Below are 72,089 nucleotides of genomic sequence, written 5' to 3'. Positions count from 1 at the left end.
AAGGGAACCTACAGGATTTATAGCAAGTTTTCTGAGGTTTGTTTGTTTAGTGGCAAAAAGAGCCATCTTTACCCACATTGCTTCCTCTCTACTAAGTCTCCATGGATTTCTTTGCATGAAAGCCTCTTTTCCCAGGCAATTTTAAATTTTCTTAATAGGCTAAGGTGATAAAAATTTTGAACAATTAAAATTTACCTGTCATAACTTTAAAACTCTTGAAATTCCTTTATCAGAATCGCGAATTCACCAATCCTAATACCACATTAACCATCAAAAAGTTAACATGTCATTTTCATGATTTAGTGTTCATGCAACTATTATTTTCCAGTGGCATTGTTATGTGTGTATATGACCATATAAGCTGATGCTGAGAAAAATGAACTCCAAGATATGTAAACAGATTTTTATTTGTGGTTTTTGTTTTTGATGTATTATATAATTGCTATTTTCTTTATGATTTCCCTATGGTTTCTCCCTGCTGTCTTTGGTTTTGGTACCCTGTGTATTGTGTATACATTTACCTTAACTAGGGAAGGGAAGAGGAACAACAAAATGGTGAGAGAAAACAGAAAGGCAAACCAATGCAATAGCAATACTCACAAGACAATATGTTGGAAATGGACATTACAACTTGTGAGGGGTGAAAGGGGGAAGGAAAACTGTGAGAAAAATGAGGGAGAGGTAACAACTTTGAAAAATTATGCATTCACTACCTTACAATTATTGTAACCACACTGTACATCACTTTGATAATAAAATTTTAAAAATAAGCTGCATAAAATATAATTTCACTGTATTAGTATAGTAAATATTATTCTTTATGTAGTACCTTTTTAAAAATCAAAACTATTTGCCATTTTATTTGAATTAATTACCTTTTCTTTATCCGAGGGTCATCAAATTGAATGTTTTCCATCTAGACAGTATTTTCACAATATACTTGCCAATATTTTGACAAAAGAATAAATTTAGTACTTTCTCATACTAAAACTGAAAAGAGATTAATTATATGGAAACCCTTAACTTTTAAAAGTTCTGGAAAGAACGCCACAATAAACTGAGCTGCATCATTTTTCCCCCCAGTGGTATTCTTGAGTTCAGAACACTTGCAAATATTATTTATATTTTACTTTTTAACTACCATAAATATTCAGGATGCTAAGATCGGAAAATTATGGTTCAAATCCAGCTCAGGCAGGAAGGTTTCTTAGATTCTTATCTCCAATAAACTTCTCAGAAAAAACCAGACACAAGTGGCACTGAGGTTGAAGAGGTAGGGCAGGAGCACTGAGCATAAATAGGCTTAGGAACAGTGTCCAGGCCCAGAGTTCAAGCTTTAGGACAAGCCAATAAAACAAAAACAGAAATGAAAGCAAACTCCAAACCTAGCATTTTTCTCAATGTATAAAGAGGCACGTAATTAAGGAAATGGCTTCCTGTGTTGCATATAGGAGGAAGAAAGAAGATATCACACAATTACTCTCTTCACAGCATATTACCACACCCTCAAAAAGGTGCTTTTTCCAAATTTATGAATTACTGTCATCCATTTGTTGGCAACTCTGTCTAGATTATTCACATTGTCATGTTATACATGAACTGTTGGTATTATTTATTCAGTAAGTTCTAATTATAGCTCTCTTGAAAGTATATTCTAGTAAAATAGAATGCCAGTATCATTTGTGAATTTGTCAATTAAACCTTCTACTTAAAAAAGACTTTTGTAGTAGCCTATAAAATATGAAATTACAAACAAAACCAAAATATTCATTTTAAATCTCAATTCTAGTTTAGCAAGGTCTACAAAGTTCTATGTTAGACATACTTTGCTATTTCTCTAGGCTTAAGCTTTTGTAATCCTTCATCAGTTCTTTGGAATCTAACAGAATGATACTTACTTATTTTCGCAATATTTGGGGAGGGAATCATGAGCCATTTTGCATCTAGGAATGTTCTGTAATGAAGAGAGCATTTAAAACAAGTGAGGATTATATATGTATTGCATTTCAATAGGAAACTTGACTTCTCAAAACATAGTGACAAAATTAGCCCGAAGTTCCAACTGTGTATTCCTTTCTTGTTCTTTGGATTGCTTCATTGAAACAAAAGTATACTGCCTGGTCTCCTGTCTTAGTCTCCAGGCTTGTACCACATTGCCCTGCCATAGTTTGTTGGTTTATTTAATTTAGATAAAGACTAGCAATTCTGAACTTCTCCTATGACCTTATCCACTAGACTGACTGCTCAGATTGTTTATGTACTATGTTCAAAGATGTTCTAACATTTGACACAGGATATGAACTTTTTCAGATGTACTTGAAGGGGTGTTTGTTGGTTTATTTAATTTAGATAAAGACTAGCAATTCTGAACTTCTCCTATGACCTTATCCACTAGACTGACTGCTCAGATTGTTTATGTACTATGTTCAAAGATGTTCTAACATTTGACACAGGATATGAACTTTTTCAGATGTACTTGAAGGGGTTTCTGATTCATTCATCCATGGATCCAATCCCATTAATAATGATTACTTGAATCTCTTACTGTCTCTGGTCCCTAGCTATGTAATATTCTCAACTTTTTAAAAGAAAGTTCACTTGAGGGCTTTCTAACACTAAAAATTATCACTTGATTGTAGTCTTACTCAAGACATATTTTCTATTGTTTTCTAACTTTTCTACATATTCTGAGAATTGTTTCATTTTGTATTTGTGTGTGCACATATAAGTGCCTCTCCGTGTATGTGTATGTTTGTATGTATTTATGCAAAAGCCTCAAGCTCTTATTCAGCAATCTTGCTCATGACTGGGATTCCAGGTTTGGCTGATTAATTATAGGTAGTGTCTCAAAGCCTGTTCTGCCAAGGCTGGATGCAAACTGAACTTCCCAGAATCCTTTACACCCTTAGGTTTTATTTTTCCAGGAGTATCAACTTTTAAGATACAAACATTTTTTGTGAGTGTAAAGCCTAACATGTAGCCCACATTTTTAACTCAAGAATTCATATAAAGTTAGATGAACATACATATTACATATCCTGAGTGTACACTGTTAGAAAGGTGATCGCAAGCCTAGTGGTGGTTGGATCTGAGGATTGGGATTCAAAGCCAGCCCAGGGAGGAAAGTACTGGAGACTCTTTTCTCCAATAATTACCAGAAAACTGGAAGTGGCACTGTGGCTCAAGTGGTAGAGCAGTAGCCTTGAGCTGAATAGCAGAGGGACAGCACACAGTGGCAGAAGTGAATTGCCACGACCAACAACAGCAAAAAAGAATATAACAAAATGAAAGAAATTTAATGTGATCTTATCCACCAGTTTCATTGCTAGTATAATCCCTGTTCTCTCAATATGGACTCTTTTTTTCCAGTTAAGTCCATGATCATATATCTGACTTGCATTAGAAACGGGATCATTCTTCCACACTACTTTTTACAAATTTACGTGATTAGCAAGCATGATTTAGAAAGGGAGTGGCCTCATGCTTCATGTTCCACTTAGGAGTAATGCTTTCTCTATATCACTCCCATAACTGTACATGCTGTACTTGACTTTATTGTTTCAATGTTGTCTTATTTGTAGAGTCTTCTCTATTGTATTGGACCCTTATACATAAACACAGAACTACTCTTTCTCCTTTTATTGCTATTGGGTCTCCTACTTTTAACCCATGTACACTTAAGAAATTAATGCACAGCACATACACTCACAAAAAATGATCTGAAAACCTTCTTCCCATTTAAAATTCGCCTTAATTTACAGAGCACTTAAGAAGTTTGGACTCAATATACTCATGGATAATGTATTTATAAGCAATTTAAATTTCACATTTTCTATTTACTAAGTCGTCTCTGAAACACGTGTTACCACATGTCCAAAGGTGTCCTTGTGCTATTTCAATGAAGCCAGAAAACATTAATTTTATCTGGAGCAGCACCATAGATTGTTACTGGAAGTAAGTGGAAGTAACTGTTACTGGAAATGTAAACTGATCCCAGGAGAGGAATTGAACACAGAGGAATGACAAAGTTCAAGTTAACTTTTGTTTTTCTTTTTATTATACAAGAAAAGAATCCAAGGCTTGAAAGAAACTCTGTACCTGACTTTTTTGAGTGTGTCCTTTACTCATATAAAACTTGTCTATAAAATTCTTGTTGAGAGTATTACAAAAGGAAACAATATACCATTTGAAGGCCAGCATAGAACAAAGGATATAACTTCGTTTTACAAGTGTTCTCCTGCAAAGGAACAAAGGCATGGAGGTTTTAATGTATCTTATGGATGGATGTTTCACTCCTGAGGTGATTCTCTTTTTGCAGGAGTCAGTTATCAATTCCTTTAGTCTGGTCCTGAGTTTTCCATAGCAATAAGGATTTCAAAAAAGCAGGATCCAATGAATAAGATCAGTAAAATGAGCCTCTTCTCAGACGAGTACTCTTATAAGGAGGGTCCCAAAGAAATACCTGGGGTTTCTTTTGTTTGCTTGTTTGTTTAGTTTGTGCTGGTTCTGGGGCTTGAAATCAGAGGTTGGAACCTGTCCTGTACAGTTGTCTTTCCTGCCCACCTGCCCCCAAAGCTAGTACTCTACTGACTGAACCAATACTCCGCTTTTGCCTTTTATGGTTTTTAATTAAAGATAAGATTTTGACAGACTCTGCTGTCTGGGTTGGTTTTGAACTGAGATAGTAATAAATGCAAGTGACATCAACTTATGGACTTCTCTTTTGATCCAAGACATATTAGATGAAGTTTACAATAAAGCTAATATTTGACAATTTTTAAAAGAAGAGAATATGTTCAGCAAAGAATCCATAACTTAAGTAACTCAGCAAAAGTAGGTGCACTGAATCATTTTGGAATTATTTTCTTTGCTTGGGAAGATTACTATTGACTTAGTCGTTCCTTTTGGGGAAACCTAGTCATTTTTGCACTTTTTCTGTTGGTCATGGGGCTTGAACTCTGATCCTGGGCACTGTCCCTCAGCTCTTCAGCTCAAGTCCAGTGCTCTACCACTTTAGCTACAGCACCACTTCCAGATTTCTGGTGGTTAATTGAAGACAAGTGTTTCATGGACTTCCCTGACCAGGCTGGCTTTGAACCACAACCCTCGGGCTCCTGAGTAGCTAGGATTACAGGTATGGGCCACCAGCACGTAGCTCCTATTTGTATTTAGTGCAATTAATGACACTAAGTATACAAGAACGGAAATCTGAATCAAAAGATGTGACATTGCAGTTTTTAGAATAATTGAGGTAGCAAAAATATGTCTTCCTTCGCCATTTTGTTACATTAATGACAAAGGAGCTATGAGACCCTTACATTAGCAGCCTCTTCCATCTTTGTAGGTATATTTATTATCAGGAAATATCCATAGAGAAATTGAGAAAGACATATTTTTAGAAAGCACAGTATTTTCACAATAAAAAATAATAAAAAAGAAAGCAAAGGAGATCAGGTATGAAAGAACAGCATAGAAAGAGATATATTTATCACACAGAGATTAAGAACTAGCCTAAGAGATTTAGAATGCTAAAGGCAATGAGGAATATGCCTAGTTGATAACTAGTTCTTCAATAACCAAAAATGGTTCCCTAGAATGGTTTGTGCTAAACCTTAGTTACTATCATTTATTCCTTCCATCTGGAGTCATTCCTTCTCTTCTGTCACAACTGTTAATTAGCCTCTGCCATTTTGGTGACCTGACTGACCAAAGAGGTTTCCAAATCTCACTTAGACTACCCTTCTCATTGTGATTAGCAGTGAACACTCAAAAGCCTCGAATCTTTGAATTTCCTGAATTAATCTTCACCTGGCATCTAAGCACATTCCTGGCATTAATTGCCGTGACCTTATGAACAAAACTTTTTTTTTTTCAACACAGTATCCTAATATAGATAAAGTGCATGATTTAGGGACTATTGTCAGGTATCAGTATGGAATGAGCAATTATATATTCCTAGTATGGATTCTTTATTTTCATTTACTAAATTGTTGTTGTTGTTGTTGTTTTGCCAGTCATGGGGCTTAAACTCAGGGATAGGGAATTATTCCTCAGCTTTTTTTTCCCCTCAAGGCTAACCCTCTACCACTTGAGGCACAGCACCATTTCCAGTGATTCTTTTTCTGTTTTTGTGGTACTGAGGAATTGAACTCAGGGTTTCGTGCATGCTAGGCAATCACCATACCATGAAGCCACTTTCCCAGAGCCCTAAATGTCTTTCTTAAGATGGCATTACATTTTCATTCTTTAACTATGTATCATAATTTTGGCCAGAATTTCTTTTTGCTAAAAAAGAACATTGAACGTAATACTGAGTCCAGTAAGGCTAGATGGACAATGAATAACCGTCTTGTTCTAGCCAGGCACAGAAGGGCTTACCTCATGGAGCTGGTACACAGGCTGATCAAGACATCTTCTAACCCACAGCACACCTCCAGAATGAGGGGGCCACCTTGGTTCCAGCCACATGGGGACACTGGGCCACCTCCTCCAGCACCCATTCAACAAGTTCTGAGAGAGAGAGAGAGAGAGAGAGAGAGATTGAAAGAATGTCAGAATTACACTTAAGCCTGGTGCAGGTGGCTCAGACCTATAATCGTAAGTACACAGGAGGCTGAGAGATGAGGATCACGGTTCATAGCCAACCCCGGCAGGAATGTCTGTGAGACTATCTCCAAAGAACCACCAGAAAACCGGAAGTGTTGCTGTGACTCAAGTGGTAGAGCCCTAGCCTTGAGCTGAGGAGCTCTGGGACAGTGCCCAGGCCCAGAGTTCAAGCCCCACGACTGACAAGAAGTGGACTTCCCACCACAAGACCTGGACTGAATAGCACCCATTGTCCTAGGGAGCATGGCAGAGAAGTCAGGCCGAGCTTCCTCTCAGCTGGGAGTCATGAATAGGTCACTCGGCTAATCTGTGCCTCAGTTTCCCCAGCTGCAAAAGTGAAAAAAGTGAAGGATCCCCTCCCTCATGCGGATAGGGTAATAATGAAAGAAACCATGTTTTGTTTCATAATCCCATGCCTGTCGCACGATTAATAACACACACCATCTGATCTCTTCCTGGGTATCTTCCTGTCATATGCTCACAGAATTGCTAAGAACTGTATCTGAAGGCCCCTCCCTTTGTGCCTGGCCCTGCTCTAGAGATCCCTCTGTATTAATCCCTTGTTTCCTAACAACTGTCACATGAGGAGATTGAAGTCCAATGGTCGAGGCCCAACCCAGAGCTTCACTTGTGGTAAAGAATCAGCTGCCATGGACTGAGTTTGGGACAATCCATCTAAACCAATGACTGAGCATGGCACCACTTGTCTACCATTCTAATTACAGAGGACAAGGCCTGGTGGCGCATGCCTGTCACAGATAGGAGGATCATGATCCAGCCCAGCCTGAGAATATATTCAGTTTCCATCTCAGAAATGCCCAAGACATAAAAGCTTGGCTCAAATGTTAGAAGACCTGACTGGCAAGCCTAAGGCCTTGAGGTCAAACCCTAATATACAAAAACTAACCAGAGGCCCAGTGTCAGAGGCTCATGCCTCTAATCCTAGCTACTCAGGAGGCTGAGATCTGAAGATCACAGCTCAAGATTTAAAATAGGATTGGCCTCGCCCATCAGACGTCATGATGAGAAGACCTAGAGTCTGAGCTAAGCTGTTGCACTCCATACTAGCAGGGCTCATATCCTTACTATGTGTTGGCCAGTCTCTCTTTTCTCCTGGGAAGCCACCACCTTAGGGCCACACTCCCAGGTCCTCCCAAACTCCCACTGCCACCAACCAGGCCCAAGAGAGTACACAGCTCCAGGGAACAGAGATCCCTTGTTCTTGTAATTTAACAATGCTGAGTCCCCTTCAAGCCTCTCACCCTTCCAGGACCCCAGACTTCAGCTGTGAAGCCCATGCACCTCCCAAAGATAGCAGGTAGAAGTTACCGAAGCATCCAGCCTCCTTGTTACAACCCATGTCTACGTATACACACACAAACACACACACACACACACACACACATGCACAAACACACACACACACACATTCAGACTGGTGAGAGAACACTCTTCCTTGCAGCACCTGCAATTTGCCAACAGATCACTCACCTTAGTACAGTCAGGCTGTACAAAGAGAAAGATGACCTCTCTTTCTCTGTCTCTCTATATATGTCTCTGTCTCTGTCTCTCTTTGTCTCTCCCTGTCTCTGTCTCTCTGTCTCTGGTCTCTGCCTCTAACTCTCACTGTTTCTGTCTCTGACTCTGTCTCTCTGTCTCTGTCTGCCTGTCTGTCTGTCTGTCTGTCTCTGTCTCTGTCTCTCTCTTTCTGTCTCTCTGTCTCTCTCTCTCTCTCTGTCTCTCTCTCTCTCTCTCTCTCTCACACACACACAACACACACACACACACACACACACACACACACACACTCAGAGCTGTGCATTTCCTGAGTTTGTTGGAGACCAGATGGACCGGGAGCACCAGCAGAAGCTTGTAAAGCTGGGAAATGTGATCACCTTGTGAGAACTTTTGACAGTTGGGAGCGGGGGATAGGCCGATTGTATGTGTGTGTGTATGTAGCGGGGGTCTTCCCAGATATTCACCTTCTGTTCTGACACCCAGCATCCTCCCCTCGCTACTGGGTTTTCTGGGACCCTCTTAAGTTGAAAAAGTTGACCAAGCACAGAAAACAAGGTCTCACACAGCAAGGGGGGGGTGTCTATTTTCTGCATCCAACAACATCATCCCCAGGAAATAGGAAAAGACCCCAGAAGGCAGGTATGGACATGCTGCTCCCCACCTCTGACTAAAGCCCCAGGTACACACCGGGGAGAAGAAGGGTGCAGATGTGTCGCTGTGTGGCTCCCACTGCCCTAGGCCAGGGGCTCTTTGGTGCCTACTCCTCACCCAAGCCTGCACCTCCCTGTTTCCTGGGACACTGGCCAGTAGGGATGGGGGTGGGATCCTGAGATCAACACCCACACTCACCCCTGGGGCACATTTGTGGCAGGGCCTGGGCCAGAGTGTGGGGCACAGGAGAGGCGTGGGGTCCAGGTTAGGAGGGGGGAAGGGGGAATATGGGGTGTGGCCTCCATTCTTGTATCCCATTGCTCAGAAAGAACCATGAAAGAATGGGTGTGTGGCTGGAATCCTGTGATTCAGGCAGAATTGGCAGAGTCAAGTGACAGCAGAACGTTTCCCAGGAAACTCTGTCCAATCCAGTTGGGAACAAGAGGGTGACCTGCTTTAGCCTGATGGGTGCACAGATTGTTGTATATGGCTGTTTATTGCCAGTCCTGGATCTAGAACTCAGGATCTAGGCACAGTCCATGAGCTGCTTTTGCTCAAGGCTGTTCCTCTACCACTGGAGCCACACGGCTCTACTTCTGGATTTGTTGGCACAAGTTGGACAGGAATTTCAAGGACTTTCCTGCCTAGGGTGACTTTGACCATGATCCTCCTATCACAGCCTTGTAAGTATCAAGGAGGACTGGTGAGAGCCACTGGTTCCTGGCTAATCATGGGTCTTGCTGATGTTCTTGGACAGACCAGTGAGTTCTCTATCCTCAGATAAAGTAGTAGGAGCTGGAGCCCACAACTCAAATCCTGGTCATGCCACCTCCAAACGGCAGGAAATCCTAAGAAACTCACTTTTATCCATATGATTACCAATGGAATGTGATGTATGTCATGACTGAATGGATAGTTCTTGAATGATTCTAGGACAAAATTATGCGCTATTATATTATGGTACACTGATCGATTTTAATTAATACTTTATGAAGCATTTAAACAATCGCTGTTTCACTGTGTGGAAAGGCGAAGCTTGCCTCCTTGACGTCAAGAAATTCAAGTCTGTTCCTTAGGCCTGAAATTGATCCCCACCACTAGAAAACATCCTATTTGTATATATTTTAAATATATGATTTATATTTATATACATATTTTGACTCCATATTACGTTCAGTGTAGTTATTCACTTTATTTTTTGTTTTATTCATGTATTGACTGTTCATTTTATTGACTATTATGACACATAGAATAGTGATTACATTGATTACATTGGATATAGGTTTGCATATGTATTCCACTTCATACCTGACACACAGGACTTTCACAGAAAAGGAAAACATGTGTCACCATCTGCTTCTTACTCCACGATTCATTTTTTGGGAGTGCTGGCATCTGAACTCAAGGCCTACAAGGTCCAATTTATGAATGGGTGAGTGTCAGCACGCCATCCTGGGGCAAACTGAGCTGACAGGCAGTTCCCAGGACCTGAGATCGAGCCCCATCAGTTGACAAAATAAGAACAGATTGACATGCAGATGGCAGTATGCTAATAAATATATATCTTTATACAGTGCCAGAGATGTCTATACATTATTCAGTTATATGGACTACATTCCTACCAATTTTTGGGTATTTATTATGCCTCCACGTAATCAATGATATTGTTCTCATCATTAACAAACTATTAAGTAAATTAATCAGTGTCCTGAAATTATTGCATTCCTGTAATATTATTCTTTTAATGATTCATAAATATTTAAATAAAATCAGTCTCCTAAAATGATGCTGTTTAATTTTATAGGAGCATCATTCATGATCAACTCATTCAACCATGACATTGATAACATTCCATTCTTATTCCTATGGATGGGAACTAGTCTCTTAGTATCTCCTGCCATTGGTTGGTGCCAGGACGGGGATTCGAAATCAGGACTTACCTTGCCATGTGGGCCTATGGCTTCTCCAATAGTCCAAGGTGAAGTACCCTTTGCAACAATGTTGTTCAGACCCAGGAGGGTCACCGGGCAATGAAAGAAAATGTTAAAAGGCCATCGCGCCACATTTTTTATGCATTTTTTTTTCCACACAAGGCCTGTGCGCCTAGGATCTGAGGATCAGCTGTGGGCCCAGTGGCTGCACACCAGCATAGGGTGATTGATGCTGAGGCACAGTTGCCACGACCTGAGTTCAAGCCCCCTGCTGAGGAAAAAAAAAATAAAAGAAATTAGCTCCCTTGCTTGCAATCCACCCTGTTTCTTCTGCCAGGCTTTGGATTTGAACTCAGGGTCTGGGTAAATATGCAGCATTGTGGAAGAAGGGGAAGCTCACCATATTTAAAGATAAGGAAGTCAGGCCTGTACTCGGCCTGAATTCAAGCCACAGCCCTGGAAAACATACTATTTATATACATTGCAAAGACAGGATTTGTACTTACCTATGGATGTTCAGTCCATACAAATTTCGTGTGGTTGTTCCTTGTACTTTTTGTTTTATTCATTTATTTACCATTGATTTTACTATGATGATACCCATTCCATTTATTACATTGATGACATCCTATCTCATGGCATCTAGATTTGTAGACATGTACTCCAGCATGCCTGACAACCTGGACTGTCAGAGAAAAAAAAAAAGTTGCACACTTGGCTTCGTACTCCATGATCCAATTGTTGGTAGTGTTGGGATCTGAACTCAGGGCTTAGCAGGACCAATTGGTGAATAGTTTACCATGAACACATCAGCCTGTGAGCAACTAAGGAGTTAGGCCATTCCCAGGATCTGACATTGATCCCCAGGATGGGCCACGGTAGTCATAAATTCATTATTTAAACATAGGATCTATATATACATGTGTGGACAGCATCTTGTATTTGGTGTACTTCTTCTCCTTATTTTCTGTCTTATCCATGGAAGTATTGTGTATTTTCCTGAGCATGGTTACAGATATAATAGTGTTTACATGGATGACAACCTATTGCTATGGCTATAGGACTTGCTATGCATTCTCCATCCTAGCTGACAACCAGGACTTTCACAGGACAGGAAAACAGGTGAATTGATGGGCTTCTCACATCAGGATTCATCTTTTGGCAGTGTTGGGATTTGAACTCAGAGCCTAGCAGGCCCAATTGGCGAAAGGGTCAAGGTGAGGACACCAGCCTGTGAGCAACGAAGGAGATAGGCCATTCCCATAACCTGACATCGAGTCCCTGGGAGGGCCAGGATAGGCATAAATTCATAATTTAAACATAGGATCTATATTTACATACCTGTGAGGACAGCATCTTGCATTTGGTGCACTTCTCCTTATTTTGTGTCTAATTCATGAAGGTATTGTGTAATTTATTGAGTATGGTGACAGGTATATCTGTGCTGACATGGATGACAACCTGTTCCCATGGTTATAGGGTTGCCTATGCATTCTCAATCCTAGTTGAGATCCTGGACTTTCACAAGAGAGGAAAACATGTTCAACGACTGGATTCTGACAACAAAATGAATCTTTTGTCAGTACTGGGATGTAAACTGAGGAATGGGTAGCTCTGTTGCACTTTGGGGGAAGGGGAGGGGAAGCTCACAATCCTAGAATGTCAGGCCTGACCCAGAACCTGATTTGAAGCCCCAACACTGAAAAAAATAACAAGCCCACCTTTTTTAAACATAGGATTTCTCTTTACCTGCAGGTGTGGTATGCTTCTTGCATTCAGTGTAGTTATTCTTTTTATTGTGTCTTATTCATGGATGTATTGTGTATTTTAATGAGTATGGTGATAGATATAACTGTGCTGACATGGATGACAATCTATTCCCATGGCTACAGAGTTGCCTCTATAGCATTTTCCATCCCTGCTGAGACCCAGGACTTTCACAGGACAGGAAAACAGCTGGATTGATTGGCTTTGCACATCTAGGTGAATCTTTTGGCAGTGCTGGGATTTGAACTCAAGGCCTAACAGGCCCAATTGCTGAATAGGTCACGATGAATACAACAGCCGGTGAGGCACTAAGGAGCTAGGCCATTCCCAGGACCTGAGAAGGAGCAGTGGAGGGGGCCAATATAAACATAAATTCATCATCTAAACAGAGGATCTATATTTCCAAACATGGATGGGTAGCATCTTGCATTCGGTGTAGTCATTGTCTTTGTTTTGTGTCTTATTCATTGATGTATTGTGTATTTCCTTGAGTATAGGATGACAAATATAACTGTGGTGACCTGGATGACAACCTATTCCCATGAGTATAGAGTTGCCTATGCATTCTCCATCCTAGCTGAAACCCAGGACTTGCACAGGAAAGGAACACAGGTGCAACAATTGGCTTTTGACAACAGGATGGATCTTTTGACACTGCTGGGATCTGAATTCAGGTACCAGCAGACCCAATTGATGAATGGTTCCATGTGAGCACAACAGTCTGTGAGCCACTAAGGAGTAAGGCTGTTCCCAGTACCTGAGATGGACCCTCATCCAGCAGTCATCCATTCATAAGGTGAAGGTAGTATGCAAATAAGTACACATTTGTATGGAGTAGGTGGGACGATAACCTGTGATGGAATCCAAACTACCATGTGTCTACTGATTCTTGGATCTTTCCAGATGCCTTCTTTTCATGACTGTGATTATTATTGTCATGCTTAATCTACACTGCTTTACCAATAAGCGATATCCCATGAGTCTTGGCTATCATTTCCTAGTCACATCATGAATGAACTACTCATTCAAGGATGAGACCAATAGCATTCCTTGACTATTCCTAGTCCAGAAACCAGTATATCAGGATTTCCTGCCATTGCTTTCTCATGGGGGTGGGCTGAATTCAAGCCTCACACATGGAAAACATACTACCTATATACATTTTTAGGATAGGATTTATACTTGCATACATATGTCCAGTAGATCCGTGTTTGGTGTGGTGGATTTATACTTCCATACATATGTTCAGTACATATCGCGTTTTGTGTGGTTATTCATTTTTTTCTTGTTTTATTCATTTATTTATGATTTATTTTATTGGCTTTGATGACACCTATACCATTTATTAAATTGTTTACAATATATCACATACCATCTAGATTTGTAGATGTGTTCTCCATCATGCCTGACACCCTGGACACTCCCAGAAAAGGAAAACATATGTCATACTCGGCTTCTTACTGAAAGATTAAATTTTTGGCAGTGCTGGGATCTGAACTCAGGGCCTAGCAGGCCCAATTCATGATTGGATGAGTGTGAGCACAGAAGCCTCTAGCCAATGAAGCTGTCAGGTGATTCCCAGGCACTGAGATCAAGCCACAAGTTTGGCCAAAATAGCAATACATGGATAGGCAGAGGGTGGTATACAAATAAATATATATTGTTAAAGAGTTCCAGAGCTGTCTGTATATGAGTGAGTGACATCTACTACATTCCTACCAACTTTTAGGTATTTATTATATCGCCATTGAAATAATATTCTTTTCATGCTTAATAAACTATTAATTAAGTTCAATCAGCATCCTAGGATTATTGCATCCAATTTTAGACTAGACAAATGCATGAACTACGCTTTCAATCTGTATTCTTATGCATAGGAACGACTCTTTTGTGATCTCCTGCCATTGGTAGGTGTAAGGATTAGGATTTGAACCCAGGGCCTATGTTGACATGTTGGCTTATGGCTTCCCTGATAGCCTGCAAGCCATCAGCAATGTCAGGCCAGGTCTACTTTGTACCATGTCATTAAGACCCAGGATGGTCACCAGGCAAATAAAAAATTATAAAATCCTGAGCCCTCTACAGCTCCCTACTTTTTGTGCTGTTCTGGTTTTTTTTTAATTCCTGCAAGCCCTCGGGCCTAGGGTCACAGAATAGGCTGTGGGTCCCGTGGCTGCACCCCATCCTAGGGAGAGTGAAGCTGAGTCAGTGTTGCCATGACCTGAGTTCAAACCCCGTGGTTGGCAAAATTATTTAACTAATTAATTAATTAACTAACTAAATTGAAATAATAAAGCTCCCTGGTTTGGAATTTCTACCAGTTTTCTTTCCTAGCCTGGGATTTGAACTCAGAATCTTGATGAATGCATAGCAACGTGACAGAAGGTGCAGAGTTGTCACTACTTGAGTTCAAACCCCATGCCAAGCCAAAAATAAATAATTAAGTCACTGACCTGGACAGGGAAGATTGGAGGGTAGGGATGGTAGCGTGAAAACAAACGAGGAGGCAACAATGCTCAATAGGAAATGTACTCATTAATTTGCTCATGTAACGGTGACCACTCTGTACAACATTTTTACAGTAAAAAATGTACAAAAATTATGTAGTGCTCAAGAAGGTAGTGCTCAAGAAGCACTTTGGGGGTAAAGAAAGGATGTCTGAGTAGTTGTACAAAATTCTACACTGATATTTATTTAATGTTCAGTATGGAACTGAATAAACATAACTGCTCCTGTTACAAATATTAAGTCACTGTCTTGGAACTGGGGCCAGTATTTCTGCCATTGCTGGGATTTGAGCTCACTGTCCAAGTAAAACTTTTGCACCATGGGTGAAGGCTAAGTGCACTGTTCTTGAGGAAAAGATTTTCAAGCTAGAGTTCCTAGGGCCTGAATTAAGGCCCTGCAATAGAAAAAATATTTGTATACATGTATAATATATAATATATAGGTACATATGTATGTTTATTTCATATTATGATTATTATTATTGATCTTGTATTTAATTTTTATTTTATTCATTTTATTGTTTATTGTATTTAGTATTATTATACACATAACATTAATTATGGTTTGTACATCTATTATAAAATTATACACAATAATTTAGTACATTGACTCATTTTTCATTAATACGTTATTAAGTGTTGAATCATGATACATAATTAAATGGAGGCATTTGTCAAGTCATCACATGGTTAGAGAATTTCCCCTGTATGAGCTTTGTCTTATTTATCTTTGGACAACTTCCTTCCTATAGGGATTTTTTTAGATGATTCATACTCAGAAACCTTTTCTTGAGGATAGGCAAATTGAGAGATAAAATCATAAGTTTGGGGATGGGAATGTGGCTTAGTTGTAGAGAGCTTGCTCAGCATGCATGAATGCCAGGGTTTGAATCCTCAGTGCCACATACTCAGAAAAAGCCAGAATCTGTGGTGTGGCTCAAGTGGTAGAGGGCTAGCTTTGAGAAAAAGAAGCTCAGAGACAGTACCCAGGCCCTAGTTTCAAGCCCCAGGTCTGGCAAAAACAATACACCAGATTCCAGTGGCTTTGGAAACCTACTTTCTCAGGAGGCTGAGATCTGAAGATCGCAGTTTGAAGACAGCCTAGGGAAGGAAAGCCTTTTAGACTCTTACCTCCAATGAACCATCAAAAAAACCCCATGTGGCACTGTGGGTCAAGTGGTAGAGTGTTTGCCTTGAGCTGAATGGCTCAGGAACAGCGCCTAGGCTTCAGTTTGGGACACACAACTGGAAAAAGAGTGAGAGATAATCAAAGTACTTTTCCTATTTGCTAATTATGAGAATATTTCTTGGAAAATGAATGATGTTGTACACCAGAATTGGAGTCAGATCTCAAGGTTCAAGTGTAGCACATCCATAAGCCCAGCCACTCAGACTCTAACATTATAAACTTGTGTCCTACAGGGTTCTGAAAGGACCATTGTTAAAAGGCTTAATATGCTCCCCAAGCCCTTTGTGATAAGCAGTTGACTTGTATTGTCAATGTCATTACAGTTCTGACCCTAGCAGAGAACCAATAGCTCACACCCATCACCCTAGTTCAAGAGGCTGAGGTCTCAGTATCACAGGGTGAAACCAGCCAGGGCAGGAAAGTCTATGACACTCTGAATTCCACTTCTGAAAGGTCAGATGCTCGAGAGATTCCCGTGTTTCCCTTGGTGACGAGAAGTTACTTGCACTCTAAATGTTCTTGGAGTTCTTGTGCTACAGAAGATAGAAATATTATTGATCTATCCTGGGTTCAAATGAAATTCTCAGGATCAAAGCCCTAGCCCTGTTCTTCCTAGAACTCCAGTGTATTTGAAGGAAAGAAAGCAGTTTCAAAAGCCAGGCTTGGTGCAGAGATCTAGGCCTGCAGGATTAGGAGGCAGAATGTACACACTCAACAGGGAAGTGAGCTGCAAAACCACTTCATTCATTCCAGGCACAACCAGTAATGGGGGAAACCTGAAACATTTTTTAGAGTTACAGCAGGGTCAGGCTTTTCTCAGCCTCTTCAACTGATGACTAATTAACCTTCCTCCCTCAGGTGAAGGGAGTCTCAGCCTATCTTTAGGTTACCAATAAAGAGCCAGTTTAGTGGGGGAGAGGGGTGGAACAGAGTAGAAAAACCCTGCTCTCTGGTCTTCGGGAGTGGGTTTTTGACTCTCCATCTGTCCGGTTTGAAGACCCTTCTATCTCTGCCAGTCCATTCTACTTACTTCATTCTCCACATCATTAATGGAAATCCCCAGTCCAAGGAGAGGCAGGGCCATTTCTCTTCTGTCTCCAAGCACCTGAGTTAGAACCTGGCTCTGCCCTCTTGTCTCTGGGGCTCTTTTTTGCCTTAGAAGAGGGACAGAGACAGTCATCCTGCTCTGCCGTTGTGTGAAGGCGATGCTGGTGTCGTGGCACACTGCAGAAAGCCTCATCACTGGGAAGTATTCCCTTCTTTCCTTCTGAGGTGAAAAACAGCTTCATCTATCAACTTTCTTTCTTTTCTTTTCACTCATCCTTCCTTCCTTCCTTCCTTCCTTCCTTCCTTCCTTCCTTCCTTCCTTCCTTTCTTCCTTTCTTCCTTCCTTCTTTCCTTCCTTCCTTTCTTTCTTTCTTCCCTTCTTTCTTTCTTTCTTTCTTTCTTTCTTTCTTTCTTTCTTTCTTTCTTTCTTTCTTTCTTTCTTTCTTTCTTTCTCTTTCTTTCTCTCTCTCTCTTTCTTTCTCTCCGTCTCTCTTTCTTTCTTTCTTTCTCTCTTTCTTTCTCTCTTTCTCTCTCTCTTTCTCTCTCTCTTTCTCCCTCTCTTTCTCTCTCTCTTTCTCTCTTTCTCTCTTTCTTTCTTTCTTTCTCTCTTTCTTTCTTTTTTTCTTTCTTTCTTTATACCTACCTACCTACCTAGGTAACTATCTCTTTGCCAGTTGTTGGGTTGAACTCAAGGCCTGGGCCCTGTCTCTAGCACTCTGCTACTTGAGCCACAGTACATATTCTGGCTTTGTCTGTGTATGGGTGCCTGAGGAATCAAACCCAGGGCTTCTTGCATGCTAGGCAAGCACTCTCTCATTAATCCATATTCCCAGACCCTTCATTTCGTCTTAATGGCAGTTTTTATATAAATATGCTACCATTTTATGTTCTCAAGTTTAATTTTCTGAATACCGGTTACTTGTAAGAAACCCGATCTTCTCTTCCCCTGTCTCATTTGTGACTGTTCCTGTATTGGCCTCATAATAAATTGTAAAGGATGCTGAGAGCTTCAGTGTGTATCATATAAAGACACAGGCCTAGAACCCTGGAAGAGAAAAGCAATGGGCATGAAATGAAGAGAATGATGCAGTATGTGCAACTAGCATATCTGAAAAATAAAACAGTAAATAAAAGCAGAATCATTGCATAGGTCTGTTTGCACTAAGGGAGGTAATATACATACATACATAAGGAGGTAGGGCACTGATACATAAACTTGGCCTTCTCTTTTTGATTTTTTTGTGGCCATCCCAGGGCTTAAACTCAGGGCTTTGCTCATGGCTGAGGCTCTACCACCACCACAGCTCCACTTACCACCATCTCATAGTTAATTGGACATAAGCAATTCCCAGGCTTTCCTGCCTGGTCTGGATTGTATCTCCTGCTCAGTTTTCTCTCTCAAAGCTGGAGCTCTACCCTCTGGACCACTGCTCTACTTCTCGTTCTCTGGTGGTTTATTGGAGAAAATAGTCTCAGAGACTCTCCTGCTCGGCTGGCTTGAATGGGGATCTCCTGAGGAAGTTTCAAGTGGTTTCCTCAGGGATTCACTGAGGACCCGCTCCACACAAACCCTTTTTCTAAATCTCGAGGGGTACTAGAGAAAAATGGAAACATTGTTATACCCAAGTCGCAGGACCCCCACCAAAAAGACCACCAAGAGTCAAACTTTACAGCTGTTTTAAGGTTTTACTTAAATGAGCTGCCGCTCAGGCATCGTCCTACACTCCGACACAGTGGAGCCTAGCCAGAGAGCATCAAGCTGAAGATTTGCAGGGTTTATAAAAGCACACAACCAACCAGGTGTTTGGATTACTACCACGTGTTGTTCTGATAGAAATAAGCAACAAGTGGTCACTGCCTCAAAACTTTAACCCTTCATTCCCCCCACCCTTGACTTATGGTCCTGAGACACCAGCTTGTGGCTCTGGCCCAAAATTAAACTCCAACGGCTCTTGATCTTGAATGGGTATGGTTCCTCTCTGACATTAGCCATTCTTATTAAACAACAAGACCAATAACAATCTGTTCATTTTTCTTCTCTTGAGGCGTATGCGGAGTGGTTGGGTAGGATGCTTGGAGACTTCCCTATGTTTCCCCACGGTCATCCAGGGCAAAGCTGTCAGCCATTCTGGCATGGGAGAAGTGGATCCAAGCAGCAATGCCATCCACCTTAAGGGAAGTAAGTGTAGCCAGTAGCAACATGTAAGGTCCCTTCTACCAAGGTTCCAGAGATCTCAGGTTGTGCCTTCGAACAAACACCCAGTCCCCTGGTTTAAACAAAATGGGGGTAGGAATAGAAGCAGAATCATATAAGGCTCTAAGCTGGGGCCACATTCTCTTATGCACCAGCTGTAAATACTCAAGCTTACACAGAAATTCAGTATCATCCAAGTCAGCAAGCAATTCAGTCTGGAGGCTAGGTTGGGGGGTGTACAAACATTATTTCAAAATGAGTAAAGCCAAGCTTATAGGGTGAATTTCTTACTCTAAATAGGGCAAAAGGAAGCAGTGATACCCAGTCTGCACCAATCTCCAAGGCCAATTTAGTTAAGGTCTCTTTTAGAGTCCGATTCATTCTTTCTACCTGCCCTGAACTCTGGGGTCTATAAGCAAAGTGCAATTTCCAATCCATACCCAGTGCAGCGGCTATTCCCTGACTTACTTTTGAGACCAAGACCAGTCCATTGTCCTAACCGATGGTGGATGGGAAGCCATACCTGGGTAGGATCTTCTTAGCCATGATGTTTGCGATCTCATGCTTTGCTGGGTAGGCTTTAACAGATCCTGAAAAGGTGTCTACAAAAACTAGCAAATATTTATATCCAAATTTTTCAGTTTTAATTTCTGTGAAGTCTACTTTCCAATACACACCTGGCCTATCTCCACGGAGGCGAGCTCCTTTTGTAACCAGTTGATTGGGGCCATTGGTGAGCTGACAGGCTTTAAAATTTTTAATAATGTCCTCAGAGAGTTGATTTCCTTGCCTGATTTTTACTTCTGAGTGTCAGCAAGTCCTGCATTCTTTGGGTTCCCATGTGAGAGACCTAATGGATTCTCATAAGAATTCCCTTGCCCAATCTTTGTGGCAATATAAGTTTCCCCTCACCAGTTTTCCATCAGTCTTTATTTCTTTCTCTATTAGGGGTTTATAGGCCATGGAAATTTTCTTTATTAACTCCAAGTCTTCTTGGAAGTACTGAGGCTCAAGAGGCATAGCTCGTGGCCCTGGGTCTATTTCCACTCTGGGCTGGAGGGCCGCCTCCTTAGCTGCCTGATCGGCCAAGTTATTTCCTTTGGTTATTGAATCAGTTACCTTTTGATGGCCAGAACAGTGCATAATGGCAATATTTGCTGGCTCCCATAAGGCCTGGTCGAGGCTTAAAATTTCTTGTTTGTTTTTAATAGCCTTTCCCTCAGCTGTCAACAGCCCCCTCCCTTGGTAAATGGTTGCATGGACATGCACAGTGGCAAAAGCATACCGACTGTCTGTGTAAATGTTTAGTCTCTTCCCTTTTCCCATCTGTAGGGCTTTTGTTACTGCCACTAGTTCTGCTCTTTGTGCAGACATTACCTGGGGGAGTGCTTCTGCCCACACTATCTCAGTGTCTGTGGTGACTGCCGCACCCACGTACCTTTTTCCATCTCAAATGAAACTGCTGCCGTCTGTGAACCAGGTATGCTCGGCATGCGATAGTGGCAAGTCCAACAAGTCTGGCCTCTTTTCCTTGGCCTGGTTGCTCTTTTCACGCTCAATTTCACATTCTCTGTCCTTCCTTCCCTGTTTTTGCTCCTCTGACTCTCTCTTATTGTAAACCTTTTCCACTGCAGCTACTAGATCCCTAATAGACTTTTCACCAAGTCTATCTAGAGCCTGTAACTTTCACTTTATGTCTGGTGCAGCTTGACTTATACAGGCAAACATAATCATCTGAGCCGATTCCTGTGTCTCAAGATCATATGGGGTATATTCACTAAAAGCTTCTATGAGCCGTTCAAGATATGCTGCCGGACTTTCACTTCCTCCTTGTCTAACATCATAAACTTTGGCCATATTAGCACGTTGGCAAGCCGCCGCCTTGAGAACTGCCAACAGAGCCTAGCGATAGATGAGGAGTCGCTCCCTACCTTCAACCATATTGTAGTCCCATGTTGGTCAGATCTCAGGAAAATAGGCAGTTATCAGGGCAGGATCCATGATAGGTGCTCCCTTGGGGCCAGGGATATGTTTCCAGGCCACATCTTAGATAAAGTATCTCTCTTCGGTGGTAAAAAAAGACCTGTAAAATCTGACTACAAACATCCCAAGTGGGCTGATGAGTAAAGAGAATAGTTTCAAGCAAACTAATTAAATCCTGGTGTTTCTCAGAAAAGGGGGCATTTTGGGTGTGCCAATTGTATAGATCGCTAGTAGAAAATGACCAATATTGGAGTTGCTGTTGACCATCTGCATACACAGGACCTATGGCGTGTAAGGGAAAAACAGCTGTATTAATTAGAAGGGGGGTTGATCCCATGGCATCGTTGAGTGACTGGCCTCTCAGAAACTTTAAGGGCAGGTGCCGAGGATTCTGTACCTCCCTCCTCCTCTTGATTATTCTCAGATTCTGCAAAAAGAACCTGGAAAGGAGAGTATGGGGGAGGAAACATTTCTTCTTACAAGTTATCTCCCTGAAAAACCGGGGGTTACCTCTTCTTTACCTCTTTCTCATTTTCTTTTGGTAAGTCTAGGGGGCTACATGGAGTGTTGCCCACGGTTTCCAGTCCCATCAGTCATACAGTCCAAAAACCAATAAACAGTACAAACAAAACACATGCAGGCCTGACAGTTATACAAAAAAAAAAAGCTTACGAAGTGGAGATTTCCCAAGTTGGTCCACTGACTCCTGTCATGGTGGGGTTACACACCCACGCCCCACAGCAGAAGGAGCAGAGCCACAGTGGGCAGGTCGGGCCTCAGTTAGGAGGCCCTCTTGGTCAGTTCCGGCCCAACACCAAAATGACCCCAGTCACAGAATTTACAAGGCGGTATTCCAAGAACCCCCCCGCCTGCCCCACACAGTGGGGTTCCAACTCCCTCCCCACACGGTGGGGTTCCAAGGACCCCCTCCCCACAAGAGGATCTGGGAGGTATCCCAGTTCCTCCAGGGTTGTTGTGCAAGCGTGCCCGCTTCGACAACCCTTTACGAATCAGAGGGGCCATCCTCACAAAGGAAAATGAAAGTATAACAGACAAATGACAGGACAAGAAAAATTAACAAAGACAGCGCTGTTTTACCTTTGGAGTCTGAGATCTCGGGGGTCTTTGGGGGGATCCCGGAGGGCCCCCACTAATGTTATACCCAGGTTGCAGGATCCCCACCAAGAAGACAATCAAGAGTCAGACTTTAGAGTTGTTTAAAAGTTTTATTTAAACGGGCTGCAGCTCGGGTCTTGTCCTACATTCCAACACAGGGGAGCCAAGGAGAAGAACCTTGAGCTAAAGATTTGCAGGGTTTATAAAGGCACACAACCAACCAGGTGTATGGATTGCCACCATGTGTTGCTCTGCTAGAAACAAGCAACAAGTAGTCACTGCCTCAAAACTTTAACCTTTCACATGAAGATGCTACTAGTGTGTTCTAGACACTTAAGGTTGGAGACACAAAACACTCATAATTATCAAATCATTTTATAGGCAAAAGGAGCAATGCAGACTCTATGAGGATCACTCCTCATATCCTGAGACAGTAAATTCACAACAGCTCAATACTAAGTGACAGGACTGGCATGTACTGTGGATATTTGCTCCCAAATCCTGTGACACTCGTTTCTCACTTTTGGCCTCAAACCTGTGACCAGAGGTTAAGATGAGGAGAGAAAATCTTTCTCAGGGAAAGCACCTATAAAGAATTTTGGGTAGATTACTTATAAATTCAAACCATGGGAATGACCCTGTTAAGAAGACAGATTGTTCAAATTAAAAAAGTGAAGAAGAGACGAAATAAGGTGCCAGTGGCTGCTGTCTGTAATCCCAGGTCCTCAGGAGGCTGAGATGTAGAGAAACTTAGTTTGAATCCAGCCAGTGTAGGAAAGTCCATGACACAGTTATTTCAAAGATATCACAGAAATACCCAGAAGTGAGTCTGTGACTGAAGCTTAATGCACTATCCTTGAGCAAAAGGAGTTCAGGGAGCACGCCTAGGCTAATATTTCCACCCCCAGGACCTGCCCCCTCAAAAAGAGCCTGTACTTCCATGTCTTTGTCTATGTATTGTATTCTTATAGTTGAAATTCCTGAGTAGCTATGATGAATGGCACCAACCTAGGAAATTTTATTCAATACAATGAGTTCATAGCAGAGAGGCTTCTTTTAAGACAGTGCGTGTTCCGTGGCTCCCTTCACTCTTCACAGTGTAACCTGAGGGTTTCACTGCATCCCAGGCCTGCTGGAGGAAGTCTCTCATTGTCTGGACAGGCACACAAAAGCCCTCACTCCTGTAGAGCTGGGTAACAAACAACTCCATCTGGACCAGATAGTGAGGATGAGTGTGGGCGGGCTCTGAAGGTCAGGAGATAAAGGCCTGTTTGTACCCTTAGCTATCTCTCTCCCCGGTGCTCTGTTTTAACAGGAGGCCTTCATTTGTGCCACCTCCCATGGCAGGCCAAGTTCTGTGCACTTATCCTGACTTTTTGAGACAATATTCCGCTGTTCAATTACAGTGTCCAATAAAATTCAGGAATCCTTTAGGCAGTCAAGTAGGGCACTGAACATAAAGAAACGTTTCATTGCAGGCAATGTTGGCCCATGATGACTATCCTGTGTTTCCAGAAGCTTGGGAAATCCAAGCACATGTTGGATATCACAAAGCTTCCTGTCATCTAGGACTGGTGAAGCTCATCAGGTTTTGAAACCTTTGACTTCTCCTAGTTGGGCCCTGGGTGGCTAGGTTTTGGGGTTGAACACAGGGACTGGGTGCTGACCATGAGCTCAGTGCAGAAGCCCAGTGCTTTACCATTTTGTGTAACAACATCACTCCTGGTCTGTGAATGTGTGTGTGTGTGTGTGTGTGTGTGTGTGTGTGTGTAAACATGATGGTGTGTGTGTGCACGGGTGTGTGTGTGCGTGCACACACATACATGAGTCCTGAAACTTGACCTCAGGACCTGAGCACTGTACCTATTTTCTCTTGTATAATGATATCCCTCTCCCACTTGAGCCACATAGCCACTTCAGCCTTTGTCCTAGTAATGTGGTCCTGAGAAATGAAGCCCAGGATTTCATATATGGAAAACACTCTACCACTAAAGCACATTCCCAGCCCTCTACTTCAGCTTTATTAGTTTATTTCTGTCTTTTTTATTGTTGTTGTTGTCAGTTGAAGGAGTTGAAGTCTTGGCCTGGGTGCTGTCCCTGACCTCTTCAGCTCAAGTCTTGTGCTCTACCACTTGAGCCACAGAGATACTTCTGGTTTTCTGGTGGTTCATTGGAGTTAGTTTCTCAAGGTTCATCCTCAGATCGCAACCTCCTGAGTAGGTAGGATAACCAACATGAGCTCAAGCACCCAGCTTCCCCTTCAGATTCTTAGTAGTGAATTGGAGATAATAGTGTCATGTTATCTTTTGTGTCTGAGATAGTTTGGAACTCAGATCTTTAGAACTCAGCTTCCCGAGAAGGCAGGATGACGGACTTCAGCTACTGACCCCTTGGCCATGGCCTCTGCTATAGGGGATCCATGGGTCCACATGGTGGAGTGCTAGCCATGAGCCCAAGAGGTAAGGCTCAGAGCCTAAGCCCTGAGTTCAAGGTTCATGACCGAGACAAAACAAAACCAAACAATTCTTTGCTGTAGACAACTCACTAGTCTTCAATAATACATAATTTTGTCCCTGATGGGGACCAATCTGAGCCTCAATATTCTTGTCTGTATAATCATCTAAGTTGTGGAGCTCTTACATAGAGAAGATGTAAGAATACACCTGGTTAAGGACACAGTACATGGACTCTTTGCAGCACTCAGCACACAACATCCTGTTAAAGACTCAGCACCCAGCACCCAATGCAGGACTCAGCACACTGCATCCTATGAAAGACTCAGCACATGGCACCCTGTGCGGGACTCAGAATGGAGCACCCTATGGAGGACTCAGCACATAGCTCCATGCCACAAGCTGTCATTAGAATTAGGGTGCTTTCATCAGTATCACCATTCTTCGAGGAAAAATTTACAAGCCATACAAGTTCACATCTAATTGTTTAATGGGGTGCTTTTTTGGGGAGATGGTGTTAACCATGGGGCTTGAACTCAAAGCATGGGGATATTGTTCTAATAACATTTTCTCAGGGCTAGAGCTCTACCTCTTGGAGCCACATTTTGAGGTGCCTCTCAGACTTCCTTCCTGGACTGGGTTTTAAAGCCCCTGAGCAGCTAGGATGACGGGCTTAAGCCAGGATGACGGGCTTAAGCCAGGATGACATGGGTAACCCGTGGAGCTGGGTTGCAGCAGTTTACATGTGGCTAAGTCAGGTTAGGTGGCAGCTGTCAACACCAGACTCCTAGCTTGATCTCTAATGAGGTATTTGAAGTTCTGTACTTCTATAATTGCAGCAAGAACATTCTACCTTTTATTAGCATCAGACCTGGGGCTTGAGAAAGAGCTTAGACACTGTCCCTAAACGTTTGTGTTCAAGGCTAGCACTCAATTGATTGAAAGACAGCAGAACTTCTGGGTTTTCTGTTTTGTGGCACTGAAGAATCGAACCCAGGGCTTCGTGCTTATTAGGGGAGCACTCAACCACTGAGCCCCAGGAGTGAACGAGGTACGAATAGATAGAGATTGCTGTATATAAATATTACATATATACACAAAATAGATTTCTGCATATTATTAAATTATAGATAATATTACTACCAATTATTAGGTATTAAATTATGTCTCCATTTAATGATGTGTCCCAGTTAACAATTAATAAAGCATTAATTAATAATTACTCAATATCCTATAATTGTTTCTCATATATGTACATAAATCCATACATATAATTAGATATTTCATAGAATGAGACCAATGTCTACATATTATTAAACTAGGCATCATGTGTTACTACCAATTATTAGTTATTTAATTATATCTCCATGTAATTTTTATTCTGTTAATGCTTAATAAAATATTAATTAAACTTAGTGCACATCCTACACTTATTGCATCTAATTTTATCCTAGAATGATTCACTACGAATTCTATCTGTTTATCATTTACTGTAGTGGCAATTCTTCTACCTATGTTTTTTAGCTTTATTGCATCCTATTACATAGCATATCGATTTGCATCCAAATTATACATCCTACCTGACACCGAGCACTTTCACAGAAAAGGAAAACATGTGTCACGCTCGGCTTCTCACTCCAAAATTACATTTTGGCAGTGCTGGGATCTAAACTCAGGACAAAGAAGGCTCAGTTCCTGAATGGGTGACTGCCAGCACAGCAGCCACTAGCCAATTCAGCTGCCAGGTAGTGCCCAGGCCCTGAGATTCAGCCCTGTATGTTGACTCCAAATTGTGCTTAATGAAGTTATTCATTTTATTTTTTTATTCAGTTACCATTTATTTTATTGACTGCTATAACACATGGAATAATTACTACATTTATTACATAGGAAATAGAATTGCCTATGTATGAAACTTCACACCTGACACCCAGGACTTTCACAGAAAAAGAAAGCATGAGTCACCCTGTGTCTTACTGCACGATTCAATTTTTGTGAGTGCTGGCATCTGAACTCACAGCCAACAAGGCCCAATTCATGAATGGGTGAGTGTCAGCATGCCAGCCTGGGGCATATTGAGCCAACAAGCAGTTCCCAGCACCTGAGATTGAGCCCCAGGGGTTGACAAAACAAGAACAGATTGACATGCAGATAGTAATACACAAATAAATATAGATCTTTATAGAGTGCCAGAGATGTCTATACATTGTTCAGTTATATAGGCTACATTCCTACTAATTCTTGGGTATTTATTATGACTCCATGTAATTAATATTACTGTTTTCATCCTTAATGAATTATTAATTAAATTGACCACTGTCCCGAAACTATTGTGTCCATGTAATTAAAAGTATTCTTTTAATGTGCAAAAAATATCCATTGAAATCCATCAGCCTCCTAAAATCACTCTCTAATTTTATACTAGTATCATTCAGGAACAACTAATTCAACCTTGACATTCATAACTTTCCATCGGTATTCCTATGAATAGGAACGAGATCTTAAGATCTCCCTCCATTGGTAGGGGTCAGGACCAAGCTTCTAACACAGGACCTATGTTGTTGTGTTGGCCCATGGCTTCCCTGGAAGCCCGACAGCCTTCAGCAATGGCAGGTTACCAACACTTTTCAGCCCTGTCATTTAGATCCAGAATGGTCACCTTGAAAAGAGAACAAATGTAAAACCGTCAAACATCTGCAAGTTACTGTTTTGTTTTCTGTGTCGTTTTATTTATTTATTTTTCCTGTCAGCCTTTGAGGCCCAGGAAGCTAGGTTCGGCTGTGGGTCCACTGGCTGCAGCCCAGCCTAGAGGGATCAAAGCTGAGGGAGAGCTGCCATTGAGATTGACAAAATAAAAATACATAATACATTCATGCATACATACATATATAAATAGATACATTAAAATATTTAAATAATTATGAGGCTACTTGGCGTATTCGTGCTATTTTTTCTGCCAGGCCTGGGATTTGAACTCATGGTCTGGGTAAATCTGCAGTACTGTGAGGGAAGGGAAAGCTCAAAATGCTGGAAGACAAGAAAGACAGGCCTGTTCCCAGGGGCTGAATTCAAGCCCTAGCACTCACAAAAATAATATTCATATACATTTTAAATACATGATTTATATTTACATATATATGTTTACTGCATATTGCAGTTAGCGTAGTTATTCATTTTATTTTGTTATTTATTTATTTATTATATATTTTAGAGAGTATGATTACATGTATAACATTTTTTACATTCTATTAAATAGAACATAGATTTGCCTATGTATTATACATCATTCCTGAGACCCAGGACTTTCATTGATAAGTAAAACAAGTGGGACAATTGGCTTTTTCTACCAGGATTAAGTTTTTGGCAGTTCTGTGATTTGAACTCTGGACCTAGAAGGCCCACTTTTGGAATGGGTCAATGTTAGCACACCAGTCTGACGCAAGTGAAATTGTCGGGCAAATTTGAGGACCTGAGATGAAGCCCTAGGAGTGACCAATATATAAACAGATAGATATGTAGATTGCAGCATGTGTATTTGCACACGTATATGCATCTATAAATAAAGTTATATAGAGAGACAGATAGACATGTAGATTCTAGTGTATAACTCTATACAAAGAGTGATGACTATATCTTATTTTTATATATTCTATTACTATAAATTATTTGGACTAAAATTATGCCTCCATTAATTAATCACGGTGGGAGACTAAATAAAATATTAATTAAATTAATCAATGACCTATATTTATTAAGTACAATCTTATTCTATAATGACTAGCTAATTAGTAGTTCAATTGGTACATTACAAAGATTCTATTATTGTTTCTATAGATAGGAATTAGTAGGTGGAAGCCCCAGGATCAAACTCATGGCCTAGGTGTCTTGGTTGGGTTCAGGCTTCACTGCCAGCCTGCCAGCCTTCAGCCATGCAAGGTCATGTACAATTTTGAAGCCGAGTCATTGAGACCCAGGATGGTCACTGTGCAAAGGAAACAAAGTTAAAGCTGTTGTCTAAAACTTCTTGGTTTTTGCTCCTTCATCTTGGTTGGTTTAATTTATTGTCAAAGCTGGGAGTTGAACTAGGGTCCTAGGATCCCTGGATCATCTGTGGGTGTAAAAGCTGCACCCCAGCCTAGGGTAATCCAGACTGAGGCAGAGTTGTTGTGACCAAAGTTCAAGCTCCGTGCCTGCCACCCAAAAAAGTTAAGGTCCTGGTTAGGAGTTTGGGTTATTTTATCTGCCATACCTGGAATTTGAACTCAGGGACTGAGTAACCCTATTGTGCTCTGAGTGAAGTGAAAGCTAATCTCCTAGAAGAAAAAAAACTCCAGAGCATTTCCCAGTGTGTGAATTCCAGCCTTAGAACTGGCAAAAAAAATATTTATATACATGTATAGTATATATCATATATACGTATTTGCATAGATATTACATATTGTACCTAGGACACAATATTTCCACAGAAAGGAAATCAGGTCAACATTGGCTTCTTACTCCACCAATTGAATTTGGCACTGCTGGGATTTTAACTCAGGGCCTGGAATGTCTAATTCATCAAGGGGTCAGTGTAAGCACAGCAGTCTCAAACAAATTAAATGCCAGGCAGTTCCCAAGACCTGAGTTCTAGCCCCAAGAGTCGCCAATATATAAATAGATAGATGTGTAAATTGTTGCAAATACATGTATATAAATATAGAGAGAGAGAGAGAAAGAGAGAGAGAGAGATGTATATGTATATTCCAAAGTACATTTCAATATAAATATATTTATAGAATGTGAGATGTCTACATATTATTAAATTACATGTAATATATTACTAATAATTATTAGGTATTAAATTATGCCTCCATTTAATGAAGTATCATGGATTAAGGCACAATAAAGTACTTCCTTGTGTAAATGGAGCTCAGGGACAATTTCTAGGTTCATAGTTCAAGCCTCAGGACCTGCACTAAAAAGAAAGAGCCAGTAATTCCATGTGTCTGTGTATATATGCATGTATTTCTATCAGAAAACATCCTAAGTCATTATGAAGAATAGCACCCAGCTAAGAAATTTGCTTTGAATAGAATGATGTCCTAGCACAGAGAGTGTGAGGATATTAAGTTATATATTATTACAAATTATTAGTTATTAAATTATGCTTTCATTTAATGAAGTATTGAAGAGTTGAAGTAACTCCATTTTGAGGCACCAGCCATTCTGTCCTTTATGTTAAATTATGAGTGACCCAGAGCAAACATAAATTCCAGGAACTGACCTGTCCATGTTGAAGTTAACCAGAGCTGACATAAATCCCAAGGACAGAGTTATCTGTGGCCACAAACTTCCCTTGCTTCACAGATAACCCCCTGCCCTTTATTGCCCTAGCCCAAATGGTCTGATCACCCCCTGTCACCCCTTATCACCCTAAGATGTCCTGTTAACACATCTGGTTACTGTAACTTTGTAGTCTTTGCCTTTATAAGCCCTATGAAATTCCAGCTCGGGGCTTGTTCCTAAGCTCCACTGTGTCGGTGTCTAGGACGAGGCCCAGGCTGCAGCCCAACTGAATAAAGCCTTGGTTTTGCATTTCGGAACGTCTGATTCTTGGTGGTCTTCTTGGTGGGGGTCCTGCGATGGGAGCACTTCAGTATCATCATCTAATATTATAAAATCATTAATAAAAAATCAGTCAATATCCTTAATCATACCATGGTGCTAGAATGGAAGATATATATTCAATAATTTTTGTGTGGCATTCTAATTGCAAATTTAATTATTACTTTCATAACATTCCATTAGCATTCACATGGATAGGAATGAGTTTGTCAGGATCTCCCATCATTTGTGGGTGGTAGTGCTAGCATTCAAATTCCAGGCCTGGGAAGTTTACTTCGAATGCAAACCATTGGAATGACACCTTGAAGATTTCATTGTCAAGAAAAAAAGAACAAAAAGAAGAAAAGGAAGCCAAGTTTCAGTGGCTCTTGCCTGTAATCCTAGCTCTTCAGGAGGCTGAGATGCAAATTTGAATTCAGCCTGGGTAGGAAAGACCACGACACTAATATTTCTTAAGAGATCACATGAAATAAAAACAAAATAACAACAAAAAAAACCCTGAGTGACCCTGTGGCTCAAGTTGCAGAGAACTACCCTAGAGCAAAAGGACTCAGGAACAGGGCCTGGATGATGGGCATTCAGCAGGTACCCATGCCCAGCCCCCCAACCTTGGCAAGCTGGAACAAGCCCTCAGAGAGTACTAAGTCTGAGCAGGCAGCTTGAATAAGCATCCTTCACTGCAGTTTAAGATCTGAAACCAGGAAGGATTTGCCTGGGCTGGTGTGTGCAAATGGTGTGTACAACGGCTGCATTATGTCCGGCACTTCTGAAGGGAAACCACAATTCTTAGGCTGACGGAGTTGTCGAAGGCTGTGGCTCTATATCCTATATCCCTCATTAGGATGTGAGCCTAGACCTCTGGGGCCTGGTGGCCATCACTCATTCATAATACCTCATTGCTGAGTCTCAGGCTGGTCCCAAATCCTGGGAAAGATAGGAAATCGCCAGCAATTTATGTGCCAAAAGGAGTAATCCAATAAATCCCACCGTCATAACTTACTTCTTACATAATGTAAGAAGTAAGCCGTGGGCTTCGAATGTGGCTTACTGATAGACTGCTTACTTAGTACACATGAAGCCCTGAGTTCGATTCCTCCCTACAACGGAAACAGAAAAAGCCAAAATTGACACTGTGGTTTAACCAATAAAAGTGCTAACCTTGAGCAAAAGAAGCTCAGGAACATACCCAGACCCTGAGTTCAAGCCCCAAGATTGGCAAAAAAACAAAAAACAAAAAACCAGCAATAAAAAAATGTGAGCATAGTCAGACATATTCTTCTGGGACTTAGAGGAGGGCCATGGTTATGGGTAATCATTAGAGGGCAGGTGCTGTTTTCTCACCACTGTAACCTTAGCTACTCAGGAGGCTGAGATCTGAGGATCCCAAATGCAAGCAAGAAAGTCTATATGAGAATCTTTTCTAGAATTAAACACCCAAAAATCCAGAAGTGGAGCTGTGGTTGAAGTAGAAGAGTGCTAGTCTTGAGCACAAAAGAACAGGGATAGCGTACAGACCCTGAATTCAAACCCCAGGACACGCACACGTGCACACACACACACACACACACACACACACACACACACACACACACACACAATACACACACCAAGATATAGAATTTGACAGTCAGCCTGCAGAAATTCCACCTCTAGAAACTCAGTATTTTTTTTTAAAAGGGAGAAGGGAAGGAAAGTCTTGCTCCAGGAGGTGATATAATCAGTGTCAAAATTCCACAGGAGTTCTAAGATGTGGAACAGGACAGAGAGCCTCAGGTACAAGGTACAGCATGGGCAAAGGTCCTGAGGTGTGGTGTAGAGCAGGTGGTGTGGATGGAACGAAGGTTCTGTGGCTTCAGACAAGTCTGGCAGAACACTGAAGGCTGGGTCAAGGTTTGATCTTGAGTCACAGGTAGGGCAGAAGGTGGGGTCCCAGAATGAGGTCCAGGGAAAGATTAGCTTGACATTTCACCAAAGACCCCAGCCAATTTCTGTGTCTGGAAGCCTATTTATCACAGCTCGTGACCCTCAGGCTCTCTTTGCAAAGAGGAGTCATGGCAAATGCAGGGAAGAACTCTTGCTTAAGAAAAGCTTCTAGCTCAATCCCACCAGTGGCTCAACCCTTGCAAATCCTAGCTACTCAGGATATTGAGATCAGAGTTCGTGGGTCAAAGCCATCTCAAGGGAGCAACGTTAGTGAGACTTTCTTTCCCAAAAGCCAGAAATGGAGCTGTGGCTCAAGTGGTAGCATGTCCGCATTGAGAGAAAACGTTAAGAGACTACAGGCCAGACCCTGAGTTCAGGCCCCAGTACTGGCACCTAAAAAATAAAGAAAAGCTTTCATGAGCTAATAGTCCACTGTGGTAAAAGGCCAGATCAGCCAGGCATGTGTGGCTTATGCTGGTCCTCCTAGCTCCTCAGGAGGCTGAGATGTGAGGATTGCCGTTCAAAGCCAGCCTGGGCTGGAATATCTGGGAGACTCTGATCTCCAGGGATCCACCAGAAAACCAGAAGCGGCGATGTGGCTGAAGTGCTAAGCTGAAGAGCTGAGGGACAGTGCCCAGGCCCAGATTTAGAGCCCCATGACCAATACCTTGCCTGCTTTGACCTCATGTTGTGGCTCTAGTCAGAGTACTTTCCAGTGGTCTCCTGATGGTCTTCCAATGGCTATGTGTCCTAAAAGTCTTGAGAGCAGCCTCCTTGAAGGCCTTTGCCTACAGAGCAGGACACAGTACCAGATAAGGATCAAGCCTTGTGGCATGCAGGTCATCGGCCGGTCATCAGAAGGGCATCTGTCATGAGTGCAGTGTGGATCTGAGCACTAAATCGATGTCTCAGACCACGGTTCTTGGCCAGAAGGGTTGGACCAGTTAATGACAGCTCACAAGGGAATCACAAGAATGTGAATTTGTCAGGCACACCTTGGGCAGGTTTTGAGTTGGGCTCATGAAAGAATTGTAGGCTGAGGAATCCATAGCAGGCTGCCTGCTGCTTGTAGGAGTCACTATGTTCCAGGAGTTCAGGGGCTCGGAGCTCTGCTCAATTCACCAGTGCACAGGGGCAGATGAAGGTCGGCAATCATGGGACAACTACAAAGGAGCATTCATAGTGTCCTTCCCTTGGTTTTATATCCCTGTGCTGGGATGGAAGGGCAGGTTCCATGGAACTTATTACCATAGCCCAGACCCCTCAGCCCAAGAAGGACTTAAGGTGAAATAACTGATGTGGCTTGAGAGTTTACTATGATTATGCCTCAGGACTGCCCCCAGTTCTAGCTCAGCTTATCATTACTACCTTTTTCTGAGTGTGTGTGTGTGTGTGCGCGCGCACGCGCGCACTTGTGTGCACGTGCACATGAGTGCATCTTGGTAGTAGGGCTTGAATCCAGGGCCCATGCTTTGTCCCTTAGTTTTTTCATTCAAGGATACCACTCTACCACTTGAGCCACAGCTTTTCTTCCATCTTTCAGGTGGTTCTTGGGAGAGGAGAGTCCCACAGACAATTCTTACTGGGCTGCATCTGAATGTTAATCCTCCAATCTCAGCCTGCTAAGTGAGCTAGGAATATGAGAGCATGAGCCATTAGCATCTGGACACACTTTCCTTCTTGGATAAAACAGAATACTTATTTCCAGCCAAGCACCCATCTACAGTTATTCCTTGTACCCCTTCCCCTACCCCTCCGGGCTTCAGAGGAACCATAACCTCTCCTGAGGACAAATAAATAGAATGCACTGACAAGTTTGAGCATTATGATCTCCACACAGTCAGGGGCTGTTGGGAGCTGATATAGAGGTCAGCGATCTAGGCCAGGGCAAGTAGACAGCTGTTAGAATAAAAGTATGAAAAGACATCCATGCAGCTGGATATCAGTGGCTCATGCCTATAATCCTGGTCACTGCTTCATATTCATCCTAGCCCCTACTTCTTATTTATCTGAGGATTGGCCATATGGGTTTGGGGGCGGGGGATCATCCTAGCTGAGAATGTGACTCAGTGATAGAGTGGTCACCTAGCAAGCCTGAAGCTCTGGGTTCGATTCCACAAAGAAAAAGCTGGAAGGGGAGGTGGGGCTCAACTTGTACACCACCAGTCTTGATCAAATAGAGCTGAAGGACAGTCACACACACACACACACACACACACACACACACACACACACACACACACACACACACAAAACCCATACTCCTGCGCTGCGAGCTCCTAATCCGGCATATGCACCACAGCCACAGCAAGATCACCAATGCCAGGATACCAATAACGGAACCCATTCCCGCCCACTCCTTCAAATGATCCACAGCTGTCAAACTCTCCAGTCCAATTGCCTAAAAGATAAGGGCATCGGTCTCGGGAACACGGACAGGATCCCCCTTCTCGGCACTGGTCTTACAGGCTGTATCGTTGTGAGGGCGATCAGAAGAATCATCACCACCCCTTGCATCTTGTGCTTCTTCTCCTTGGACCCTCCTAACGAGTCGTTCAGGTACCCAAACCGGATCTTATTGGTCCTGTGGAAAAACACAAACAGAACCTCGTGCCCATGTTAGCACAGGATCAGGCCCGCACCAGAGCCCTGTCAAAATATCTTTCCATTTTACCATTCCTTTTGTTAGACCTTGAGACTTGTTATGCCTGTCTGCCGCAGACAGGCCTTGAGCATCCAAATTTAAAAAATTAATAGTGAATAAAGCAAGAGAAAGCCTTTCCTTAGGGGTACGGCCATGGCCAATTCCCCCTTTTTGTTTTTGTAAAGTCTCCTTTAGCGTGCGATGTGCATGTTCTATGATGCCTTGACCTTGAGAGTTATAGGGCAACCCATGAAGAAGTTGAACATCCATTGCTTTGCAAAAGGAGAAAAATTGATTTCCTGCATATGCAGGACCATTATCAGTTTTGAGCTGTTTTGGTTTGCCCCAAGCTGCCCACACCTCTAGGCAGTGGGTAATAACCTGATGTGCCTTTTCTCCAGTCATAGGGGAGGCATATATAATGCCAGAGCACGTGTCTACAGAAACATGTACGAATTTCTGGCGTCCAAATTCAGGTACATGAGTAACATCCATTTGCCATATTTTAAGAGGCAAAAGGCCTCGAGGATTAACACCAACACTAGGTAAGTGGTGATAAATTACACAATGAGGGCAATCTAAAACTATTTGTTGGGCATCCGCACGGGAAAGTCGAAATTGTTTTTGTAAAGCTTTTGAGATAACATGAAAGTTATTATGAAAAGTTTTTGCTCTATCCAAATCTGAACTAAAAAAAATCCAATCTTGACGGGTATAGCAATCAACAATATAATTGCCTTCGCTTAAAGGGCCAGGCAGACCAGTATGGGCGCGAATATGTAAGGGATAGAAAGGGTGTTGTCGTTGCCAAAGCAATCGTTGTAAGCGACAAAACAAATATCCAACAGGAGAGGCCTGTTTTATTGGCCCTGCAGCCTCCAAGACTCTTAAAGCATTTATAACATAAGCAGAGTCTGAAATTAAATTAAAAGGAAAAGGACAGGTTTGAAACACTTTTACAACAATTTGCAGTTCCACTAATTGTGGAGCACCGGCTTTAAACTGGTGGCGGACTGGGTCATGGCCTTCCACCATGTACACGCCGCATCCCGTTTTAGAGCCATCGGTAAAAATATTGCAAGCTCAAGCAAGGGGATTTTAGGAGGTAACTTTAGGAAAAACTACGGGATATTCTTTTAGAAAATTTAACAGGGGATGTTTTGGAAAATGGTTACCTTTCTGTCCTTTAAAACTACATTGTAAGACTGCCCAATCATCTACAGTAGCACATAATGCTTGTACTTGATGATTAGTATATGGAACAATAATGAAGCATGGAGCATTGTCAAAATATTGGACACACTGCTGAACCCCCGACAACACCAGACTGGCTACCGCGGCAGGGTAATACTCAATGGATTTTGGCGGAGAAACTTTTGGGTAAATCCAAAGCAATGGGCCATCTTGCCAAAAAGCCCAGAAGGTTGAACACATGTAGGGAGAATACACAAAGTAATTGGCTCACCTTCCTTAACTCTTTTTAAACATGCCTTTTGTAACTCTTGCTCTACCTTTCGTAGTGAATCACGTGCCTCATCCCTAAGCTGTCTTGGAGAATCTAATGCAGAGTCTCCTAGTAGCACGTTATATAAGGGCTTAAGTTCATAATTTGGCAGATTTAAATAACATCGGATCCAATTAATGTCTCCCAATAACTTTTGATAATCATTCAGGGTTTTTAAATGATCCTTCCTCAATTCTACCTTTTTGGGGTACAATATGAGATTTATGTATGGTAGCCCCTAAATATTCAACAACAGAGTGTTGTTGTACTTTCTCAGGGGCAATAAACAAACTTTTCGCAGAGCTCTGCAAAATCGGGGTATAATTTTGACCTTGGCCTTTTTGGAGTGCCGCTAGCAACACTGCCTCTCTCTGATCTTTCTTCCTGCAGTCTCTCTAAAGCTGCTTGCCCAATCTCCACTACCTCGCTGCAGCGCTGATCCTCCAGGCAACTTCTCACTAACCTCCAAATTGGTCTTACCCCACTCTTACATGCTCCTTGTTCATAAGCAAAATCTAAGTCCTCTCCCAACTTCTCCCATGAGGCTACCGTGAGGCTCCCGGGGACTACGAACAATGTTGCATTCATTTAAAAATCTTTCTAGGCTACCTGTCTTTAACTTTAACCTTTTTGAGTATAACAGCACCTTAAGAGCCAGCAAAATTGGGTGTGAAGAGGAAGCGCCCATGTTTCTCAAATAATCTTTTACTTTAGCTTTCAGCTAGTAAATAAACTAGCCCCGGATTGCCGCTCTCTCTTTGTCTACAGAGAAGACCAAAAAATCCCTCCCGCTTTTATCGCGGATCCCCTCTTACCTGGGGACTTACCAGTGCACCCCCTGACCGCTGAAAGTTCTGAATCCTGTCGAGCCCTACGTTGGGCGCCACTTGTCGCGACCGCCTCGACCCTCAAGGATGATGCGACAACAGGTTCTTCTTTCAGGTGGTTTATTCAGGACCTTTTACAACATCTTCTCTCCTGCTTCTTCTGCCCGCTTTTTCCTGCTTCTCTGTCCCTCTGCCCCCGCGCTCCAGTTATAAGCCTCCTGGATGGCCAATCTCGAAGTGCCACGTGGCATATACCGATAGGGCTGCAAACATGGAAGCAAACTAGGATCCAAGTCATAGCCATATAAGGAGTTGTTTTTTACAGAGAGCACTAGTCACCGGGAACACGGAAGGCGGAAGCCAGTGCCATCTTTGTTCGTAGCCGCGCCAGCTACAATGTTCCTTTTGTGGCCGCGCCTTATGTCCGTGCCGTCTTTGGGCGCGGCTCCCGCAGCTCTCCACATGGCTCAAGTGGCAGAGTACAAGCCTTGAGAAAAAGAGCTCAGGGACAACGCTCATGGACAAAAATGACAAGGAGAGGCATTGCATGTTGGCTTTGGGATTAGCATGGGCCAAATATTGGAAATTTCAAGTGCACCAAGATAAAGCAGTACCTCCTCTAGTCCCATGCTCCTCTATCTTCTCCATGCCCTGGCCTTGGCCGTGTTTCCGGTCAGAATGGCTCTGGCTTGAAGGGAAGGCTCCAAGGAGGAAGATCCCAGACCAATTACCCCAGCTCCTTCCTCCCTACTCACACTGCTGCTTCTGTTCTTTGCCATAGACCTTCTTCCTGAAATCCATCCATGAGATTATTGACACCAACACAATGGTGAGTGGTGGGTCCAGCGTAACTCACGGAAGTCAGAGGTGGAAGTCAGCCTGGGACTAGGAGCTTCTATTATGGCTGTGGGCTGAGGCCAGGGCTGACATTTATTTCATTCTGAGCCTTGCAGGGGTAGGGAGACTGTGCAGACACAACATTGAGTCAGGTAAGACAGGAATATGTAGGACCACTTGTGTGGGGGAGGCTGTGGGACTCAGGGGCCACTGTTCTTGGTACTCCTCTCTCAGATATCCCTCTCCCTCTCTCATCCCTCAATAGTAAAAGAGAAACTTTAAGTAAGTTTGTCGAAGAAGGGGCAGGGGAGTATTTCCGTGTGAACCAGACTTGTGCTTCATATTCATCCTAGCCCCTACTTCTTATTTATCTGAGGATTGGCCATATGGGTTTGGGGGTGGGGGATCATCCTAGCTGAGAATGTGGCTCAGTGATAGAGTGGTCACCTAGCAAGCCTGAAGCTCAGGGTTCGATTCCACAAAGAAAAAGCTGGAAGGAGAGGTGGGGCTCAACTTGTACACCACCAGTCTTGATCAAATAGAGCTGAAGGACAGTGACCAGGCCCTGAGTTCAAGCCCCATGACTGGAAGAACAAATCTTTGTGGATGCTTTTTTTTCCCTTTAGAAACAATTTATTCTATTTGATAAGCATAACATGGGCCTCTTCCCTGGCCACCAATGAGCCATTAGATGTCCCTGGAATTTGCCTCCTCCCAGCAGCCTCTGCTCTACCAGATCCGTAGTTTACCCTTCCAATCCCCAGGCAGATGGAGGCCTAGAGCAGCCCACCTGGCCACGTAGTTCTGGTGGCTGCTAAGGATTTTGGGACTCATTATGTCACATAGGGAGTCATCATCCCCATGTGTCTACATAAAAAAGGGACAGAGCACTGCAAGCCTGAGTGCACCAGCTGTGGGCAGTTCTGCATGTGGGGATCTGCAGCAGGACATGCTCTGTGGGGGAGTCCTGTACGGGGCAGGGAACCCTGACCTCTCCTCATGCATTTTCCACACTATCCCGAAGTTGCAATTCTTCAAAACCTTTCTGCTTCTCCCTCATTTTGACTACCCAGGAGCCTGAGGCCTCTGAATCATCTGCACTGGTGGGGAGCTCAGCCTGTGTCGGCATCTGGAGCCCCGTGTAGGAGTGACAGCATCTCCTGCAGCTATCTACTTTTCATCTTCTCCTGGGACAGCCGGCACATGCACTTGGCTTTCTCCTGACACAGCTGATCCAGAATGAACATCTGTCCTTTACATGCCAGGAGGGACTCCTGGATGGTGCAGATATGTGCTGACAGCTGGTTGCATCGATGGTGGAGCTCATCTGCAGGACTCTGGAAGTCCAACTCATCAGGTAGGTTGTGGATGAAACAGATTTTCTTCTCGGACACCCACGTGTTCCACTTCCCATCCTCACACATGCTGTGGTGGCAGCTCAAGGGGCGGGGGACCAGTGTTTCCAGCTCTGTCTGGCACTGAACTCTCAGGAGGAGGGGGGATTTTCTGCAACAGTCCCGCCGCTCCTGTGGCAGTTTCCCCCTGTGGATGTCAGCCTCCCAGACTGCTAACAGAGTCATGTCCCTCTCAGTTTGGGAGACATCTCCATCCTCGGCCATCGAGGAGAGTTGCTTCCTCATCTTTTGTTCTCCAGGGTTCAGAGATTCTCCTTCCCTAGGGAAAACCAGGAAGCTCAGCTGGGCCTGCAGGCGCTCCTCCTGTGGGCTGGTCACTTGAAACTGTCCTGCCACTTTGGGGGCACCACCTAGTCCCCCAGTTGGTCGAACCCTGCACTTGTTTCAGCTGCTCCAACAGCTGGGTCTCCCACTGCAGGTGCTACTGCAGGACCTACTACTTGGAGCACAGCTGCTCATTGGAGGCGATGTGCTGCTCACAGGTGATTCTGAGTTCCTGCAGCTGGGCCAGGGACTGCTCCTCCTGCTCCTGGAGCTCCCAAGTCGCTTGGCTCTCTCTCTCTCTGCCACCTCTTTCCCTTCCTCTATCTTCTCCTCTTAGCAGTCCAGCTGTTCCCGCAGATGTTTCTTCACCTGATGCTCTGAGTCCACAATGCTGGTGAGCTCCTCCTTCACACTGCTCACCCTGTGGAGAGCGTCCCGCAGCAAGTCCAGCTGTTCCTCCAGCTGTGGGTTGCATACACATGCACATTGTGTGGTCTCGGGGATCTCCTACTGATCCTTGGTTTTCTCCTCCAGTCTTCCAGGTGGCTCCCGCTGCTCTGTATTCTCGAGACGGAGCCTCTAGTTTTCCTGGACCTGGATGTGAAGTTGTTCCTTCAGGTTTTCAACTGCATCTGCATGCGGTAGGCGTGGGCCTGCAGGTGCTGCTCCTCCTGAGATGGACCCACGGAGGGCCATAGCTCTGCCAACTTCCTTCTCAGTTCCCTCAGCTCATTCTCTAGGTGCAGCACCTACCTCCATCCTCACTACTTCTCCTCTGTCAGTTGGTTCACCTGCTCCGTCGGCCACCAGGGCTTCTTCTTCTGCGTGGACCTCTCAATGCTCAGGTTCTGTGAGAAGGTGTCTGTCTCCAGATTCATTGCGGTCACCATTCAGCTCAGGTTGTCCTGAAGTCTCTTTAGTACCTCACACCCCTCCAGCACTTGTTGGAACTTGCAGATTCTGGTCTTCCTGCTGCTACTCTATGTCCAGAATGTTTCCAGCTTCTCCTAAAACTCTGTGTTCACTTGCTGCAGGTCATAGAAGCTTCTCTTCTTTTCCTTGTGCTGAAGTGTTACATCATTCAGCTGTTTGAACCAAATTTCAGTCTCCTTCTGTAAGTAGTAATCACAGAAGCCACCATCTCTAGCTCTGACATGTGCTGCTCTGCAGCCTGTAGGCAGCTGGTGAGAGCTTTGTGCTCCATTTCTCTGTCATTGGCCGTGAGCTGCATGTTGGCTGGTGTCGATTGTAAATCACTTTCTGCCGAAACCAACTTCTGTATGGGTGGCTTGTGGATGTCTAGCTGCTTTTGGTGCTTTGTGTACTTGGGCTACCTTCTCCTTCTCTTTCTCTTTTCAATCCTACAGGTCTGTCTTTTCCTGCTTCAGTGGTTGGATCTTGGCATAGAGCACCTGGTTTCTTCTTTGCTGCGGTCCAGGGCAGGCACCACATGTCGGAAGCACCTCTGCATATTCTTGGTGGTATCGGGACCCTTGACACTCTGGACCCTGGTGGCTGTGACTGTGTCCAAAGGCAGGGGAGGCCCGTGGTCGGCATCATCTTTGGCCAGACCCTCCGTTGAATTACCCTCCCCAGTGGTATTTGTCTTTGGGATTCTTCCCCTTTATCTAATCTTTGTTTTCTTGAATGTTGTAGGTCTGATGGGAGGATTATTCTGCTGGTATTCTGACAGTAATTTGTTACTTACAGCTCTCTCTCGGAGTCTTGTTGTTTCAGACATCTGAGCACTGGGATGGGAAAGATGGGCTGGCCACATTCCCAGGCTCTGGGAAATCCTCTATTCTCCCACTCTCTGACTAGGTCGTCAATTTCCTACTGTACTCCAAATTCATGTCAAGACTCTTGCTTAAGGCTCAGTTACCTCTACCTTCTCAACTGCTGGTAGTGGTGTCAACCAACAGAGGGAATCTTGGTGCTACAGGGCAGCATGGAATGTGGGTGTGGCCAGGATTCTTTTATCCCATTAGTCAGAAAGAACCATGATTGAATGAGGTTGTGGCTGGTATCCTGTGATGCAGGCAGAATGGGCGGAGTCAAAAATGACAGCAGCCCCTTTCCCAGGGAACTTTGTCCAATCCAGTTGGGAAGAAGAGGGTGACCTGCTTTAGCCAGATATCTGCACAGATTGTTGTGTATGCCTGTTTGTTGCCAGTCCTGGCCATTGACCTCAGGACCTAGGCACAGTTCGTGAGCTGCTTTTGCTCAAGGCTACCCCTGTACCACTGGAGCCACACGGCTCTACTTCTGGCTTTGTTGACATTGAAGTTGGACAGGGGTCCAACTTTCCAGCCTAGGGTGACTTTGACCATGAATCTCCTTTCACAGCCTTTTAAGTATCATGGAAGACTGCTGAGAGCCACTGGTGTCGGCTTAATCATTGGTCTTGCTGATGTTCTTGGACAGACCGGTGAGTTCTCTATCTTCGGGTTTAAGTGGTGTTAGCTGGAGCCCAAATTCGAATCCTGGTCCTGCCACCTCCAAATGGCAGGAGTTCCTAAAAAACTCATATCTATCCATATGAATACCAATGGAATGTGATGTATATAATGATTGAATGGCAGTTCTTGAATGATTCTAGGATAAAATTATACACAATTATATTATAGGACACTGATTGATTTTAATCAATACTTTATGAAGCATTTAAAAAATTACATTCATTCAAAGAAGAAATAATGAAATAACTAAGAATTGGGCGTCACATAGCATAGAGATGCCATTTTTTTGTGCCAGGATTGAGATTGGAACTCATGGTCTGGGTAAATCTCTTGCACTGTGTAGCAAGGGGAAGCTTGCTTTCTTGAAGTCAAGAAATTCAAGTCTGTTCCTTAGGCCTGAAATTGATCCCCACCCCTAGAAAACATCCTATTTTTTGTGCATTTTAAATATATGATTTATATTTACATTCATATATTGACTTCATATTGCATTTAGTGTAGTTATTCATTTTATTTTTTGTTTTGTTCATGTAGTGACCATTTATTTCTTGACTATTATAGCACATAGAATATTGATTACATAGGATATAGGTCTGCATATGTATTCCACTTCATACCTGACACACAGGACTTTCACAGAAAAGGAAAACGTGTCACCATCTGCTTCTTACTCCACGATTCATTGTTTGGGAGTGCTGGCATCTGAACTCATGTCCTACAGGGCCAAATTCATGAATGATTGAGTGTCAGCATGCCATCTTGGGGCAAATTGAGCTGACAGGCATTTCCCAGGACCTGAGATTGAGCCCCAGGGGTTGACAAAATAAGAACAGTTTGACACGCAGATGGTAGTATGCTAATAAATCTATATCTTTATAGTGTGCCAGAGATGTCTATCCATTATTCAGTTATATAGATTACATTGCTAACAATTCTTGGGTATTTATTATGCCTCCATATAATTAATGTTATTGTTTTCATCCTTACTAAACTATGAAGTAAATCAGTGTCCCTGTGAGAAATAGTAGTCTTTTTAGAAACAGAAACCTTTTCTTTTGTTTTTTTTGTTGGTCGTGGGGCTTGAACTCTGTGTTTGGGCGCTGTCCCTGCACTGTTCAGCTCAAAGGGAGTGCTCTACCACTTGAGCCACAGCACTACTTCCAGAAATAGTAGTCTTTTAATGCTTCATATATAAATAAAATCAATCAGCCTACAGAAATCATAATGTCTAATTTTATAAGAGTATCATTCATGAGCAACTCATTCAACCGTGACACTTACAACATTCAATCATTATTCCTATAAATGGGAATGAGTCGCTTAGGATCTCCCGCCATCCGGAAGTGACATGACTGGGATTCGACTCTAGGCTTATATTGCCCTGTAGGACTATGTCTTCCCTAGTACCCCGCCAGCCTTCAGCAATACAAGATGAAGTACCCTTTGGAACTGTGTAATTCAGACCCAAATGGTCATGATGCAAAATGTTAAAACTTCATCCCACCACTTCTTCTTTGCGCGTTTTTCCCCTCCACAAGGCCTGGAGGTGAAAGATCCCAGGATTGCCTGTGGTTCCAGTGGCTGCACCCCAGACTAGGGTGATGGAAGCTGAGACAGAGTTGCAATGATCTGAGTACAAGACCTTGCTTCACAAAAAAAATAAAAATAAAAATAAATAAATAAATAAATAATCTCCCTGGCTTGCAATTGGTGCAGTTTTTTCTGCCACGTTTTGGATTTGAACTCAGGGTCTCGTTAACTGTGGACAAAGGGGAATCTTACTGTGCTTGAAGTCAAGAAAGATAGGCTTACTCCCTAGGCTTGAATTCAAGCCCCAGCCCTGGGAAACATACTATTTATATACATTGTAATGATAGATTTGTACTTACTTACAGATGTTCAGTACATATCCTGTTTGTTGTGGTTATTTATTGTATTTTTGTTTTATTCATCTATTTACCATTTATTTTATTGACTGTGATAACATGCATTCCATTTATTATTTTGATGACATCCTATTACATAGTATCTAGATTTGTAGACGTGTTCTCCATCATGTCTGACACCCAGAATGCTCAGAGCAAAGGAAAACAGGTGTCGCACTTGGCTTCTTACTCCACGATCCAATTGTTGGCAGTGCTGGGATCTGAACTCAGGGCCTAGCAGACACAATTCATCAATGGGTTTGTCAAAACGGCACCCTCTATCTCAAGAAAATGCCAGTCAGTTCCCAGACCCTGACATCGAGCCACAGGGGTGGACAAAATAGCGATACATTGATAGACAGGTGGTAGTATACCAATAAATATATATTTGTATAGAGTGCCAGAGACATCTACCTAGGATTCAATGACATCAACTACATTCTTACCAACTCTTAGGTAGCTATTATGAGCCATTGAAGGAATAGGATTCATAAGATCAACTATGCAATAAGATCAATGCATCTAATTTTAGACTAGACTGATGCATGCAGAAACTTCTCATTCATAGTTTGCTAAAATTCCATTGGTATTCCGATGCATAGGAATGATTCTCTTGGGAAATCCCCTGATTGGTAGCTGTCAGGACCAGCATTTGAACTCAGGGCCTACATTGATGCATGGGCCTATGGCTTCCCCGATAGCCCACTAGCCTTCGCCAATGCAAGGCGAAATACCATTTGTAGGCGTGTCATGCAGACCCAGGATGGTCACCGTGGAAAGGAAAAAAAAATGTAAAAAATCTCTCTCTCTCTCTCTCTCTCTCTCTCTCTCTCTGTGTGTGTGTGTGTGTGTGTGTGTGTGTGTGTGTGTGTGTGTGTTTCTGTGTATGTGTGTGTTTTCTTGCAAGACTTCAAGGCCTAGGATCCCAGGATTGGCTATGGGCCCATGACAGCCTGTCACCCTGAGGTGATTGAAGCTGAGGCAGAGTTATCACGAACTGAGTTCAAATCCTTTCATTGTGCAATAATAATAATAAAGCCCCCTGGCTCAGAATTGGCACCATTTTTCTTCCACAGCTGGGTTTCCAACTCAGGTCTGGGTAAATCTACAGCATTGTGGAGGAAACGGAAGCTCACCATCCTTGAAGACTACAATATCAGGCTAGGTCACAGGGCCTGAAATGAAGTCCCAGTATTGGCAAAAATAATATACCCACCTATTTTACATATAGGATCTCTATTTACATACATGTGTGGAATACCTCGTGCATTCAGTGTAGTTACTTTTTTATTGTGTTTCCTAGTCATGTATGCATTTTGTGTTTTATTTAGCATCATGACAGACATAACTGTGCCGAAACGGATGACAACCTATTCCCATGGATATAGAGTTGCCTATATAGCATTCTCCATCCTCCCTGAGAACCTGGACTTTCATAGGAAAACAGGTGGATCGATGGGCTTCTCACATGAGCGTTCATCTATTGGCAGTATTGGGATTTTAACACAGAGCCTAGCAGGCCCAATTGGCAAAAGGTGAGGATACCAGCCTGTGAGCAACTAAGGAGCTACACCTTTTCCAGGACCTGACCTCGAACCCCAGGGAGGGCCAGCATAGTCCTAAATTCATAATTTAAACGTAGGATCTATATTGACATACATGTGCGGACATCATTTTGCATTGGGTGCACTTCTCCTTAATTTGTGTCTAATTTATGGAGGTATTGTGTATTTTACTGAGTAGTGTGACAGCTATATAACTGTGCTGACATGGATGACAACCTGTCAACCTGTTCCCATGGTTATAGGGTTGCCTATGCATTCATTCTCCAGCGTAGCTGAGAACCAAGACATTCACAGGAGAGGAAAACAGGTGCAACGACTGGCTTCTGACATCAGGATGAATCTTATGTCAGTGCTGGGATTTGAACTCAGGTCTGGGTAACTAGGTTGCACTGTGGGGAAAAGGGAGGCTCACCATCCTTGAAGACAAGAATGTCAGGCCTGGTGTGGGGCCTGATCTGAAGCCCCAGCACTATACAAAATAAGAAGCCCAGCTCTCTTAAACATAGGATCTCTATTTACATACAGGTGTGGTATGCATCTTCATTTAGTATAGTTATTCTTTTTATTTTGTGTCTTTTTCAAGGATGTATTGTGTATTTTATTGAGCATAGAATGACAAATAAAACTGTGCTGACATGGATGACAACCTATTCCCACGGGTGTAGAGTTGCCAATGCTTTCTTGATTCTTGCTGAGACCCAGCACTTATACAGTACAGGAAAACAGGTGCAAGGATTTGCTTCTCACATCAAGATAAACCTTTTGGTAGTGCTGGGATTTGAACTTGGGATCTAGGAAGCCCAACAGACAAATGGGTCCACATGAGCCCATCAGCTTGTGAGCCACTAAGGAGCTAGTCATACCCAGGACCTGAGATCGAGCCCCAGGGTGGGGATGGGGCACAATATTCATCCATTCATAAGCTGAAGCTAGTATTCTAATTACCTATATGGATAGAGTAGGAGATGTAGCGAGCTGTGTTTGAATCCTATCTACCATTTGAGAACCGATTCTTGGATCTTTCCCAATGCCTCCAATTCCTGAATGTGATTCTCATTGTCACACTTCATGCACTCTTAATTAAAACTAATTGTTGTGCCATACATCTTGCCTATCATTTCCTATGAGAATCATGCATGAACTAAACTCTTCCCTAGGCCTGAAATCAAGCACCTCATAACATTTATAGACATGTTAAATATATGATTTCTACTTACATCAATATATTCAGCCTATATCATGTTTTTTGGAGTGATTCATTATATTTTTTTATTTATTTAGCATTTATTTTATGGACCGTGAGTGCACCTATAACATTTATTACATTTATTCCCATCTATTCCATAGCATGTAGCTTTGCACACATAATATGAACTTGTACAGAAAAGGAAAACAGGTGTCACCCTGGAAATCCTACACCAGGAAGAAATTTTTGGCAATGATGGGACCTGATGTGAAGGCCCGAGAGGCCCAATTCATGAATGGGTGAGTGTCAGCACCTCAGCCTCTAACCCATTCAGCTGCCAAGTGGATCTCAGGACCTGGGATCAAGCCCCAGGTTTGGCCAAAATAGCAGTAACTTTCTATGACGATGGTGGTATTTAAATAAATATAAATTTATGTATTTATTTTGGTGTCTGGTCGTGGGGCCTGAACTCTGGCCTTGGGCGTTGTCCCTCAGCTCAAGGCTATCACTCTACACTTGAGCCACAGCGCCACTTCCTGCTTTTTTCTTTTTGCTTATGTGCTGCTGAAGAATCAAACCCAGGGCCTCAGGCATGCAAGGTAAGAGCTCTACAACTGAACCACTTTTCCAGCCCAAATATAAATTTAGATATTTAGGTACTGCCTGAAGTGTCTATCTAGTATTCAATGGCATATACCACCTTCGTACCAATTCTCATGTATTTAGTGAGAACTCCATTTAATCAGTAGTATTCTTTTAATGCATAAGAAACTATGAATTAAAGTCAGTGATTATTGGGTTTAATTTTATGCAAGATGACTACTCATCCAAGCCTAACATTAATCACATTCCCCTGGTGTTCCTATGGACAAGCAATAGTTTCTTAGGCTATTCAGTGCCTTGTAAGTGGCATGACGGAGATTTGAACTCAGGGCCTAGTGTCCACGTTGGCCTATGGCTTCGCTGATAGAGCCACCCTTCAGAAATGCCAGGTGACCAACAGGTTGCAGCCATGTCATTCACATCCAGGATGGTCAACATGCAAGGAAGGAAAACAGAAACTGCTGACCGTCTGCGGTTTGTGGCTTTTTTTCAGTGCTGTTTTCATTTTTTTTTCCTGTGAGCCCCTGAGGCCTAGGACCCCAGGATGGGCTATGGGTCCAGAGGCTGCACCATCCCAGCCAAGGGTAACGGAAACTGAGGAGGAGTTGCCACAACCTGAGTTCAAACCCCGTGCTTGGTAAAATTTAATTAATTAATTAATTAACAAAACTTTTGAAGCTCCCTGTCTTGGACTTCGTGCCATTTTGTCGTCTGTCATTCCAGGGACATCACCTTGGGATCTAGGTAACTCTGATGCACTTGGGGGAAGGGGAGGAAAGGGAAGCTCTCCTCCCTTGAAGACAAGCAATTCAGACGTGTTCCCTAGGCCTGAATTCAAGCCCCAGCCCTGGAGAGCATAACATTTATAGACATTTTTATTTTATTATTTATACTTACATCCATACATTGTCTATATCTTGTTTGTTGGAATGATTCATTATATTTTATTATATATTTATTTGTTTGCCATTTATTTTATGGACTGTGAGTGCACCTATAACATTTATTACATTCATTCAAATCTATTCCATAGCATGTAGCTTTGCAGACATATTATAAACATCATACCTGACACCCAGCACTTGCACAGAAAAGGAAAACAGGTATCACACTTGCAGTCTTACTCCAGGAACACATTTTTAGCAATGCTGGGACCTGAACTGAGGGCCTAGAGGCCCAATTCACGAATGGGAGAGTGTCAGCACGGCAGCCTCTAGCACATTCAGGTGCCAGGTGGATCCCAGGACCTAGGATGGAAACACAGGTTTGGCCAAAATAGCAATACCTTTCTATGAAGACGGTGGTATACAAATAAATATATATTTAGATACTACCAGTGATACCTATCTAGTATTTAATGACATATACTACCTTCCTAGTGATTCTCGATTATTTAGTGAGGACTCCATTTAATCAATAGTATTCTTTTAGGGTCTGGGAAGGTGGCTCATTGGGAGAGGGCTTGCCTTGCATGCATGAGTTATGGATTCGATTCCTCAGCAACACATGATCAGAAAAAGCCAGGAATGGCACTGCGTCTCACATGGTACCACCCTACCCCTGAGCTGAAAAGCTGAGGGACAACGCCCAGGCCCAGAGTTCAATCCCCACTACTGACAAAACACACACACACACACACACACTGTATTCTTTTAACGCATAATAAACTATAAATTAAAATCAATCCACATCTTGTGAATACTGGATTTAATTTTGCTAGATTAATTGACAAACTTTTCATCCAACCATGACATTGATCACATTCCTTTGGTGTTCTTATGGACAGGCAATAAATAGTTTCTTATTCTCTCCAGCCCTTTGTAAGTGGCATGACTGGGATTCAAACTCAGGGCCTAGGTGCGCAGATTGGCCTATGGCTTCGCTCACATCCCACTGACAGCAAGGCCAGGTGACCTACAGGTTGCAATCGTGTCATTTGGACCCGGGATGGTCACCATGCATGGAAGGAAAAACCGAGAAAACTGTAACTGTTCGCAATTTACGGCTATTTTTCCTTAAAATTTTCATTTTTTTTTCTTGTCAGCCCCTGAGGCCTAGGATCCCAGGATGGGCTGTGGGTCCAAAGGCTGCACCAACCCAGCCTAAGGTGATGGAAGCTGAGGCAGAGTTGCCACGACCTAAGTTCAAGTCCCGTGCTTGGCAAAATAAATAAATAAATAAATAAAATGTATAGAAAATAAAATAAAATGAATTTTAAAAATTTAAAAATGCTAAAGATGTTCCCTGGCTTGGATTTCGTGCTCGATTTTTTAATGCCCGGCCTGGGATTTGCACTTGGAGTCTCGGAAAATCTAATGCACTCTGGGGGATGGGGAAATTCACCCTCTTTGAATACAAGCAATTCAGGCCTGTTCCCTAGGCCTGAATTCAATTCCCAGCCCTGTTAATTAATATTCATCCACATTTGAAATGATTAATATCTACATACTTATGTTTACTGTATATTGCTTTGAGTGTATTCATTTTTTGTATTATTATTTCTTTATATTTATTGACTATTATTACACTTATAACAAATTAAATTTATTACATTTTATGAAAATTATACAGATTTACATATGTATTATATCTTACTTCAGACCCAGGTCATTCAAAGAATTTCTATAGTACATGATCCCATGCTAAGAAAAACAGAAAGAATACACCAACCAAAGTCTAATTTATCCCTAGGCGCCCCAGTGGCTCACATCTTTAATCCTAGCTACTCAGGAGGCTGAGAACTGGAAGATGAAATTTCAAAGTCAATGAAGGCAGAAAAGCCTGAGAGACATCATCTCCAATTAACTGGCAAAAAGCCAGGCTACAGGTTTAGCTGTAGTGGTAGAAAATAAGCTATGAACAATGAAGCCAAGAAAGAGCAAGCTGAGTTCAAATATGAGGAGAGGGGGTTGGGGGATAAAAGGGAGAGAAATCCTCCAAAAACAGAAAACAAAACAATACACAAATCCCAGCTAATTTATGGTACAAAACAAACTGAAAAGAAAAATGAAACGTTTTCATTTGCATAACTTTACATGAGCACATATGCTCTTAGGTACACTTCAAAGCATTTTTTTAATAATATATACATATATATTAATAATGCATATATATATTTGAAATAAACTAAGAAACCAGCCAATGAATAAATACTTCTTAATTAGTGCCTTAAACATGGCATTATAAATTATTTATACTAAAACTGTTTTCCAACTTTCTTTTCTCAGAATCAATCTTTAAAAAGTTTTTTCATGTGCCTGGCAACGGTGACTCATGCCTATATTCCTAGCTACCCAGGAGGCTGTGATCTGAAGTTGGAGGTTCAAAGTCAGCCCAGGCAAAAAAGTCCATGAGACTCTGATCTCCAATAAACCACTAGAAAACCGAAGTGGCACTGTGACTCTAGCAGTAGATCGCTCGCCTTGAGTTGAAGAGCACAGGGATAACCCCTGAGTTCAAGCTGCAGGACCAAAAAAAAAAAAAAGGAAGTTTTTTCATGCAGATCATAAAATTCTAACATTCTGAGCTTTAGAAAACTTTTCTGCCAGGGTCTTATGCTCATTAGGAAAGTAGTCCACTACTGAGATACATCACAGTCCCATTGTTTTTGTTTTTCATTTTACAATCCAGTTTATTCCCAAAATGCTTAGAAGTACCTACTGTCCTCACAGAAGTGAGATTTTATTCAGAAACCCAACCTTTTGTGCTATGAAGACTCCCCTGGTGTATTTCGTGGTAGGCACTGAGGAAAACTCATATGACACAAATGCAGAGAGTTTATAATTGTAGAAATAACTCTAAATAGAAATAAATTCAACTGTCCCGACCTTCTAGGGAGAAATGATGTCTTTATTTTCATTCTCAGATGGTCAAAATAGAAAAACCAATGTGCTATGCTGAAATGTAAAAGTTTAGATCTCTTTTTTGAAAAACTCTCATGTTATAAAATCAATATGTATCAAATAAAGGCGAAGTGAACTTTAAAAATATTAAAAATGCTAAAGAAGCTCCCTGTCTTGGAATGTGTGCCATTTTTTTTTTTGTCTGCAAGTCCTGGAATTTGAACCCGGGGTCTGTGTAACTCTATTGCACTGTGGGGGAAGGGGAAGCTCTCCCTGCTTGAAGACCAGTAAGTCAGGCCTATTCCCTAGGCCTGAATTGAAGCCCCAGACCTGGAAAACATACTCTTTATATATATTTTAAAGATAGGATTGAACTTCCATAAAAATGTTCAGTCTATATTATGTTTGGCGTGGTTATTCATTGTATTTTTTATGTATTTTCATTTATTTACCGTTTATTTTATTGACTGTGATGACACCTAAGTATGTATTACATTGTTTACATCCTATCACATACCATCTAGGTTTGTAAATGTGTTATCCATCATGTCTGACACCCAGGACTCTCCCAGAAAAGGAAAACAGGTGTCACACTTAGCTTCTTACTCCAAGATTAAATTTTTGGCAGTGCTGGGATCTGAACTCAGGGCCTAGCAGGTCCAATTCATGAGGGGTGAGTGTGAGCACAACACCCTCTAGCCAATGAAGCTGTGAGGTGGTTCCCAGGTGCTGAGATTGTGCCCCAGGATTGGTCAAAACAGCAATACAAGGATAGGCAGACAGTAGTATACAAATAAATACATATTGGTAAAAAACACCATAGCCTCCTATCTTTGATTGAATGACATATACTACATTCCTACTAACTCTTAGGTATTTGTTATACCACAATTAATTACTATTCTTTTCATGCTTAATAAACCATGAAATTAAGATCAATCAGTGTCCTGGGATTATTGTATCCAATTTTAGGCTCGACCAATGCACAAACTTCTCTTTCAATTCATATTCCTATGCATAGGAACGAGTGTCTTGTGATCTCCTGCCATTGGTAGTTGTCAGGACCTGGATTTGAACCCAGGGCCTATGTTGACAGGTTTGCCTATGGCTTCACTGTTAGCCCGTCAGCCTTCAGCAATGGCAGGTCCGGTGTACTTTGCACCCGTGGCATTCAGACCCAGGATGGTCACCGTGCAAAGATTAAAAAAAAATTAAACCTCAATTCCTCTGCAGCTTGCCACTTTTTGTGCCATCTCACTTTTTTTTTCTTTCCACAAGCCCTCTGGGCCTAGGATTCCAGGATTGCATATGGGTCCCGAGGCTGCACCTAGCCTAGGGTGATCGTGGCTGAGGCATAGTTGCCATGACCTGAGTTCAATCCCCACGGTGGGCCATAAAAAAGAAAAAAGAAAAAATGATTATGTAACTAAATAAAAAAAAATAGAGCTCTCTGGTTTGGAATTTCTGCCAGTTTTATTTCCTAGACTGGGATTTGAACTCAGGAACTTGCAGCAATGTGAGGGAAACTGCAGACTTGCTACTGAGTTCAAACCTTGTACCAAGCCAAAACTAAAAAATTAAGTCACTGAGCTTGGTAGGGTTAGTAGTTATGGAGATGGGAGGTAAGGGATGGTAGTGGGAAAACAAAGGAGGTGGTAACAATGCTCAATAGGAAATATACTCATGACCTTGCTCAAGTAACTGTGACCATTCTGTACAATATTTTTACAATTAAAAACATACAAAAAAGAAACAATGTAGTATTCCGAGAAGCACTTTGGGATATGGGAAGGATGTCTGAATAGATGTACAAAATTCTACACTGCTTTTTACTTAAGGTTTAGTATGGAACTGAATAAACATAACTGCTTCCATTAAAAGATTAAGTCACTGTCTTGGAACTGGGGCCAGTATTTCTACCATTGGTGGGATTTGATCTCAGCATCCAGGTAACTCTTTTGTACCATGGGTGAAGGAAAAATTTACTGTCCTTGAGGAAAAGAAATTCAGGCTAGAGTTCCCATGGCCTGAATGAAGGCCCTGCAATGGAGAAGATATTTCTATACATGTGTAATATATGATATATACATACATATGTATGTTTATTACATGTTATGATTCTCATTATTGATTTTGTATTTATTTTATTTTTTATTTGATTCATTCTTTAATTGTTTATTTTATGTAGTATTATCATTCCCATTTACATTTTGCACATCTATTATAAAATTCTACACAATAATTTAGGACCTTGACTCATTTATCATTAAAACTTTTTGGGTTGAAACATGATACATAATTAAATGGAGGCGTTTGTCACAATCTTCTCAAGGTTAGAGTCTCTCCCGAGAATGAGCTTTGTCTTATTTATCTTTGGACACTTCCTATAGGGTGTCTTTAGATGATCTATACTGAGAAGCCTTTTCTTGAGGACAGGCAAGTTGTGGGATAAAATTGTAAGGGGGAGGCTAGAAATGTGGCTTAGTAGTAAAGAGCTCACTCAACATGCATGAATACCAGGGTTTGGATCCTCAGTGCCACGTACTAAGAAAAAACCAGATGCAGTGAAGTGGCTCAAATGGTAGAGTGCTAGCCTTGAGAAAAAAAATCCCCAAGACTGTCAAAAACAATAGGCCAGATGCCAGTGGCTCACACCTGGAAAACTACCTTCTCATGAGGCTGAGATTTGAAGACCACAGTACAAAGACAACCTAGGCTAGAAAAGCCTGTTAGATTCTTATCTCCAATGAACCATTAAAATATCCAATGCGGAGCTGTGGCTCAAGTGGTAGAGAGTTAGCCTTGACGGAATTGCTCAGGGACAGTGCCCAGGGTTGATATGAGACTCACAACTGGAAAAAAATAAAGGGTTAATCAAAGTATTTTTCCTATTTGCTAATTACGAGAACATTCTCTGGAAAATCAACGCTGGTATACTCCAGAATTGAAGTCAGACCTCCAGGCTTAAATGTAGCAGATCTACATGCCCAGCCTCCCAGACTCTAGCATTGTAACCTTGTGTCCACAGGGTTCTGAAAGGTCCAATGTTGAAAGGCTTAAATGCTCCCCAAGCCCTTTGTGATAAGCAGTTGATTGTATTGTCAATGTCATTACAAGTCTGAACTTAGCAGAGCACCAGTAGCTCTTGCCCATCACCCTAGCTCAGGAGGCTGAGGTCTCAGGATCACACTGAAGCCAGCCAGGGCAGGAAAGTCTATGACACTCTGACTTCTACGTCTGAAAGGTCAGATTTTCAAGAGCTTCTTGTTTTTCCGTTGGTGATGAGAAGTTACTCTAAATGTTCTTAGTGTTCTTGACCCATTGACCCATCCTGGGTTCAAATGAAGTTCTCAGGATCCAAGCCCTGGCAGAGTTAGCAGGAATAACTCCAATGTAACACTGTATTTGAAGGACAGAAAACAGTTTCAAAAGCCAGGCTAGGTGAAGAGAACAAGGAGGCAGAATATACAAACTCAACAGTGATTTGAGCTGCAAAACCACTTCATTCATTCCAGGCACAGATAGCAATAGGGGAAAACCTGAAACATTTGTTAGAGTTACACCAGGGTCAGGCTTTTCTCAGCTTCCTCAAACAATGACTAACTTTCCTCCCTCAGGTGAAGGGAGCCTCAGACTATCTTTAGGTTACCAATAGAGAGCCAGTTTAGTGAGGGAGAGGGGAAGAACAGAGCAGAAAAGCCCTGCTCTCTGGTCTTAGGGAGTGGGTTTTTTATTCTCCATCTATCAGATTTGAAGGCCCTTCTTCTACATCTACTAGTCTTTTCTTCTTCCTTCATTCTCCACATCATTAATGTTAATCCCCAGTCCAAGGTCAGGCAGAGTCATTTCTCTTTTGTCTCCAAGCAGCTGAGTTAGAACCTGGCTCTGCCCACTTGGCTCTGGGGCCTTTGGCTGCCTGAGATGATGGAAAGAGACATTCTTCCTGTTCTGTGGTTGTGTGAAGGTGATGCTGGTGTTCTGGCACAATGCAGAAGCCTCATGACTGTGAATTGTTCCCTTCTTTCCTCCTGAAGTCCAAGACCAGATTCATCTATCATTTTTCTATCTATCTATCTATCTATCTATCTATCTATCTATCTATCTATCTATCTATCTATCTATCTATCTATCTATCTAGGGATCTTTCTTTCTTTCTTTCTTTCTTTCTTTCTTTCTTTCTTTCTTTCTTTCTTTCTTTCTTTCTTTCTTTCTTTCTTTCTTTCTTTCTTTCTTTCTTTCTTTCTTTCTTTCTTTCTTTCTTTCTTTCTTTCTGTCTGTCTGTCTTTCTTCCTGTCTTTCTTTATCTATGTATCTATATATGTATGTATGTATGTATGTATGTATGTATCTATCTATCTATCTATCTATCTATCTCTCTATCTTTTTATCTATTTATCTGTCTGTCTGTCTGTCTATCTGTCTATCTATCTATGTACCAACCAACCTAGGGCCTACCTACCTACCTACCTACCTACCTACGTACCTACCTACATAGTTATCTCTTTCACATTTCTTGGGCTGAACTCAAGGCCTGGGCACTGACTCTAGCACTCTGCTACTTGAGCCACAGCACCAATTCTGGATTTTTCTGTCTATGTGTTACTGAGGAATAGAACCCAGGGCCTCTTGCATGCTAGGTAAACACTCTCCCACTATTCCACATTACCAGCCCCCTCATCTTTTTTTATGGTAGTTTTTCCATATATTTGTTACCATTTTGCATCCCTAAGTATAATTTTCTGAATACCGCTTATTTCTACAAACTCTGATCGTCTCTTCCCCTGCCTGATTTGTGACTGCTCCAGCATTGGCCTCATAATAAAGTGTAAATAAAGGCTGCTGAGAGCTTTAGTGTGCATTATATAAGGAAACAGGCCTAGAACCCTGGAAGAGAAAAGCAACGGGGCTGAAATGAAGAGAATGATGCAGTATGTACAATGAGCATATCTAAAACATAAATCAGTAAATAAAAGCAGAAATTTTCATACAGCCTCTTTGCATTTAGGGAAGTAATATACACATGTAAGTAAGTAGGACACTGATACATAAACTTGGCTTTTTTTTGAATTTTCTTTTGTGGCCATCCCATTGCTTAAACTGAGGACGTGATTCATTCCTCAGCTGTTTTTCACAAGTCTGAGGTTCTATCACTGCCACAGCTCCACGTCCAGCTATCTGGTTATTCAATGGACCAGATTGGTCCTGGTCTGGCCTTTACCTCCTGCTCGGCTTTCTCTCTCAAAGCTGGAGCTCTACCCAGTTGCCTAGAGGCAACTGCTCCACTTCTGGTTTTCTGGTAGATTATTGGAGACAATAAACCTTTCCTGCTAGGGCTGGCTTTGAATGGAGATCTCCTGAGGAGGTTTCAAGTGGATTTCCTCAGGGATTCACCTAGGAGCCGCTCCACCCAATCTTTAGTCTAAATCTCGAGAGTTACTAGAGAAAAACAGAAACAGGACATGCTTCTAGTGTGTCCTAGATATTTAAGGTTGGAGATACAAAACACTCATAATTATTAGATCATTTTATAGGCAGAAGGAGCAATGCAGATAGTATGAGGATAGCTCCAGCTTTCGGTCCTCATATCCTGAGACAGAATATGAGCTCAATGCTAAGTGACAGAACTGGCATGTCCTGTGGACATTTGCTCCTAAATTCTGTAACACTCATTTCTCACTTTTGGCTTCAAACCTGTGACCAGAGTGTAAGATGAAGAGAGAAAATACTCTCAGAGAAAGCAGGTATAAAGAACATTGTGTAGTTTACTTATAAGTCCCAACCATAGGGATGACCTTATTAAGAAGTCAGTCCAGATTTTAAAGCAAAGAAGAAAAGAAAGAAGGTGAAAGTGCCTGCTGACTGTAATCCCAGCTCCTCAGGAAGCTGAGTTGTAGAGAATTTGAATTGGAAACTAGACAGTGTAAGAAAGTCCTTGACAATATTATTTCTAAGAGATCACAGAAAAACCCAGAAGTGGGGCTGTTACTCAAGCTTAATGCAGTACCCTTGAGGAAAAGGAGCTCTTGGACCAGGCCTAGGCTCATAGTTCAACCCCCGGACCTGCCCCCTCAAATAAAAAAAACTGTACCTCAATTTCTTTGTGTATGAATGGATGTATTCCTCTTGGTGAAATTCCTGAGTAGCTATGATGAATGGCACCAAGCAAGGAAAATTGTTTCCAATACAATGGGTTCATAACACAGAGACTGCTTTTATGATATTGCAGGTTCCGGGGATCCCCTCACAGCTCCCAATGTATCCTGAGGGTTTCTCTGCATCCCAGGCCTGCTGGAGGAAGTCACCCTCATTGTCTGGACAGGAACACAAAAGACCTCACTCCTGTACAGCTGTGTACAAAATAACTTCATCTGGGCCAATTAGTGAGGATGTGTGGGCGGGCTCTGAAGGTCAGGAGAAAAAGGCCTCTTTTTACTCTTAGCTGTCTCTCTTCCCAGTGCTCTGTTTTAACAGGAGACCTTCATTTTTGCTACCTCCCATGGCAGGCCAAGTTCTGGGCTCTTATCCTGCCTTCATGAGACTATATTCTGGTGTTCAGATACAGTGCTCGATATAATTCAGGATTCCTTCAGGCAGACAACTACAGCACTGAACATAATGAAATGTTTCATTGCCAGCAATGATGGCCTATAATGCCTGTCCTAGGGTTCCAGAAGCTTGGGAAATCCAAGCACAAGTTGGATATCACAAAGAGCCTAAGTCTAGTGCTTTACCACTTTGTCACACCTTCACTTCTGCTTTCTCTCTCTGTGTGAGTGTGTGTACGTGCATGTGTGTGTGCATACACTAGTCCTGGAGCTTGAACTCAAGACATGAGCACTGTACCTAGTTTCTCTTGTACAAGGTTTGCCCTCTCCCTCTTGAACCACAGAGCCCCTTCAGGCTTTTTCCTAGTGATGTGGTTCGGAGGAATCAAGCCCAGGTTTTCATATATGCAAAGCACTCTACCCCTAAGGCACATTCCCTGCCCTCTACTTCAAGTTTGTTATTTTGTTCCTGTCTTTTTTGTTGTTTTTGTCATTGTAGGAGATGAAATTTGGGCCTGGGTGCTGTCCCTGAGCTCTTCAGCTCAAACTTGTGCTCTACCACTTGAGCCACAGAGACACTTCTGGTTTTCTGGTGGTTCATTGGAGCTCAGTGTCTCAAGGACTTTCCTGCCCAGGCTAGCTTTGAACCATGATCCTCAGATTTCATTCTCCTGAGTAGCTAGGATGACCGGCATGAGCCACAAGCACCTAGCTTCCACTTCAGGTTTCTTAGTGGTGAATTGAAGACTATTATCTCCCATAATAGTCTCATGGTACCTTTTGGTCAGGGATAGTTTGGAACCCAGATCTCAGCTTCTTGAGAAGGCAGGAAGACAGACCTCGGTTATAGAACCCTAAGCCGTGGCACTCTGCTGTAAGGGTGTCCTTGGCTCCATGTGATGGAGTGTTAGCCATGAGCCCAAGAGAGATGGGTCAGTGCCTGGGCCCTGAATTCAAGGTTCATGACTTAGAAAAAACAAGACAAAACAATTGTCTCCTGTAGACAACTGACTAGTCTTCAGTAATACATAATTTTGTCCCTGCCATGCGGACAGATCTGAGCCTCAATATTCTTTTCTGCATAGTCATGTCAGTTTTGGAGTTCTTACAAGGACAAGATGAAAGAATGTACCCTTTGAAGGACAAAATACATAATACTCTTTTTTTTTTATCGGTCATGGGGCTTGAAATCTGGACCTGAACACTGTCCTTCAGCTCTTCAGCTCAAGGCTAGTGCTCTGCCACTTGAGCTACAGCGACACTTCCAGTTGTCTGGTGTTTTATTGGAGATCAGAGTTTCAGCGACTTTCCTGCCAAGGCTGGCTTTGAACCACTATCCTCAAATCTCAGCCTCCAGAGTAGTTAGGATTACAGGCGTGAACCAATGGTGCCCGGCTCCAAATAACCCTCTTTACAGGACTCAGCACACAGCATCATGTGAAAGACTCAGCATCCAGCATCCAATGCAGGACTCAGCACACTGCACACTGTGAAGGACTCAGCACATAGCATCCTGTGCAGGACTTAGCACACAGCACCCCGTGAGGGCCCCAGCACCCCGGAAAGGACTCATCACATAGATGTATCCCACAAGCTGTCATTAGTATTTGGGTGCTTTCATCAGTATCACCATTCTTTCAGAAAAACATTACAAACTGCACAAAGTTCACATGTAATGATTCAGAGGGAATCAGCCACAGGGATTGCACTAAAATGTTGGGCGTACTGTCCTAAGATCTTTTTCTCAAGGCTAGAGATCTATCATTTGACCCACAGCTCAGAGTTTCACAGACATCTCGCCATAGCTGGGTTTTAAACCCACCAGTGTCAGATCTCAGCCCCTGAGTATCTTGGATGAAAGGGGTGAGCAAGCCAGCAGCATCTGGATCTGTGGAGCTGAGTTGCAGTCATATACCCTTGACTAAGTCAGGATAGATGGCAGCTGTCAGCACCAGACCCCCAGCTTTCTCTGTGATGAGGTATTTGGAATCCTATCCTTATGGAGTTGTAGTCACAAAATTCAATATTTTTTTCATGCCCATCCTGGACCTTGAGTAAGAGTCTAGACACAGTCCCTAAGCATTTATGCTCAAACTAATGCTCGACTGCTTGAGCGAGAGCACAACTTCTGGATTTTTATGTGCATGTGGTAGTGAGGAATCGAATCCAGGGCTTTGTATGTACTAGGCATCATTGTACCACTGAGCCCCAGGAGTGACAAGTGTATGAACAGATAAATGTGTACATTGGCATATATGTATATATATGTATAAAACAAGAGAAAGATGTCTGTATATTATGATATTACATATATTATATTACTACCCATTATTGACATTCAAATTATTCTTTCCACTTTTAAGTATCATGGTTGAATACATAATAAAGTATTAATTGAAAATGAGTCAATGTAATAAAATTGTTGTGTATAAATTTATAGTGTACTGATACACTAACTACTAATTTGTTACGTTTATAAAATTCCATTCATATGGATGTACATGTAAATGAGTTTCTTAGAATCTCCCGCCAGTACTTAGTGGCACCCTGGGATTTGGCCTCCAGGCCTAAGTTTTGGTTTTGGTTATGGCTTCCCTAATAGCCAGCCAAACATCTGCATGCAATGTCATGTACACTTTCTGGGCTTTGTCATTTACATACAGGATGGTCACAATGCAAAGGGAAAAAATGTAAAACCACCTTCTTGAATTTCTCCATTTTATCCTTTAGCTTTTTATTTTATTTCTTGCCAACCCCGAGATTTGAACTTGGGTCCAAGAATTCCAGGGCCAGTTGTGGCAGAGATGCAAAGACCTGAGTTCCAGCCCTGTGCTTGGCAAAAAAAATAATAATAAAATAAGGCCCTGGCTTGGAATTTGCACCATTTTTCTGGCAGGCCTGGGATTTGAACTCAGCATCTGGGTATCTCTGTGGCACTGTGGGTGAAGGGGAAGCTCACCGTCCTTGAAGACAAGAAATTCAGACTAGTTCCCCGGGCCTGAATTGAAGCCCAACACTGGAAAAAATACACACATGAGTTCAGTGAGTATGACGTTTATTACCCTTATTCATTTAGTATTATTACACATATAACATTTCATTTATTACATCCTATCATATAGGATATATTTGCATATGAATTATACTTCATACTGAGACACAGGACATTTTTTCAGGAAAAAAAAATGTGTCAAAAGTGGCTTCTTAATACATGAATAAATTTTTGGCAATGCTGGGATTTCAACTTACGGCCTACAATTTCCAAACCATAAATGGGGTCAAAGTCTTAGCACTCCAACCTCTGGCAAACTGAGTTGCCAGGAAGTTCTGATGACCTGTTATCAAGCCACCTTAGTGCCCAATATATACATATATATGTATATATATGTGTGTGTATGTGTATATATATATATATGTGTGTGTGTGTGTGTGTGTGTGTGTGTGTGTGTGTGTAGATTGCTGTATATATATATATGTAGAGAGAGAGAATGTGAGGATATTATTAAATCATATATATATATATATATATATATATAGTTACCAATAATTATTAAGTTATGTCTCCACTTAATGAAGTATCATGGTTGAATACTTATAAAAGCATTAATTAAAAATTAATATCCTTCCATTAGGGGAATCATAACATGGTGCTAGAATGGAAGATATAAATCTGATGATTTTTGTGTGGCGTTCTAAAATAGAATCATGAATAACTGCAAATTTAATTACTTTTATAACATTCCATTAGCATTCACGTAAATAGGAATGAGTTTGTCAGGATCTCCCTCCATTTGTGTGTCACAGTCCTGGCATTCGAACTCCAGGCATGGGTAGTTTACTTCGAATGCAAACCATTGGAATGACACTGAAGATTTCAGATTGTCACAATTAAAAAAACAACCTCAAGAGGAAAAGAAAGCCAGGTGTCAGTGGCTCCTGTATGTAATCCTAACTCCTCAGGGGGCTGAGATGTAGAGAATGCCAATTTGAATTCATCCAGGGCAAGAAAGTCTGCAACACTCTTATTTCTAACAGATCACAGGAAAATATCCCCATGGGTTTGGGCTATGGCTCTAGGGCAGAGTGCTACTCTTGAGAAAGAGGAGATCAGGGATAGGGCCTAGGCTCATATTTCAACCTGAGACCTGCCAAAGAAAAAAAGAAGGCAGTAACTCCATGTCTCTGTGTATTTATGGATGATGTATGGATGATGGGCATTCAGCAGGATGCCCATGACCAGACCCCCAACCTGGGCAAGCTGGGACAAGCCCTCAGAGAGTACTAAGTCTGTGCCAGTAGCTTGAACAAAGCATCTTACTCTGCCATTTAATAACTGAAGCCCAGAAGGCTTGCCTTGGCTGGTGTATGCAACGGGTTCATTATGTTCTGGCTGAGGTGTCCTATTGGGACATCTATCACCCAGCCACTGCCTCCAGGGAGACCACTGTTCCTAAGCTCTAGGAGTTGTGGAAGGTTCTGGCTTCATATTCCCTATCTCTCTGTAAGACGTTACCATTGATCTCTGGGGGCTGGTGTCTATCACTCATTCATCATTCCTCATTGCCGAGTCTCACACTGGTCCCAAATCCTGGCAAAGATATGAAATGACCAGCGATTTCTGTGCTGAAAAGAGTATGCCAATAAATCCCACCCTCATAGTTCCTGTTAGAAGTAATCCTTGGGCTGTGAATGTGGCTAAGTGGTAGAGTGCTTACAAAGCATGCATGAAACCCTGGGTTGGATTCCTCAGTACCACATAAACAGAAAAAGCCAAAAGTGTCACTGTGGCTTACGTGATAGAATGTAGCCTTGAGCAAAAGAAGCTCAGGAACATGCCCAGACCCTGAGTTCGAGCCACAACACTGGCAAAAAATGTGAGCTTGGTGAGACAAGCTCTTCTGGGACTCAGAGGAGGGCCGAGGTTATAGGTTAGAGGTAGAGGGCAGGTGCTGGTGGCTCACCCCTGTAATAATAGCATTCAGAACGTTGAGATCTGAAGATTATAACTGCAAGCCTGTGTAGGCAGGAAAGTCTATATGAGACTCTTTTCTCTAATTAAGCACCAAAAATACCAGAGCTGTTGTACAAGTAGTTGAATGCTAGCCTTGAGCATAAAAACTCAGGGATAACATCCAGGCCATGAATTCAAACCCCAGGACTGGCACACACACACACACACACACACACACACACACACACACACACACACACACACACACACACACCAAGATAGAGCATTTGACAGTCAGCCTGCATAAGTTCAATCTCTAGCAACTCAGAATTTTAAAAAAAAGTGAGAGAAGGGAAGGAGAGACTTGCTTCAGGAGGAGATATGACCAGTGCCAAAATTCCACAGGAGTTCTATGATGTGGAACAGGACAGAGGGCCTCAGGCAGAAGGTACAGAGCATGTGCAAAGGTCCTGAGGGGTGGTGTAGAGCAGGTGGTGTGGGTAGAATGAAGGTTCTGTGGCCTCAGACAAGTCTGGCAGAACACTGAAAGCTGGGTCAAGGTTTGTACTTGAGTCACAAGTAGGACAGAGGGTGGGGTCCCAGAATGGGGCTCAGCTTGACTTTTTACCAAAGACACCAGCCAATTTTGTGGCTGGAAGCCTATTTTTCACAGCTACTGTCCCTCAGGCCCCCTTTGCATGGAGGAGTCAGGGAAAATGCAAGGAAGAACTCTTGCTTAAGAAAAGCTTCTACCCAATGTCTCCAGTGGCTCAACCCCTATAAATCCTAGCTATTCAGAAGTCTGAGATCAGAGATCGTTGGTCAAAGCAAGCTCAGAAGAAGAAAGTTAATGACACTCTTCTGGCCAATGAACTACCAAAATCCAGAAATGGGGCTGTGGCTCAAGTGGTAGAGTACCAGGTTTGAGGGAAAAAGTTAAGAGACCAGAGCCCAGACCCTGAGTTTAAGCCCAGATACTGGCACAGAAAAAAAATAAAGTTTCAGGAGATCCCAGTCTACTGTGGAGAAAGACCATTATCAGCTGGGCACCAGTGGCTCATGCCTGTCATCCTAGCTACTCAAGCCTGAGACCTGAGGATCAATCAAAATTAAAAGCTAGCCTGGGCAGACTCTTTTGTCCAATGAATCACCAAAAAGCTGGGAAGCAGAGCTACTGTAGTTCAAGTGGTTCAGCACCAACTTTGTGAAAACAAGCTAAAGGATAGCACCTAGGCTCTGAATTCAAGTCCCGGTAAACACACACACACACACACACACACACACATCCTTAACAGGTGCCAGTGACTTATACCAGCAATCCTAGCTACTCAAGAGGCTGAGATCTTAGGATGGCAGCTTGAAGCCAGAACAGGAAGGAAGGTCCATGAGACTCTTATCTCCACTAAACTACTAAATAAAGATGAAAGGTGAGCTCTGGTTCAAGTTGTAGAATGTTAGCTTTGAGCAACGGAAGCTCAGGGACGTTGCCTATGCCCTGAGTTCCAGCTCTAAGATTTTTTTAAAAGACATCGTTCGCCACCCCCACAGGCCATAAATCCTGATTTTGGTCATGCTAGACCTCACTTCCACTCCTGCCACTTCCACAGTATTGCCAATAGTGGCCGGTGTGTGGCCAACACTGGGTTAAGAAGTGAAAGTACACAAGGGCATGCATAGCCAGGTCAACACTAATACCCTAAAACAATGAGGTATTGGCCATACCAGTCTCTCATCCCCCAGTTCCCTGGTCCTGGAATCTAAAGTCTGTGCCTCTGTATTCTGAGCATCTGGAATTGTCTAGAAGGACCTTAGAGGCCCAGCTGGGGCAAGAAGATAGACTGTCCTGTGATAAAGTACATTTACATTTCCTAGACAATGATCTATACTTCCAAGCCACCTTGGCCTCACCTCCCATGTAGCCCTAGATCCTCCTTGCTTGGGGAGCCTTCAGTCAGCTGTCAAGCTCGAGTTGGCCAGAGGCACCAGCAATTCCCCATTCCCCACTCCACTGCCAGCCTGCTGAGAGGGGTGTGCAGTCAGAGGCCCAGCTGAGGAAAAGGATAGGCCATCGCATGACTGAGGCCCTCCCTCTCAGGCAGAGGAGACCCTATGCCAGCTGGCATCACTGACCCAGAATCCCCTGGAGGCGGCCAAATATTGGGACAGCCAGACTTGTGCCCCAGAGAAAAGTTGGAATACAGGCCTGTGGCAATTTAGGACTCATTGTAGACCCAGATAGGGGCCTAAAGGCTGGTTGGTGTGAAGGAGGGGCACCATCTGAGGTCAGAAAGAGGCAGACCAGCAACCCGGAAGGGGACAGAAAAAGATAAGGGAAAATTACACACACACCAACACACACACACACACACACACACACACACACACACACACACACACACACACACACACAAACACGGATATTCCAAGCCCTTAGCAGTTCCTGAGAACAAAACCATGAACTACCTCTATTAGGATCACATCCAACCCGTGAGAAGATGGCACTATCATACTCAGACTAACTGTAGACACAGCATTGAGCCTCTCATATCTGGAATGTCTCATAACCCAGCATGGAATTTCCTTCCGTACACACTGCAAGGTGGAAAACTCAGCCAACCTCTTTGTTTATTGTTGGTCATGGGGTTTGAACTCTGGGTCAGGGCGCTGTCCTTCAGCTCTTCAGTTGAAGATGAGCACTCTACAATTTGAGCCACAGTGTCGTTTCCTGTTTTCTGGTGGCTCATTGGATATCAAGACCCACAGACTTTCCTGCTCAAGCTGGCTTTGAACCGTGGTCTTTACATCTCAGTATGAGTAGCTAGGATGACAGTTGTGAGCCACGGTAGGCGCCAGACTTCAGCCATCTTCATATACCCAGAGGAAACCCAATTCATCAGGCCACAAAATTCTTGCAACCCTTTATTTCAGACTTTGACACCCAGCATCCAAATCCATCCTTCATTATGGAGAATACAGACACAACAATCCCACCCCTGCACCCATTTGCCAAATCCCTGCCTGCCATAGGCCTTGACCACTTGAATTCTTGGTAAGGCACCATCCATTCTACTGTGGCTGCAAACTGGGGAAGGTCTTAGAAATGTCTGTAAAGTGAGGCCAGCACCTGGTCTCTCAATCACAGCCCCCTCCCACACACACCCCCACATCTTTGCAGCGAAGATGGTTTACTTCCTTTCTTTTTTTCTATTGTAGGCTTGAACGCTGGGCCTGGGTGCTGTCCCTGAGCTCTTTAGCTCAAGGCAAGCACTCTACTACTTGAGCCACAGCACCCCTTCCAGTTTTTGGTGGTTTGATGGGGATAAGAGTCTCAGGGTCTTTCCTGCCCAGTCTGGCTTTGAACCGTGATCCTCATATCTCACCTCCTGAGTACCTAGGATGACAGCCATGAGCTACTGGCACCCAGCAAAACATACTTTTCAATGCCTGTCATCCTATCCTCTCAGGAGACTGAGATCTGAGGATTGCAATTAGATGCCACCCTTGGCAGCAAAGTGCATGAGAACTCTTTATCTCCAATTAAACTCCCAAAAAACCTGGAAGTGGAGTTGTGGCTCAAGCAGTAGAGGGCACGCCTTGAGCTGAAGAGCTAAGGGATAGCGCCCAAGCCCAGAGTTCAAGCCCCATGCCTGACCAAAAAAAATTCAGTTTTCACTAAGAAGTAGAAGCAAAAATGTCAGATTGAATAGTAACTATAGCATTATCATTATATTTATTTCTCAGTGATCATTCTTGTAATGATTAATGAGAGTTTTCCAACCATGTTTAGCTTGAGAGTTAGTGTTAGGTAATGGATTAGATGGTAAGTAAATCTGAAATTGATTTAGGGTACAGGGGTTCAGGAAAAGGTAGGATCATTGGAAACTACAGTATTTTTCCTGATAAGAGAATTTCAGGACAAATAATATAATACTTCATGTTAGGGAACAAGATAACTTCAGAGGTTTAGTCAGAAATTTTGTGGGAATTAGGGCAAACTGAAACTCATTTCCAGAGTGCAAACTGGAGTATCCATTAGAATGATTAAAAACTAGAGTCTTTTTCTTAAACATTAGAATTGGACTATCATCAGAGTGAAAGTTAGGTTTCAGTTCCAGCTGGAATTAGAGTTAGCCTTAGGGAAATGGAAAGTTTAGGGTCAAACTGAAAGTAAATCTTCGAATAAAAAAGTCTAGTTAGAATTAGGATGAATGTGAAATAAGAAACTGCTAAGAATATTAAGATTAGGGTATGATTAGTGTGAGGGTTAGCCTCAATATTCCAGTTAGGGTTAGGGTTACAAGAATGGCAAGATACTGAGTAAAACTACAAACTACTTTTAGAAAGTTGAATTGAATCAAAGTTAGGATGAATAAAAACTAATGTATTTGTATGGCTTTTAGAATCCAAAGGCTATTAGTTGTAGGGTTAGGCTTATTGTTCTAGTTCAGGTTAGACTTATGGTTAGGGAAGGGTAAGCTTTATGTTAAAACTGAGTTTTCTGCTAACATTTTCAAGTAAAATAAGGTTGCAATTTAACAAAAACTACAGTTGTCCTAAGTTTCCTATTCAAGGTTGAATAGGGTTAAATTTAGAGTTAGGTATCTAGTAAGGTTTATATATAGTTAGGGTTAGCTACTAAAGTAGATTTTAAATAAACCTGCAATTTCTTTTGGAGATATAGGAGTTCAGTAAACGTTAAGATCAGTGGAAACTGTGATAGTTTTCATGATATGAAGATTTGAGGTTAATGATTCATAATAGGGAAGGATTTCAGAGTCCAACACAGGGAATCTGTAGGATTTGGAGCAAATTGCAAATCATTTAAAAGACAATGAGTATCTTTTAGAATGTGTCTAAATGCGAGTATTTTCCATTAATTTTAGGATTGGGTTACTATTATCATCAAGATTACTAGGGAAATGGAAGTTTGAGAAATTGAGTGACTTACTTCCTTTGTGTATGTATATGCACTATTCTAAGGCTTGAACTCAAGGCTTGGGTTCTGCCCCTGAGCTTTTTGGTGTAGGCTAGCATTCTACCACTTGAGCCATGAGTCCACTTCCAGCTTGCTTTGACAGTGAATTGGAGATGAGAGTCTCATAGACGTTCTTATCTAAGCTGACATTGAACTGAGATCCCCGGATCTCTGCCTTCTGATTTAAGCTAGGATTAATGCATGAGCTACTAGTGCCCAGGAAAATGTCTGAATTATACTGATTGTTTTTACTTTTGTTCGAAATTGAGACTTGAATTCATTATCTGACAGCTTTGCTCACTTAGTAGCACTCTGCCACTTGAGCCATATCTTCAAAAATGATTATTTTAAATAGCTGGAAATCATTAAATTTTCTTCAGATGATATATATCATTAGTGTTGTTCTAAAACTTATCCCAACCAAAAAAAGATTTATTGATCCTAGAAATTATCTGAGCAGATCCTCATGCTTTGCTTCTAATTGCATAACATTTTAGGGACATGATTTTTAATTATTATTTTAAGTAGCAAAGCAGTTATCATTAAACAAAGAAGTTTATGCATACAATATACCTTGATCAATGCCAACCCTTTCTACATTTTCATGCATCCCGCCCCTATACACCTCTCCCTTCACTCTTCTTAATTTTGTAGGATATTTACTGGATTCCTCTCTGTATTTTACACCTTTTCTCCTATTCAGTCTTCTACCTTTTCCCACTTCACTCCTCTTTTGACTACCCACTTCCATATGATCCAGCAACTCTACTCCTGGGCATTTACCAGAAAGATTACAAACCAGGATATAGTAATGGTTTCAGCACAACCATGCTTACTGAATCAGCAAAGATACTCCTCAAGAGAGAAATGAATCAAGTAAATGTAACACACACACACACACACACACACACACACACACACACACACACACACACACACACACTGGAAATTCTACTTACCCATCAGAAAGAATATTGTATCATTTGTATCTCTCATTTCTCATTTCATCTGCCTGGTATCTCATTTCCATCGTATTGTCCCTGTAATGCACTAACTGACACATGCAAACTGATGTAAAATATTTTCAGGGTTATGGGATAACCATAGATTCTTGAGTATGAGTTCTCTGCTCATTCTCTTTGTCTATTCATGCCTTTGAGTAGTGATTGTACAGATTCATTTGTACCATTTGCTACACAGAAAAGAGATGAACCATACATATATATGTACATATATATATATGAGTATATGTATACACATATATATACACACATGGATATATGCACACATAATATATATATTAAATACTTGAGTACATTTTATGTTTTCAAGAATTATGGAGCTAACAAAAATCACATGGATTTTCCTACCTTTTCAATTTTTTCAAAACCTAAGGAACTTTGTCCCTTTTGATTACCTAATTTTTAAGATAATATCACCATCTCTGATCTGTCAGTGGCCTTGAAATTAGATGTTCAAATAGGACAAAGTTATATAGGTTTTTGGGTGGAAGAAAGGAATATTACTAGGGTTCTATTCAGGGGTTCTCTGCTAACTAGACAGGACTTTGTCTATATAGCACCAAGCATCTCAAATACTTTGCCATACTTCTAGTACATTTTATTTACTTGAGTTCTTGAACTTTTGCCCTGGTCGGATCCTAGATTGACTGAGACTTTGCTAACTATGCCTCAAAACATAATTACCTAGGATTACAAATGTGACCCACTATGGCCAGCTCATTTGTTGAGATGGCTGTCTTGGCAATTATTTCTTTGGCCTAGCCTCAGACCAAGATTCTTGTCATTTCTGCTTCCCAATCAGCTGGGATTACACATGCGGCTACTATACTTGGTGTACATGACACCTTCTGTTTTTGGGGGGTTATTTTGTCAATAGTGGGGCTTGAAATCTGGGCTTGGGCGCTGTCCCTGCACTCTTCAGCTCAAGGGGAGTGCTCTATCGATTGAGCCACAGCACCAGTATCGGTTTTCTAGAGGTTTTATTGGAGATAAGAGTCTCACGGACTTTCTTTCTCAGGCTGTCTATGAACCGTGATCCTCAGATCTCAGCATCCGGAGTAGCTAGGATTACAGGAGTGAGCCACCGGTGCCCGGCATACCTTCTGTTTTTTAAAAGAGGTTTTCATTGTAAAAATGCTGTGTAGAGGGGTTATAGTTACATGAGAAAGTTAATGGGTGCATTTTCTATCAAGCATTGTTACCTCCTCCTTTGTTTTGTTTTAAAATACTTGTTCTCAGTATTTCTTTAACCTGTCTAGAAGATGTTTTAAACTTAGGGATTTTTTATTTCATGTTGTCAGAATTGATTTTGAAGATGTTCAGAGAAAAATTATTTATAGTAAGAACTAGTTTGTATTGCTTTGTATTACGTTTTGCTTCTACACCTATAGATCAGCTGGAAAGTAGATGGCCAAAACTCTCCTCCCCCGACCAAAGTTGTAAAGTTCATTTTTCGATATAATGACTTGTATAGCTCATTGTTGCAATGTGTCCACCTGTATCACTCGTTAAACCATTTGTTTTGCCCTTCCCCTCCACAAATTGTACCAACATCAAATACAGTGGAAGCAGGGGGAGAGACATAAAAAGAAATATAGAAATTATCTTATACATATGTTAGAAACAACTGCATGAAAGAAAATAATTGAATACTTATCTTGGGGTTCATTCCCCTGGCATCAATTTATCTGACCTTTTCTGCTTGACTCAGACATATACTAGATATTGCAAATAAGGGAATCCATGGGACCTATGTTTCTTTGGGTCTGGCTTACTTCACTTAATATAATTTTTTCCAAGTCTTTCCATTTCCTAACAAATGGGGCAATGTCATTCTTTCTGATGGAGGGATAGAATTCCATTGTGTATATATACCACATTTTCTTGTTCCTTTCATCTACTGAGGGGCATGTGGGTTGGTTCCATATCATAGCTATGGTAAATAATTCTGCAATAAACATAGGTGTGCTGGTAGCTTCAGTATGGTCTTGTTTGTGATCATGTGGGTAAATGCCCCAAAGTGGGATTGCTGGGTCATAGGGGAGCTGTATGTGGAGTATTTTGAGGAACCTCCATACTGATTTTCACAGTGGTTGAACAATTATACCCTCTCACCAACAATGTAGTAAGTTTCCCTTCTGTCCACATCCCCTCCAGCATCTGTTGTTATTAGAGTTCTTGATTATAGTCATTCTAACTGGGGTGAGGTGGTACCTCAATGTTGTTTTTATTTGCAATTCTTTTATGGCTAGAGAGGTTGAGCATTTCTTCATGTGTTTATTGGCCATCCTTCTTTCCTCTTCAGAGAAATTTCTCTTTAAGTCTTTAGCCCACTTATTTAATGGGCAGTTGTTCCTTCCTTGTTGAGGGATTTAATTTTTTTTTAATTCCAGGTATATTTTAGATATGAGACCCTTGTCTGTTGTATGGCTAGTGCAGATCTTCTCCCAACACATGGGCTTTCTAGTGATCTTGGTAGCTATGTCTTTTGCCATGCAGAAGCTCTGCAATTTCATGCAATCCAATTTGCCCCATTTGCCTTTGAATTTTTGTATTTCTGGCTCTCTATTAAGAAAATTTTGGGGAATTCCGAAAGATGGTGGAGGAGAAGCTGGAATCTAAGTAAGCTCTCCCATAGAAAGCAGTTTTAGAGTTCCAGTGAACAGTCCTAAGTCAGAGAATTACACCAAGTGTGCCATCACAGGACAGTGATTTAGGCCAGAGAAGGAAACCCAGGCAAGGAGACACTTCTGAGCCCTTGCCAGCAGCTGCTGCCCGAGCGGCAGCTGTGGAGGTGGCGGGCGAGCGCAGCCGCCATACCTGAGCAACAGAGAGTCAGGGACGAAGGAGCCAGATGCAGCGGGCCAGCGGATTCTACTCAACACCAGCAAGAACCAACAAGGAACAGACATGTTCATCCTGCAGTTCGCAGACCAGAGACGACCCAGGAACTAAGACTTGGGGTGAGTAGAAGCCTGACATCCTCACTCCTCAGGGAGCAGAGGAGGGAAGGGAACCCCTCCTCTCCCCCAGCAA

This window comes from Dipodomys spectabilis, unplaced genomic scaffold (assembly GCF_019054845.1).
Source record: "Dipodomys spectabilis isolate Male_0828 unplaced genomic scaffold, ASM1905484v1 ptg000064l, whole genome shotgun sequence".
NCBI classification, from domain to species: Eukaryota; Metazoa; Chordata; class Mammalia; order Rodentia; family Heteromyidae; genus Dipodomys; species Dipodomys spectabilis.
The sequence above is the reverse complement of the archived record's forward strand: the minus strand, read 5'-3'. Positions refer to the sequence as shown.